Raw genomic sequence first — 72089 nt, 5'->3', positions numbered from 1 at the left:
TATATTTTAGGCACAATTAGCCAGGAACTATAGCTTAACTGTAGTCTCAGCACTTGTATCACGGTGGCATTTTTCCCCAGTCAGGCTGAGAGTTAGCAGTCTTTAACTTCTGTACCTCCAGTACGCCACTTTTACAGGAGTTTGGGGATAATTACTTTCCATGTCTGAGTTTCCCTATCACAGCAGTGCCTTCTATTGCTTGTTTCTATTCCAGGGCCTATAAATTGCTTCACAGTAGGGTTGTGAAACTAGACGTTGTGTAGCACCTCCACAGTTTTGGCCAAATATGTCATCTGTACTGTTAGCTAATTAATATTTTCTTTAAATAAATTCAAGACTTGTACCTAAAATTTATTTATGATGGAACTATATAACTATTGCAAATGGAAAACCAGAATAAGGCAAGTGATTCTGGTTTCCATTTTGCAATTGTCACATAGTTCCTTTGTAAATAGATCATATTTATATAGTTTATACATATAATCATCTATATGATAATTATATAGATAAAAACGATACACTGGAAACAAAACTTTGGCTTTATTTTCTTACCTATCCTTAACTGAAATAAGGAGAGAGAGAGTAGCAATTATTAGAGAAGCATTAAATACACACTGGCACTAATTTGAGACTTTATCTTTGATGTAATAAAGTTAATCAGAAGGAAGTTTTTAAAGGAATAACTTTCTTATGATCTAATGCTATGTTACTTAATGTCACTTTTTAAAGTACCCCAAATCATCTTGTTTCCAGTATGGTCCACTTTGGGAAACATGCCTTATAACATGGCCCACAAACAGAATGTGCATCAGCCCTAAGTTCAAATCCCCTCTCTTTAATCGCTTGATGTTTGACAAGTTACTTAATTCATTTAAACCTTGATTTCTTACTGTAAAAGAGGGATAATAATATTTGCATTTCAAGATCACTCTGAGAATATATTATGTAATATTCACAATGTGTCTATTCTTGTGCCTGGAATTTACTGAAAAAACCGAGAACACCTACTATGTGCCAAGCACGCTCCTTTGGTGCTTCAGGACCTGAAAGCACATGACAGAGAAGAGTCTGCTTTCATGGAACTTAATTCTAGTAAAGGAAAATCAACCACGAACAACTCAAGGTCATTTGAGGCAGTGACTAAAGCTCTGAAGTAAATAAAACAAAGCAACATGAATGCTAATTTCCTTCCTGACTCTCACCTTTATATGGTTGGTATTTAATATATGTGGAAAAAGGTGAACTATTGAGAATTTGCCTGTCAACAGAATAAGTAACAATTGCAGTTTAAAACATAATTAGATACATGGGCCAAATTTTAAGTTTCTGTACTGCTCTAAGATCTGTTTTAAGTTACTTTTTATAGAACACATGATCTTCTTTTAGAAACAGGGGACATTTAATTGATCATGTTATGCAAATTAAATGCATTTGGGGCTTTATCACCTACCTTTGTCATGGTTGTGTTTAAAAAAAAAAACCAACACTCCAGAACTTATTTTATTATGCTTCATGGGTTTGATTGGTTTCAAGAAAGTTAAGAACATTTTTCACATAATTCAAGCCCCTTAATATACTTTGGGGAAATTTTTAGGGATTTTTGTTCAAATTATCCATGTTATATTCCTACATAGCTTAATTTCACTAGGTAATTTCTCAAGAGACATTTTTGGGAAAAATTTCGTATTTTTTTTATAATATAAAAAATAGTACCACCATCTTAAACTGAACTAAATGAACCTTTTATTTATTTTTTTAATGTTTTTTTTTGTTTATTTTTATAAAACATCTTTATTGGAATATACTTGCTTTACAATGGTGTGTTAGTTTCTGCTTTATAACGAAGTGAATCAGTTATACACATACGTGTGTCCCCATATGTCTTCCCTCTTGTGTCTCCCTCCCTCCCACCCTCCCTATCCCACCCCTCTATGTGGTCACAAAGCACCAAGCTGATCTCCCTGTGCTATGTGGCTGCTTCCCACCAGCTATCTATTTTACGTTTGGTAGTGTATGTATGTCCATGCCACTCTCTCACTTTGTCACAGCTTACCCTTCCCCCTCCCCCCGTATCCTCAAGTCCATTCTCTAGTAGGTCTGTGTCTTTATTCCCGTCTTGCCCCTAGGTTCTTTATTACCTTTTTTTTTTTTTTCAAATTCCATATATATGTGTTAGCATACGGTATTTGTTTTTCTTTTTCTGACTTACTTCACTCTGTATGACAGTCTCTAGGTCCATCCACCTCACTACAAATAACTAAATTTCGTTTCTTTTTATGGCTGAGTAATATTCCATTGCATATATGTGCCACATCTTCTTTATCCATTCATCTGTTGATGGACACGTAGGTTGCTTCCATGTCCTGGCTATTGTAAATAGAGCTGCAATGAACATGGTGGTACATGACTCTTTTTGAATTATGGTTTTCTCAGGGTATATGCCCAGTAATGGAATTGCTGGGTCGTATGGTAGTTCTATTTTTAGTTTTTTAAGGAACCTCCATACTGTTCTCCATAGTGGCTGTATCAATTTACATTCCCACCAACAGTGCAAGAGGGTTCCCTTTTCTCCACACCCTCTCCAGCATTTATTGTTTGTAGATTTTTTGATGATGGCCATTCTGACTGCTGTGAGATGATATCTCATTGTAGTTTTGATTTGCATTTCTCCAATGATTAGTGATGTTGAGCATTCTTTCATGTGTTTGTTGGCAATCTGTATATCTTCTTTGGAGAAATGTCTATGTAGGTCTTCTGCCCATTTTTGGATTGGGTTGTTTGTTTTTTTAAGATTGAGCTGCATGAGCTGCTTGTAAATTTTGGAGATTAATCCTTTGTCAGTTGCTTCATTTGCAAATATTTTCTCCCACTCTGAGGGTTGTCTTCTTGTCTTGTTTATGGTTTCCTTTGTTGTGCAAAAGCTTTTAAGTTTCATTAGGTCCCATTTGTTTATTTTTGTTTTTATTTCCATTTCTCTAGGAGGTGGGTCAAAAAGGATCTTGCTGTGATTTATGTCATAGAGTGTCCTGCCTATGTTTTCCTCTAAGAGTTTGATAGTGTCTGGCCTTACATGTTATAGACTATCCAGAAGTGGGAGTTTACTGCTGAATTCAGCAATCAGCAGATTCCCTGAGTGGCGCAGTGCTCTACGTCCGGGTGCTAACAATGATAGAATGGAAAACCAAGATGGAATAATTAGATTTTGTATGTAAAACACAGGATGGATTTATACAGATAAAGAGAAACAGGTTCTGAGATTTCAAATACATATTATTTGTCCTGTGAAAGATAAATTTGAGGCATTGCAGATTAACTTTGGAGGGCTAAGAAAAAAAATTTTTCTCTTCCAATTCCTTTATCACTTTTCCACTTTTGTCATTTGCAATGGCTTTGAGTTATATTGCTCTGGACTCAGTTAACATCTTTCTTGTGTCTGACTGGCTTAATTATTGGAATTAAGATTTTGAAGAATCAATTAGAAGAGTATCTATTTGGAGACAGGATACCCAATTAGGAAATATTGAAAAGGCAGCTACTCTGCTCCTGGTGTCTTTCATCTCAGCCATTGTTGAATCCAGCTTTTCCTTCTCAAGTAACAAGAACTCTTTTGATATCTGTGAAAGGAGGAAAGATCAAGCTGATCCTCAGAATCCATAAATGAGTCTCTTACGTGCTCTACTTCGTCAAAGATCCAGCTAAGTTTGACTTGCAGTTATGTTTTCAATGTAATTACCAGGCACAAAAGAAGATTGCTTCCTTTATTATCCTAACTGAAAAACATCATTCCTTTCTTCCATTTTTTTTAATGTTACATTTTAAATCAGTGAGATTCATGGAAATTTTATTTTTTCTCTGGCAATTCACAATAAGAGACTTTCAAAGTAGTGCCACAGGTTTTTTTGTTTGTTTGTGTTTTAATTTGTCAGAACTCCTACCTCTAAAACAAGTAGCTCAGTGCTGCTTGTCCATAACTTACTTTAGAAGCATAATGATTTTTATTTCCCAGGACAGGAATTATGAATGTTTAACAGACTAGATGATGTAGTGGAAAAAGCTGTGATCTAGTTCTGACACCAGTATTTACTATTTGTCCTTCAGCAAGTGAAATCTGAATTCTGAATCTCCAGTTACATATCTGTAGAACAGCAGCATTTTTTCCGTAGTGTTATCTGGAAGGAGAATCAAATGTGGAAATTCATACGTGCTGCTTTTTAAACAGACATGAACTCTACAAGTAAGTTTTATTGTTACCATGGCACTGGAAGAAGAACTTAAGCAGCATGCGAGAGCTCATAAAGCGTTACTACAATGGTTAACCTCATTTTTTAGTGCTCATTTTATGCAGCCGCTTGTGTTCATTTGGACAGATGTCATTTTGGGAGCTCAGTTCTGCTCTAAACAAATCCATGGAGATGACCACTGAGATTCCGAACAAAGGATGAAAGAGCAGTTCAGAGCCACCCTTACCCACATTCTTGACATATGTACCTCACCAATGGACTGCTTCAAAGACTTCATGAAAATTTACTTATAGCAATAATGACATAAATGATATACCATCCATAGTAATACTGATTCAGTGACAAGTCTGTATTAAAATTTGGGGGTCAACCTGCCTCACGTAATCCATTTCTCTCTCCATTTTCTCTTCCACCTAACCTACCAGCCAGGAAAGCCTCTGACACACAGTGCTCCTGGGGACTTGGTCTGTGTAGCTGTATCATCCAGAAGCTCTCTGAAATCCAGATTAGTTCAGGGATTTCAGGTCTGTAGCAAATTTGAGACCCTTAAAAGGCTAAAATTAAGTTGCATTTTACTTTGTAGAGTCAGGTGGAACTGAGTAGAGCAGACTGAGGAAAAGATTTCAGAAAACAGAGCCTAACAGGTAACAAGACACTGTGATGGTTAAATTTGTATGTCAACTTGACTAGGCTATGGTGAACAGTAGTTTGGTCAATTAGTCTAGATTCCAAAGAAGAAGGAGTTCAGACTCAAGACTCCAATGTAGAAACCCTGCCTGAGTTTCTCACTTGCCTGACCATTTTTCAGAATTCAGACTCAAGACTGTGACATTAACTCTTACATGAACTTCTAGGCTGTTAGCTTGCCCTACAGATTTCAGACTTGCCAGCCCTCATGAATGTGTAAGCTAGTTTCTTACAATAAAGTGCCTGTGTATGCTTTCTCTCTCTCTTTGCCTGAAATAAACAAATAAATAAACAAATTTCAGTACAACAAAATAAAGGGGGAAAGTAGACAACAGTTGAAGGTGTAAATTCACTCACTACCTAGTCTTTTAAAATTTCATCTACTCCAAGTTTTCCAACTTTTACTTCTTGCATCCCAAGCAAGTGTCTAACTTGAAATTCTGCCGCACTAAAATTCTATGTTCAAGATGCCAAGTTTCTAAATAAAAGTTGTGTTTTTTTCCTGCCAAATTCTAATCTTATCTCAAGGATAATACCCCCTGATCTTAAATTATAGCCATTAACAGATCTCTTTAAAATCCATTTGTGTGCTTTGGCAAGAAAGCTAAGCTTTCTATCTATAAAGACATAATAGAGCTATAATTCATGTTCATTCTGGGAGGCCCAAGGCACCATTTTTTAAGAAGATGACAGAACACAGAAAGGAACTAAGATTTAGGAGACTGGCATAGAGTTGTTTGAAAAGATTAAGAGAAATGATCACTGTGGATGCAGTCTGCATGTTGCACACGGACCAGTCAGGAACAAGCTGACCCAATTATCTAGCCATAACTGTGCCAGGCCCTTTGGGTGCAGAAGCCTGGACTCTCATGAGAGAGACAAAGCTAAAAATACTAAGCATTTACATAAATATTTTCAGGTTCACAAAACTTTTTGTTCAGATGCATAAATAAAATAATAAAGCAAACATTACCAAAAAAAAAAAAAAAAAAAGAATAAGTTGAGGTGCTTGTTCAAGGTTGTAGGAGAGACCAGAGCAGGGCTCCATTGGTTTACCTCAATTTCCCACTGCTTCAGCCCTGCTCCTGGTGGCTCCAGGAGGTGCTGTGGAGGGCCACCTGAGAACCACTGAGAAGTCAGTATTTCCTGTTTTCTCAATTTCTAGAACCCATGGATTATACGTGTTATTCATTTAAACATATTTGGTTGGGGAAAGGGAATCACTGGGGAAAAAAAAACAAAAACACATATATACATAGAGAAGTACTTCAATTTCAGAAATTTTTAAATTAAAAAAAAAGTGCTTGCCTTAAAGACTACATTTCACAAAAATTATGTGAAAACGATTATAGGGCTATAGAAAATCGGAAGAGTAAATGACAGTGTGACTGAACAAATCAAGACAGCCTTCACTGGGAAGCTGACACTGGATATGCTGAATTTGGACTAGGGAAGAGGACAAGAAGGGAACCATCTAGGAGTGGTGATGGCATGAGCACAAGTGCTGGAGCAGGAATGACTGAAATTGATACTGGGAGACTGACCAGTGTGGAATGAAGAGCCTGTGTGATGAGTAGTTGAAATAAATTTGGATAGAATGAGAAGCATTATTGTGGGCAGGGCACCTGAAGTACTGGATCATCTTTGAACATCCAGCATTAGAACTTTCCCCAACACATTTTGGGTGTTTAAAATTAAGTGTAAAATAAGGAAGCTTTATTTGATTCAGGAGGCAATGGGAGAGCCAATTTTTTTTTTCAATTAGAAAAGTACTTTGTGCTATTTTCTCCTCTAGGCCTCATATTTAAACTATATATTATTAATGCAATTACATTTTTAGAGTAATAATCCAATATTGATTTGAACTACTGGGTTCACAATGTTATAAAATCACACATTACCAAACCTCCAAAACTTTACAATTATGGTGTTCAGTGGACTAGAGTTAACCAAGTACAGAGACACATGTTTTCCACTACAACAAGTTACTTTATTTTTCTGTCATTCAAGTAGTACATCATAGTTTTGGTGGTACTTGGGATTTATTTTAATCAAGTATGGTAAGACTCGCAAACTTGGAAATGAGTGTTTTATGAAGCGAGAACTCTCACAGATCTCTAGAAACAGGAGGGCACAGTACAGCCTGCAGGGGGCCACACGGGGAAGCACCACAGTTGGTCAGGAGGCCAAAGGCGTGGGGGCAGTCATGGGGAAGAGCCTTTACTGTGGTTTCCATGGGAAGGTGAGGCAGTGTAAGCAGGTGTAGGATTGGCTAGTTTGAATAATTTCAGCAGTCTCTGGGGGCACAGGGCTTCATTGTCTAGTACGTAACCATTGGAGTGACTGGGACAAGGGGATATTGGCCTGGAGTGTAAGAGACCAAAAAAGGAGGTGGTTGGGGATATGGGTTCTGGATTGTTTGGTTCACATTTGAAAGGTGCACGCAAGGGAGAGTTGTTTATTATCTCTAAGAATTGGCTAACACTGGGAAGGGCAGTTCTTTCAAGCTAGCAAAGTCTCAGATGTCAAAGCGTCAGAGTACAAAAAATAAGACATGATTAATACAATCATATAATGATGCAAGTGTGCAATCCAGGAGCTGTGACTACCTAGTATATAGCTCTGATCTGCTAACTAGAGACCAGAAAATCCTAAGTTGTTATAAATAAAGTAGGCCCAAAACACCGAAAAACTTCCTAGGGAACCATTTATAAGACAGGAAGTAGACTTAGCCTTGAAGCAATGGGACTGACTCTGATAGTCCCAATATTCATACTGATGAAGCTCTGTGCTACTGATATAAAAAAAATCTTTCTTTAGGCTAGTAGCTTCAGGAGGCTAGATAGTGGGCAGCTGAAGAAAATTAAATGAGAATGGCAAGGGCAGAGAAAGAGCTTTAAAAAATTTTACTCAAGGTGAGCCATCAAACTAAAATAAAATATATGAGAGATATGAAGACAGTAAAAAAATAACCAGTAGAAGATGAATTCATTCCAGATAAAAATGAAAAAAGTTAAGCAGTCTCAAAATGACTTTAAGTCTGTTTAAAATCCTGTCTTAGTCTGCTCAGGCTGCCATAATGTAATACCGTAGACTGGATGGCTCAAACAACAAAAATTTATTTTCTCACAGTTCTGAAGGCTGGGAAGTCCAAGATCAAGGTCCTGTCAGGTGAGGGCGCTCTCCCTAGCTTGCAGAGGGCTACCTTCTCACTTTGTCCTCACGTGTCAGAGAGAGAGAGAGAGAATCTGATGTCTCTTCCTCCTTTATAGGGACACCAGTTCCAATATATCAGATTACCACCCTTCTGACTTCATTTAACCTTAATCATCTTCTTAAAGGCTCTATCTCCAATACAGTCACATGGGGGATTAGTGTTTCAACATATAAAATTGGGGAGGGGACACAGTTCAGTTCAAAGCAATATGCCTCTAGCTGCTCCAAATTCATGTCTTTATCATGTGCAAAATACATTCATTTTGTCCCAACAGCCCCCAAAGCCTTATTAACTCATTCTAGCATCAACTCTAAGTCTTAAGTACAAAGTCTAATCTAAATATCATCTAAATCAGATATGGATGAGACTCAAGGTACAGTTCATCCTGAAACAAAAATTCCTCTCCAGCTGTGAAACTGTGATACCAGACAATTTATGCTTTTGAAATACAGTGGTGGGAAGGCATAGACATTCCCACTCCAAAAAAAAGAAATAAGAAAGAAGGATGGTGTGACAGGTCCCAAGCAAATCCAAAACCTAGCAAGGCAAATTCCATTAGGTTGTAAGGCTTGGGAATAATCCTCTTTGGCTCCTTGTCCCACCTTCTGGACCCCCTGGGGTGGCAGTCCTTTGGCTCTGCCAGGTAGGGGTCTCATCTCCAAGGCTTCAGTTGGAGGCTGTATGGCCTGTTGAAACCAAGGTGATGGTGCCACTCTTTGAAGCTGTAGAGGCAGCCCTGATGATCTCTGAATGGCCTTTGGAGTCATTCTTCCCTTTTCTTAAAGAATAGTGTACATTTGCAACCAAATAGCTCTATGGTCCCACCTTGTAGAATCTAAAAAGTTTGACAGCCTTCTTTCATTTCATCCTGTCTCAGTCTCCTTAACTGGCAGTGTTTCTGCTAGTAAAATCCCATCTCTATTCCTGGTTTTTGCTGAGGTAGCCGAATAAATTTGTGATTCTAATCCCTGCTAATCTTCCTTTCAAATGGTTGTTTAGCCATACCCTCAGTGTTTTCTTCAGAACAAGCTTTCTCATATTTTGTAAAACGGGTAGACTGAGAATATTCTAAGTCTTCAAGTTCTGGTTCCTTTTTGCTTAACAATTCCTTCTTCAGTTCATCTCCCTCTTCTTTCATTTTACTATAAGCAGTCAGGAGAAACCACACTGCTCCTTTAACAGTTTTGCTCAGCAATCTCCTCAGCTAAAGACCCATTTTTTTTAAATTTTATTTTTTAATTGAAGTATAGTTGCTATATAATATTATATAAGTTACAGGTGTATAATAATAGTGATTCACAATTTGTAAAGGTTATATTCCATTTATAGTTATTATAAAATATTTGCTATATTTCCCATGTTGTACAATATATTCTTGTAGCTTATTTTATACCTAACAGCTTGTACCTATTAATTCCCTATCCCTATCATGCCCTTCCCCCCCCTCCCCACTTACAGCCACTAGTTTGTTCCCTATATCTGTGAGTCTGCTGCTTTTTTGTTTTATTCACTAGTCTGTTGTCTTTTTTAGATTCCATGTATAAGTGATATCATGCAGTATTTGTCTTTGTCTGACTTACTTCACTTAGTACAATGCCCCCCAGGTCCCTCCATGTTGCTGCAAATGGCAAAATTTCATTCTTTTTTATGGCTGAGTAGTATTCCATTGTATGTATGTACATTCCATTCATCTGTCAATGGACACATAGGCTGCTTCAATGTCTTGGCAATTGTAATTAATGCTGCTATGAACATTGAGGTGCATGTACTTTTCAAGTTAGTGTTTTTGTTTTTTTTCATATATATACCCAGGAGTGAAATTGCTGGGTCATATGGTAGTTCTATTTTTAGTTTTTTGAGAAACATCCATACTGTTTTCCACAGTATGAATGGATGCACAGAGCGAGAAGTTAGACGTTTTTAACAAAGAGAAAATATAAAGAACAACCAAACAGAGGTGAAGAATACAATAACTGAAATGAAAAATATACTAGAAGGAATCAACAGTAGACTAAATGATACAGAGGAATGGATCAGTGAGCCGGAAGACCGAGTAGTGGAAATCACTGCCACTGAACTAAATACTCATTTTTACTGCTTGCAAGTTCTGTCTTCCACAAAACACCAGAACACCAGATCAGCCAAGTTCTTTGCCCTTTATAACATGGTTATTTTTCTTACAGTTTTCTATAACATGTTCTTCATTTCCATCTGAGACCTCACCAGAATGACCTTTAACATCCATATTTCTACTAACATTCTGTTCATGGTTATTTATGTATTCTCTAAGAAGATACAGACTGTCTCTCAAGGTCTCTTCTTTACTTTTTGAACCCTTACTAGAATCACCTCTAATGTCTATAGCTCTACCAATATTGCCTTCACAGCAATCCAGGCTTTTCCTAGCATGCATCTCAAAAACTCCTCCAGTCTCTACTCACTACCCAGTTGCAAAGCTCCTTCCACATTTTTAGGTATTTGTTACAGAAGCATCCTACTTCTTTTTTTTTTTTAATTTTTATTGGAGTATAACTGCTTTACAATGTTGTTAGTTTCTACTATACAGCAAAGTAAATCAGCTATACGTACACATATAACCCCGCTTTTTTGGATTTCCTTCCCATTTAGGTCACCACAGAGCACTGAGTAGAGTTCTCTGTGCTATACAGTGGATTCTCATTAGTTTTCTATTTTATACATAGTATCAGTAGTGTATGTATGTTAATCCCAATCTCCCAATTCATCCCACCCCCAGAAGCATCCTATTTCTTGGTACCTGTATCAAAGAGGAAAAGGAAGGAATAATCTCTATTAAAAAAATATAAAATCAGGGCTTCCCTGGTGGCATAGTGGTTAAGAATCCGCCTGCCAATGCAGGGGACACGGGTTGGAGCCCTGGTTTGGGAATATCCCACATGCCACAGAGCAACTAAGCCCATGCCCCACAACTACTGAGCCTGTGCTCTAGAGCCTGTGAGCCACAACTACTGAGTCCATGTGCCACAACTACTGAAGCCTGCACACCTAGAGCCTGTGCTCTACAGCAAGAGAAGCCACTGCAATGAGAAGCCCGCGCACCACAACGAAGAACAGCCCCTGCTCGCCGCGACCAGAGAAAGCCTGCACACAGCAACAAAGACCCAACGCAGCCAAAAATAAATAAATAAAATTTTTAAAAAATATATAAAATCATATGAACAGATTAAAGATCTAATTAGTAACCCTAGAAAATAAATCAGCATTAAAAAAGTCATAAAACTGAAAGTATAAACTCTGGAATGAATAAAGTTAAAGACTTAATAAACTGGAAGAGAGAACTAAGAATTGTACCCAGGATGCAGCATAAAGAAAAAAATTGAAAAAGTTGTTGAGATACGGTGTTCCTCAAGAATCCTTGTTTAATGGAATTTTAATGGGATTCTAGCAAAAGATAAAGAGGAATGTTTTAGCAGCATATTCAAAGAAGTAATGGCTGAGAAATTTTAATATGTATACGTAAAAATCAATAGGGAAAAGCCTAATCTACAGTTTACCAATCGAAGAAAAGTTAGGAAAGGAGGAGAAATGAAGCCATGAGAAATCACTGATGAAACCAAACCATGAAATAAAATGGTCAGTGTAACTCCGAATACATTATAGTGACAATAAATGTAAATGGATTACATGACTCTGATAAAATTAAAAATCAAATTATTAGCTTGGATATAAAAAAATCAGTTATATGCTCTTTATAGTAGACACTGACACGAACACACACATTCACTGCCACACCCATGCACACCCACCCTAAAACAGAAAATTTAAAAAGAAAAAAAGAAAAAGAGATGTGCCAGGCATATATGGACCAAAAAAAAGCTGGTATAACAATATCACTCAAACTAGAATTTGCAAAAGCATTAACATGAATAAAGAATATTTGAAAAAAGTATAAAAATTATAGATTTGTGTATACTAAGTATAGACTTAAACTGTGAAACACCCAAAAAACAAAAAAACTACAAAAACTTAGAACTGCAAAATAAAATTGGCAAACTTATTATAATAATGGCAGAATTTAGCACCTCTCTTAGAAACTACTTATTGGAGAATATACAGAGAGGATTTGAATAACACATATAGCGTGATTTTAAATATATATATCTCTGTACCCAAAAGAGAACCCAACAGAGAATATGCATTCTTCTAAAACATGCATTCAACATTTTAAATGTTTAAAATTTACTGTATACTTTCAGTCATAAAGAATCACAATTATTCACATATTATCTGGTCACTCTGCAACTAAATTAGAAATTAAGTATTACAAATAGTAATGAAAATCCTACAGGTTGGAAAACCTGGAAGAATAAAAAGCCTCAACATGAATGGATTAAAGAATAATTCACAAAGAAAATTATAAAATGTATTAATTGAATGATGATTGAAAAACTAAAATACTAATAAAAATTTAAAAATTTATGGGATGTAGCTAAAGCAGTACCTACAAGTTATGAATAGTCTTAAATATATGTATTACAAATAAATGAGCTAGCATTTAATCCAAGAAGCTAGATGAAGAAATCAAAAGAACAGTAAGAAAGTTGAAGCAATGAAATTATAAAAACAACATACAAATTAATAACCTAGGAAAAACACTAATGAGATAATTTTAAAAATCGGTTCTTTTGAAAGCTAGTAACTAGGCAAGCCTCTAGAAAGTTTGAGCAAGATAGACATATATATACTTGATTAATGAATTATTCATATAATGAAATACTACTATACAGCAACTAGACTGAGTGAATTGGGCCTACATGTATCAGTTTACAGAAATCACAAAAACATATGTTAAGGAAAAGAATAAGGTGCTGAATGATAAAAATTTCTGTAGTCTTATTTATTCATTGAATAATGTTTTATATGTTTATATATAAAAACATATGTATATATATGTGTGTGTATGCATGAGTATGTTGTGGGTATTTATGTAATAAAATTACCTGTTAACATTTTATTTCTTAAAAAAATTGAAGCATTATGGCAGAATGTTAGCATTTAAAAATCTTTAATAAAATAATATACATATGCTTGAAGTTTCTTTTTCACTTTTCCTCTATCCCATTCCCTTCCTTCCATCTACAGAAGTATCCGTTATCCTGAAGTCAGTATTGTTTTGTTTTATTTTACATTTCCAACTAGTTTTATACCTCTACATTTCGGAAAAACTCCCACTCTCACAAAGTAGTTTCTCTTTTTCTGTTTTAGGAAACTGTAACTCTCTGTCGACAATTTTGTTTTCTAGTGGTCTCTTTTGCATGACAAAGGAATGATTTCATTCCCTGGAAAGACGTAGCCGACCAAATGAATACTGGCCTTTAGACCCAAGGGCAAAAAGAAATCAATTTCTTCCTAGCAGTTATGCTGTGGACATGTAAAGCATAAAAACGGAAAATAGAGTCAGCATTCACTACAGATCTTTAGAGTACTTACACTGGCTCATTTGACTAGCACGGAAGGAAATAGAGAAATATGAAAGGCATCGCCCAATGCTTTTTGAAAAAAGATGTTTTTTTATACAAATATATACTTCATCCCCCAAATTCTTACATGTTGCTTTTGTGGAATAAAGAATTGAATATATATATATATATATATATATATATATATATATATATATGTGTGTGTGTGTGTGTGTGTATATATATATATATTCCATTCAATATATCATAGTAATTAATCACCATAAAGAGATTTAGTTTTCTCATAAAGGTAGCCTATGAATAGCTTTCTTTCTGGAATAAAATAAGATTTTCATCCTCAGCATCTTTGCTTTACTTTCTTTAAAAAAAATAATTTATTGTTTATTTATTTATTTAGTCTGCGTCGGGTCTTAGTTGTGGCACACAGGCTCTTTGTTGCAGCATGCGGACTTCTTAATTGAGGCATGTGGACTCTTAGTTGTGGCATGCATGCGAGATCTAGTTCCCCCATCAGGGATTGAACCTGGGCCCACTGCACTGGGACGGAGCCTTACCCACTGGACCACCAGGGACGTCTTGTTTTGCTTTACTTTTGAAAATGTTTAACCTTAATTACATGCTAAGTGCAGGTTGATTGATGATTACACAAATCTTACCAGCAACGGTAAAGACCAATATCAGAGAGTCCAATTGCCTTTTGTTCATTCTGCATTAGACAATTGATCCTTTTATAGTTTATCAGTTCCTAGGATCTTTTCTAAAAATTAATAAATTGACTTTCTCAATGATACATTATGCTTGAATATCCTGAGGGAAAAACTAACATTATTGACCATTTCCACATGGCAAGAATTTCCTCTGTGAGTTACAATTGACAAATTAGTTGTTTTCAGCTTTTCTTTACCTCCTATTATTTCTCTTTTTCAAATTTGAGGGACTTTTGTACATCTTTCTTGGCTCAAAAACTCACAGATGCACTGCCCAACGGTTTTTTACCCCTTTTTATTATGAAATTGTTGCTATTTAAAAGAAAGTTCACAAAAGCATGCAATTATCCCCAAATATATCATACCAATATCCCATTTTTTGCAAGACGAATAAAAATAGTATATCCCAAAACTTGTGAATAGTAAAGACTGTGAAGTCACATCTAAAAAACTTTAGTCAAGCTGATGTCATTGCCACCCACTGAAATTCCATTTGTGCTGTATTCTACCTCCTCAGTTTTAAAATTTGCAGTCGTTACCAATCTATGTAAAATTTCTATACTCTTAGAAAAGTTCACAAATTCATTCATATATTTTAGTAGATATTTAGCCAGGCATTAAAAGTGATATAAAACTAACACAAGATATAATCATTTACCACAGGAATTTGGATTTGTTGAGCAATGTATAAACATACCAGCTTAATTCCTGATGGTGCAAAGCAGCATATGAACCAATGTCTAATGGGGTCAAATGCTCGTGCATTACAAAAGAACAATTAATTTGAGCTGGAATGGTCAAGGATGGCTTTGTGAAATTTCTGGGAGAGTAGAACCCAAGTGGCTCTCTAGTTTTTGGATATATAGAGACCAAGGGGAGTTGATAATTACTTAGAAACATGAGTGTATCTTGTTCAGGAAACAGTGAAGTGTCTGACCTATCTAAAGAAAAGGATCTGCACTGGGAAGTAGTGAAGAGAAAACTGATTACTGGAGCAGGTTGCATTGTGGAGGATCTTCTATGACCTAAGAAGATAAATTTAGAGCAATGTTTATTAATATATGTTCCTAGGATCATTCATTAACAGGGTTCCTTCAAAAGGATCTCCCAGGTGAAATAAATGTGGAAAATACTGGGTTTCTTTACTGTGGGTCTTCTCTAAGACATTAACATGTTAATGGGCATTTTGATTTCCAAAATGAAAATACAGCATTTCCCAAACCTATTTGACCATGGAACCCTTTCTAGAAAAAAAATGCATGGGTCAAGTATTCTATATGTATTGGTACCAATTTCAGTCTACAAACGGATATATGTAAGATATGTACTGTTCTATATTTTTAAATAATTCATTTGGTTTCTAGTTTAATCCTTTGTTCCCAGATTGGCAGAAATTCAGGATCTCTCCATTTTCTCCATGAGTGTGGCCATGTTCTGGAGTCTTCTAGTGCCAAGGAGTTAGGTGGTTATGGAGTGGGGGGATGACACTTAACTGATTCTCTGTGTCATCTATGTATGCTGGGCATCTGCTGAGATGTCCTAATTGCTATCTGGTCCCAGGGAATTGGTCTGTACAACTGTTGCTGAGACAAGTCATTCAAATCCAGTGGCTCTCTTTGTTCCTTCCATACCATTCGCAGATTGATGGGAATAACTTCACTGATCTGTTCTGTGTTGAGGTACTAGAAATTTCGTATGAATGTACAATGCCCCATCTTTCTTAGATATGTCATTTAGTTCTGTGAGGGCTTCCTGATTCCTCTTGGTTTCTACTCAGGAAACGCGGCACGTGTTCCGTACCCCTAATGGTTTTGGGCTTTTCCCATGAGGTTTCCACCTAAATTTTTACTCTGTGCCATGAATTGTTTTTGTTTCCTAGGAAACTAAATTTTCAAAACTGATAAGCAACAAAGAGCTCTCTTTTCCTCAAATTCTTCTGTAACTTCTGTTCCCTGAGGAAATGATCTGTCTCCTGAGACAGCTTAAGACAGGGAGAAGGGTAAAGGCAAGAAATATCTGAGGAAAAAATCAATTATTATTTCAAAGATATTTTCTACCACACTTCCTGATACCCCTTGGGAAGTGCTGGTCTAAAGAATGGACGGTTAAAAGCTGATGAATAAAATGATGTGTGTGGTAGTAATGCTGTCCTGAGTCATGATTTTCATGTGTGGTAGATTACAGTAATAGCCCTCAGTAAATAATGAATAACTCATTGTCTTTGTAGTCTTTTGTGGAGTACTCTCCTACATTGCCTCTTGAAAATCCTCTCGTGCTATTGGGAGCCCTTCTTCCACCATATGAAGAAGACTGGCCAGCTTGTTGAAGACATGGGGATCAACCCAGAGCCAACAGCAACCAGCAGACACGTAAGTTAGCTCCAGGTGAGCTGCCAACTGACTGCCGGTGCATAAGTGATCTTAGTGGACACCCAAACTGCCAGATGAGCCTCCACCAAAGTGTTAATATGAATCATAAGCAAATAAAATGGTTGTCGAACCCATTTTTATTGTATCTATATAAAAATGTACAATACAATACAAAAAATATAGTATAATATGGTAGAAATAGAAGATAGAAGAGATACATTGTGGGTAGATTTTCTCAAACAGGCATATATGGAATCAAGAAAAAGAAAAAGTCAAATGGGATGAGCTGGGACCTTGGAAGGTCTTATTTTTCATTCAGTGATCTAAAGTGGTTTTCTTGGTTTAAGGTGCCTCATGTTCATTCTTCTGCCAGGAAATTAATTTATTTCTCGATAAGATCTGAGGATTTAATCCAGACTCAACAAAATCATGCAAATGTTGGGTAAAAAGAGTTCTCGAGTGAGATATTATAGGAAATAAAGAAAAAGGAAGGGTCAGGTGTGACTATGGAGATTCTAATCTTCAGTGACTTAGAAAATTGTAGACAGGTAGCTGGGTGGACCCGTGCTAGGTGGGGCCTTGGCATCATCCTGCAGTTGTGCCTTTTTGTAAATCACTATCACTCTCACTGGCTTGGATTCAAGAGGTTGTTTTGTTGTCACCGATGAAATAAAAAACAAAGTTGTCTTAGTATAAGCATATTCTCAGATATTAGGCTCATCTAAATTCCTGATTAAATGGATTTTCCTAAAGATTTCCTCAGAGCAATGAGGTAAATGTCATAAAACCAAGAAATGTTAAAAATATGAAGGGACTCATGATACATGTCCTCAGGTTCTGAATCTAAATGCTGCCTTATAAAATGGACTGCTACCAGTTAGCTTGATTAGATAGGCTCAAACAGTACTCGCTCTAATCTCTTGGGAACTTCTACTAGCCCTATTAATTGCTTTTTTACAAATTTATTTTACATCCATTATCTTATTTAATCTTTACAACAATCCTTAGATTTAGACATTATTTTTATTCACATTTTAGAGATGAAGAAACTGAAACTGAGCTAGAATAACTGGCCGAACTTAATGCAGTTGGTAAATAGAGGCACATGAGGTTATAGTCTGGAAAGGCTGTTTGACATTAAGTCCTTGTTTTCTCAATGATGCTGGTTCTTTTCAACCTATTTCAAAGGCACTGGGAACCTGTGGTGCCTCAGGGACCACTGACCAGAAAAAGGAGAGAGAGGGGAATAAACCAGGCAGTGCTCTGGGCCCCTCACTCTAGTTTCAGCCAGAGCACATGTGATATATATGAATCCCATTTAAAGTTTTGTTTGAAAAAATTCTCAAATGCTGTAATATACCATGATGTCTTCTAATGCTGTACTAGCAACTTCTTGAAGTCAGACCTGTCTTATCCTTTCCTTGGTTTCACAACAGTGTGAAACCTCCCCTGACCTGGAGCAGATGGAAATCATTGCCCTTGGGATGTGCTTTGGGCTCCAGGACAGCACAGTCTAAGGACCTCCCATGACCCCCTGGTAGCCTTGCTGTCTTTGTCATCAAAGCCAATTAAGTATTCACAGTACCTGCAGCTTCTCACTGTTATCAGTGATATCACTGTTATTACAAATCATTGAGCTATCTTCAAAGAGGGAAGTGATATCTTCTCCAAATATCTTGAGGCAGTTTTCAGTGAGAAACTGTACAAAAGAAATCTGTAACACAAAAGGGCAAAAAACAGGGTGTTATTTTATGGCATAGTTATAAATCACATTTCATATGTGAATCTTGGCTCTAACAAAAATGCAGAATAATTCTGAGAAAAATTCAGACTTGATTAAAATAAATAAATAAGTATATACACACACACACACACACACACACACACACTAGTTTTCTCTACGAAATAACTGATACTTTCAAGAGTACTTTGGGCACAGATTTTAAAAGTCTTTTAATCAGTGGGCTAAAATTATAATTTGTGGCCTAATTTAAGTAGCTAACATTTTTGTAATGATGGTTACATCTTTAAAACTAGGATAATTTTCAAGTAACCCACATAGGATATTTGGGGCAAAGATGTATATTCTCTTATTAAATTTTATTTATTTTTATTTAAGAACTTTTCCAGTTTTATTGAGATATAATTTATTATAACATCTTATTAAAATTTATAAAGTATCCAATACACAAAAACTTGTGAAATTCACTTAAGAAATATCTGAAATGTGGGAAGCAGAGATTTCTGTGGAAGGAAGCAGCTGGAGAGAAAACATGTGATGTGTTTTTCTGACTGCGTCGCCTTGCCTCATGCTTGCTCTGGGTAAGCTTGGGGAAGAGCTGTGTTCTTATTAGGCATGTTGTGGCTCTATTAGGATGTTCTGAAATCTTTTACTAGTTTCTTCATCCTGCAGTGGAGGCAAAATAGTAGCCAATTAATTTTCTGAATGAGCCACAACTGGCAGAGCGAGGCCAGTATGTGTGGAGCCATGGGTGCTCATATTGCCCAAGCCACCTAGGATGTGCCAGCAGTGACCAGAGCAGCTAGGTGTTGTCATCACTGTGCAGTGATGAAACCGTGGCTTGGAAACCTTGCCCAAGTTTACACATCCCTTAGTGATTAGGCTGAGAGCTGAACCTTGGCTCTCAGACTCCAAAGCCCAAGGTTCTTTTCTATCATATCATCCTACTCTCATCTCTCTATTCTTTAGTCTCCTGGATGAGAAAGGAGAAGTGACTCAGCTGCTCTTAATTTCCAGCTTAACAACCCACCTTCCCATACCCCACCAGAGTAGGACTCTGCCACTCCAGGGGAATGCAATTAAAACGCGCACTTTAAAAAACTGGTCCATCAGAGTTAATACCGCAAACTTCAGGTTCAATGTGGGGACTCTGCCCCACAAGGCATAAAAATGAGAGATCTCATTACCTTTTTTGTGAAGTTGTTTTCTAATTCTGAGCTGCCAGAATTAGACGGGCAAAGAATGCTTGGGGCTGTACACACTGATAAAGTGTAAACTGTCATCTGATTGGATGAGGAATGTTGCGTAACACTCCAAAAAGGTATCACAAGAGAACTACGTTGCTTTTAGCAGCTGGTCTAAAAGACTAAAGACAGAAAAATGTACTTCTAAACCAAGCAAGTCATTTTGCTTAGGAAGTGGAAAGACAAAGAGAACGGAGTACTTCTTTGTATACCATGTACACAGTCCACTCTCAGAGTTCCAGGAATGAATGCATACAAAAATGTTTCATTGAACTTAATTCCTGAACCAGGTAAGAACTTCTCTGGTTAGTTATGTGTTTGACAAAGTTAAGATCATACCACTGGCAGAGTGATCCTTTAGCATCTCTTTTTAGACCAATGGATTTCATCTCCAGCAGTTTCATGTATTCAGAAGGTGTAAAATGGTCAAGGATTCCATATTAATAAGATGAGGAGAAAAACACGAATTCAATATCAACAGTAAGGCATGCATCTATTTTTAAACTGGCTTCCTGGGTATGATCAAGTGAAACCCTCTGACATTGGTCATTATTTTAGTGGACAAAGCTGTAAATTATAAGCTAATATTTTCCTAAGAGTATTGCATCATTACCTCTGGGTTGCAGTTATTTTCTCCTCCTCATTCCCTTGATCAATAACACCAAGCCATTATCATAGAGACTGGCTGAAAATACACTCCTGTGGATATTTCGAAGAAAATCCTTACACAGATAAAAAATATATATTATTTTTATGATAAATATGTTGGAGAAATTACAGAGAAAACATTTAGTTGGAAAATTCAGTTCAGTCCCCACTTCCTTCTCAACTACACAAACTGTGATCCACACAGAGCTTGGCTCTGGTTATCCACTGACTTGCACATCCAGAAGCATTGCTTGGATTTTCTCTAACTAAAATTAGAAGCGTAAAATTAGAAGCATAAAAGTAGACTCTGGGCTGTAGTGAGAATGACGCTAAAGCCCCTTCTGTCACCTGGAACCTACTCATGTTAGCACACTAGTACAAACTGACAAGGTCTGGTGACTCATCCTAAATCCTAAATCCTATTAGTTTCTTGAAAAGAAATGGACATACCCATTTTGCTTGTACTTTAGACACAATGTTTGCTCTTAATTCAAGCAAAAAAAGTTCTGAAACAAAAAAATAACCAAAAAACACACCTCCAACATGCTCTTGCACACATATTAAGAGAGAACTGGGCTTTCTGACTTGAGGTATGTATGTATGCTCCTTGGGAAAAAAACTACTCTAATGATAGCTTCAGTCTTCCTTTTTTTAACTATATAAAAGTTCAGTTCTGCAGACTTTTAAGCAGTAGGTGTTAGAAATATATCAAAATCCCCAGTGGGTAACTACATGTTACCCCTTACAACTCCTTGAATGGAACACATCCTCCCAAAAAAGGAAATTGAAAATTTGGATATATTGCAACTTCTGAGTATCAGGGCTAGAGATATGCAAATGCAAGCTTCCTAAGTGGAGGCCTGGAAAATTCATAACTTTAGAGGGCTGATGAACAAGTCTTAATATCATAGAATTGGGCCTATTAAAATTTATGAAGTCATAATCTTCTGTGTAAGACTGAGGGGAAATTAGTGCATTGCCTTGCTAGTTTCAAAAGCACACCTTGCTTCCACTGGTCTTAATATGTAGCCTGACTTCTCTTAATAGTAGGTTGCTCAGGAGATGCTTCTAGGCAACTGTCATGATTATAATCCAGTAAGTGTTACTTTTATTGAGCTGCTGTTTGTGCCAGGCACTCTTTTGAGTCCTGGGAACAGAGCAGTGGAGACAATGGACAAAGTCTCTGTCCTCTCGTACCTTTACTGTGTTATTGGTATACAATACCCACTCACGATCATTAGGTTTTTCACTGTTCCCTAAGGAGTGGCCCCAATATACGTGGAGAGAGGAAGCACTCCAGCTTTGGCTGGTTCTGGGAGTCTGGGAGGGTGCAGCAGGGCCTTTGCCTCATGTGTACCAAACTACATGCATTTGGAGTGTGTGTCTCTTCTCTTTCCTGGACCCTGTTCTGTAGAGTCCATTGGTGAGGCTGAGTGTGGTTAAGCCAGAACATGACATGTGCAGAATATGCCAGGGGTATCTGCTGTTGGACCTCTGTTTATAGATAGTTTAATGGCAAACTCAATGTGGTACTGATGATATATTCATTTCTGATTTAGACCAACTCTCTGGTTAGTTTGACACATGGTATTATCAAAGCCAAGGTTGCAAAGTTTGATTCCCCACCAAGATCAGTCAACTTTAGGAAGAGAAAACGTTGTGAATGTCTAAGAACTGTAGCTGTGAGTAGCTACCCTCTTGCTAGTCTGTGCTTATAACATGGAAATAGGCAAGAGCCTACTAACTTTTGCTAGAAAATCACGTCAGTTCCATGTGTGCACCCTACGGAGGGCAATACTCATCTTGCTATTTGCATACCTAGTGTGCGTTATTATGGTGCTAGTGTAGTAGGGGTCAACTCTAAGTCATTTCTGAACTGTTGCTATTTATCATATAGTCGAATTACAATCAAACATTAATAGGGGACAAGGAAAGACCAGATGTTACTGAGTTTCTAAGATAATTTTAATAACCTGTTTACAGTCATTACTACATTAACATATTTTTGTTCAGAGCTGCTAACAAGTACTAACATGGATTGATTAAATTTTTCTGTTCTGTTATTCCCCTGGTAGAAATGTAACTAGACACTTGTGATTTAGCTGTATCATTTCAGACTCAATCTATTTTTGTATAAATCTATTGAATTTTCAGAATTCCAAACTGATTTTGACTGCTGCACCCACTTTAGAAGTCAGATTTATAAGAAGAGGCATGTGGTAGGAGCTGGTTACCATGTAACTATAACCACGGGTGGTGGGTTAAACTACAAATATCAACAAAGGATGCCGAAGGTGGTAAAAGGAGGAAAAAGGAGGAACAAAGGGTGGAGTCATCCCTACACTAATTTTAAAGTAAAAGGCATTAAGAGACAGGGGAAGGAAGGATGATGAAGGGATCAGGTGTCCTCACTGAGCATTTTTTGATTCATTGTAAGGCAGATGTTTACTTACTGTGGTAAACTTGTGTCACTATTTCCAAAAGCTTAATATGAATTTTTTTTAATATGAACTTTGCCTTCATTAGGAAGGTGGCGAGGAAGTCATCAAAAGCAGGAAGCTTGTTTTGGTAAACACTCTGTGTGTGTGTTTTGAAATTTATTATTTTTATTCTTTTGCATGGAGTGTTCAGGAATGAAGATGGGGAGGGTGTTGTGTGATGAAAAAGGAAAGTATATCTAACATTGTGGGGCTTTTAACACCCAAAGTAGCTTCCTTCAATTTTGACTTTGTCAAGTGTTTTTATATTATGCCTATTACGGTTCTTGGGCAGTCATGATGAAGGACCAGTCATATAGCTTCAGAGTTACTCTGCGTGTGGATAATGCTAGAACGTTCCCTACCTTTAAGATGGATGCTACCATAAGAACGGATTCATCATCCAAGTTCACTTTGTCCCCAGAGTTTAGTTTCTCCTTTAGGGCTCTGCATGATTTTATACTGGCTGATTTTCTGAAGATGCCTTCTGTGAGAGGCCCTTTTTGATTGATAAAGGAAAGCATATGCTATAGGGAAGAAAACTATGTGGCATTTCCTATCTGCAAGCCCGGAGCACAAGCTTGCCCCCTTTTTGACAGAGCTGGGGTGTATGAGGGTACAGTGCTAGAGCTGGAAGGACTGAAGTCCATTTGAAATTTTTTTTCAGTGTTTCCAAATATATTTTCTACCCAACAATCCATTTTACATTCATACACTGAAACATTTTAAACACTTGTTTAATCAGATTTTCCTTTTTAGTAAATTTACACTGTTAAATCAAACTTCTCTGCTTTGAGGCCTTTGTAGAATCACCCTCTCCTCCTTCACTGTTCCTTTCTCATTATTCCCTATTATAGATGCTCTTTACTAAGTGTAGAAATCTTTTTGCCATACTAAGTTCCCATTTGTTTATTCTCCTTTCAGTGACTGTATACCCCATTTCTACTTCCTGTATTTCCTCCCCTCTTTTAAGACAGGCTCAAAACCCCTCTCCTCCTTCTCTGATCATATTCCCTTCTCATCTGTCTTTCATTTCCTTTTGTTTTGTCTTCATGCCCTCTGCTTACAGAGTAGAGAGGTAACAGATATTGGAGTCAGGTAATCCAAGGAATCTGGAATCTGTTACGCCGCTCATCTGCTGTATGACGTCGGGCACAGCACAGACTTTACTGAGGCTTTTTTGTTTTTCATTTATGAAGTGGGGAAGATGATAATCATAGTTACCCCCTAAATTTGCTGTGAAAAGTGCAAGGACTGGGGTAGTAGCTAGCATGTAACTATCAAAAGTGTGATAAATTTCTTCACATATAGCATAAGATTCCCTGCATGTGGTATAGTGCTTGGAGAGCGCTGACAATTCAGTATGCTAATTTGATATAACACAGGTCAAACTCTGACTTTCTTCTGATGCAGTCTGTCAGGATTAAATGACTCATACTTGCCAGGGGATGAGTCTTTATGCTTAAGCACTGAATTACAAATGAAATCTATGTGAGATATTTTGAGTCATAAGATTGAGTAAACTCAGCTGAAGGAGACTTGAGACTGAGTGTGGAGTTCAAGAAAGGAGATGAGAGAATATGAGGATGAGGTGGACTCTCAGATTCATACCCACAGAGCCCATTTTCACTGATCTGAGCAGGTGCAGGTGGGTCTTTGCTGAAACCAGTGGAATGGACAAGAGTATCTTTTCCTGTTGTATTTGCCTCATGACTCTGCAGTACCTAAATCAGATCTTATTCTTCGAAGTAATACTAACAAAACTCAGTCAAAGCCAGGGGCTGTCTAATGACTTCTCCGCTTGAGGATAGAGTTGGATGAGAGCACTTGTGCTCTCAGAGCTCCCCTCCTCAGGAGGGCTACAGAAGACCCAGATGAGACCTAGCAGAACTGGGGCGGGCGAGCGGTCATTATCTCACACGTCCTCGAGAGAAGCTCCGAAGAGCTGATTTGGCTTTGTGGGTGGTGGAGCTGGGCACTGGTTGTCCTCACGAGTGCTGGAGCTCCGCCAAAAGGCCCAGTTGTTTTTTTTTTTTTTTTTTCCCGGTACACGGGCCTCTCACTGTCGTGGCCTCTCCTGTTGCGGAGCAACAGGCTCTGGACGCGCAGGCTCAGCGGCCGTGGCTCACGGGCCCAGCCGCTCCGTGCATGTGGGATCTTCCCGGACCGGGGCACGAACCTGCGTCCCCTGCATCGGCAGGTGGACTCTCAACCACTGCGCCACCAGGGAAGCCCAAGGCCCAGTTTTTGACTGAACTCCTCTTAACTGTCTTCTGGCCTGAATCTAAGGAAGAAGAAAGATTATTACTAATAGTAGTTTAGTTCATTTAACCTGACTCCCACCACTTACTTTTTACAGCATGTTCATTGCAGTGGCTGGAAGAGAGAGAAACTGAGTCATTTCTTGTATAATTTCCCACATTCTGAAATTGGCTAATTGCATCCTGTGGTGTTAATGTATTCTTCTTCACCATATCCTGCAAACCAGTAGTTAAACCTAGAGGCTTGATTAGACTCAGGGCTGATTCTCCAAGGGACAGTATTCCCCAGACAGTGCTATCTACTGCCTCTGCACTGTGTCATGAGTCACTTAACCTGTATTATACAAGTTTCCTGATGTTAAGTATTATCAGTGGATTCAGGTGTCAAATCTCATTTAAAAAGCCAAAAAGATTTGGTATTCAAATCAAGCAGAGTTTGGTAATCATTTACTTTTGTAGTAGGCTTCTTCCCACTCTTAGATTTCCTGTTTGGCTTTCTGAGTACCCGACCGTGGTCAACTTTTCTCCCATCAAAAGGATCTGCCCTTCATGACACATCCTGCCTGACCCCACTTTTCAGCCATCCTCTGGACCTCTCCTCTGGTAGGCCACAACCCTCAGGCAGCTCCATAGATGACTTTCTGCAGTCAGGGTCCTTGGGAAGTAGTCATTAAATGCTGGCTATATGGTAAGATGCCACGTGGCCATCTTCCTGTAACACCCTGCCCAGCTACCCAGAGATGATTTTTAACTACCCAACAGCCCCTGTCAAAGGATTGCTGACAAACGGCTTTTCAGAAAAAAGTGATCAGCAATGAAAAGCTAAGTTCAAGGTTTCTACTGCCTAGCTATGAATCTTTTCCTGATATTTGCTTAAGTAACCTGTTTAACATTTGCTTAAAAAACCTGCTTAAATAACCAACTAAAAAAAGTCAACAGAGGAGCCAAGTTGTAGAAAAATAAACAGACGAGCAACATTTTACCAAATATCCTTAAACGCCCATCCACTTGTCTTTTCTGAGACATAGTGAGTGCGTCACCGTGTCCACTCATGTGGGCGAAACACTTGTGCTGGATGAGAGAACCAGCAGGCTCCTGTTCTGCCACTTAGTTGGCTAGGTTACTTAAAACTCTTTGAGCTTTGATTTCTCAAATTTAACAAAAATGATGCTACCTACACCTCATTGGACTACATAGTGTAATGTACTATTCAACACAGACATGGCCCATAGCAGCCTTGATGAAGGTAATTTCCCCCCTCAGAGGGCCTACGGCAGCCTAGACATCGGTCTCCTCCCCCCAAAGCAGACCCCACTCCCATTCTCCGTTTGATTTTGCAGCCTCCAGAAGATATGCAGTCATGAAGGAATGCCACCACTCTACCTTAGGCTCTTCCTGCCCTGACATGCATACCTCCATCATTTTAAAAGGAGAGAATGAAGAAAGCAAATACATTCTTAAATCCAGGAGGAGATTCTTCTACATTAACATGTACAAATGTTTAAGATACATGTTTATATAGGTTGAGTTGTTTTGTGCAACCTGGTTTCCCTACTCTTAAGCTGATTGTATTATTTCTAAAACGATATTCCAAATGTATTCATTCATTGTTCAGCTTTAATAAGAATGCTCTTAAAAAGAGTGCTTTTTCCCTTGCTACAAAGCTATATATCCATCTACTCCATGAGCATAGACAGAAAGCAAAATAGACATTGAGTCCTGTACTTTCTCAAAGATAGTTTCAGGCTTAGTTGGACCTTTCATAACGTACATTGTTTGATATTAGAGTTCATGTTGCCTCTTTGACCATTAAAAGTATATGCTATAGCCATGAAAAAATATGGGGACTATTAAACAAGCTAACGTTGTAACCTCATCTTTCTTAAACAGTCCTGATAAGATTTAGGTTAGTGTTTCCTCATGCTCAAATTAGGGTTTGAATATGAAAAAATAAAATTTTTGAAACTTTGTGCTTATAGAATAATAATCATAACAATAAAAATACTTTAAGTAGAAATTCTATGCTGGCCCCAATACTTCCCAAATGAATAACACATTTTATTCAGAGAAAGAAATAGTGATGGGACAATATTGGAATGGTAGGGGAAAAAAAATTGCAAGAGGGAAGACTTTAAAAAACCCCAACCGAAAATATTCAGTCCAGTTCCAGTCGCCACCTGGGTCTGAAGCATACGTGGAAAGTGAGGTTGCTCTGGGGGTAGAACTGAGAGTTCAGTTCTAACCAGAACCCCCAAGGCCATTTCAGCCTAAGCCCAGAACAGATTCCAGGTCTTATCTAAGCCATACAGTCATCTAACCACCTCCTGTGGGCATGAGGTGCTAGGCAAAACCCTAGGATGGGGAAGATGTGTTCCGAGGCCATAAGAAGCTCATGTTCTAATAAGACACACAGATGTGTACAGACATAATTATATGTGGGGAGTGCTCTGGGGATACAGAGAAGGGAGATGTCTACCTAGAGAAATTAAAAAAAAAAAAACAAAAAACAACTTTCCTAGAAGTGAGTTGGGTCTTGATTTCAGACCTTTGGGGTTTCTCTGAGCTTGATTCTGGGTGGGTGTTGGTGCCTGCCTATACCGCCCCCCCCCCCCGCACCCCTACATGGAGAATACGCTGTATGTCATGAGTTTGCTTTCAGCAGTAGAGACAAAAGCCAAGAGAAGACACTTGCAGGAAGGGAAGGGGCTTACCTTTCCCCACTGATTCCTGGCTTGGATCCTGGCTGAGTGCTTGGGTTTCACCGGGCTTGAATCTCTTGGGACTCCTGCTTCAGGAGGCAGGCCTCCTGAAGGGCGGAAGGAGAGGTGGAGTCGTCCAGTCCGCGCTGCAGGAGCACAGTAGCTGGAAGTGGCTCATCTTAATTCCATAGGGATGTTCATGCCCTGTGTGGAGAAAAATCTAAATGTAGATTCTGCGGATGGTGATGGGCGCGATCAAACCTACCTTACCGTGAGTAAGTGCACCACACTGGTGTGGCTGCCGTTCTTCTGGGCCTTCTGGGTAGAGAAGGCTGTGCCTCCTGAGTGAGCATGATGTGCACTGTCATGGGGGACACCCTACAGAAAGCAGGTGCCCAAGCAAAAGAGTAGAGAAAAATGTTTTTAGACACATTGCTTGGCTTGGATTGTATATATCCATCAGTGCATTGCACAATGTTGACTTTCATTATGTTTCCATCTGAGAATATTGAAGGCCTTCTAGTTTCTGCCTTGACACTCACTAGGTTGTACATCTTAGGCAAAGTACTTGCCTTACAGTCCTCCTTTGAAATGCTTACCCTCACATAGACTCATAAGGATAAAAGTAAGTATATTAATAAACGCTGGTGCTTAATATTTTAAAAATAATTGGACTATATATGTTAAAAATTGCTATGATCACTGTTCTCTCACATGTCAGTTTAACCAACAGATTTTTCATCTCCTTTTGTCAGTTCAATAGCCATAGCTATTCCAGAGCAGTGGGGTTGTTTGCCTTTATGTTTGCCTCCCACTGCTGCCTTCCCTCTGAGGGGGGTCCTGCGAGGCAGTGATCAGAGGCAAGGCTGCATGGTGGTGGAAACCCAGAAGCGAAGCGCAAAACAGTGTTTACGGAGTGGAAAACCACACTAGAAATCATGGGGAGTTAGCTGCCAAGTGATTTGTTTTACTCTTTCAGGCTTTAAATTGCTTCCTCACCATAGAACTCTCAAAGACCCTGTGCTGTGACATGGATTTCATTTTTTAAGAATAGAATGAAAGTTCCTTTTCTTTCATTTCTGATTTATTATTATTATTATTTATTTATTTTTGGCTGCGTTGTGTCTTCATTGCTGTGGCGAGCAGGGGCTACTCTTCGTTGCGGTGCGTGGGCTTCTCATTGTGGTGGCTTCTCTTGTTGCAGACCACCGGCTCTAGGCACATGGTCTTCAGTAGTTGTGGCTCGTAGGCTCTAGAGCACAAGCTCAGTAGTTGTGGCGCACGGGCTTAGTTGCTCCGTGGCATGTGGGATCTTCCCAGACCAGGGCTCGAACTCATGTCCCCTGCATTAGCAGGCAGATTCTTAACCACTGTACCACCAGGGAAGTCCCCTGATTTATTATTGAATGTAACTTGGGGAGCTCTTGCTTTTGCTTTTCATCTGGCATAAATGCAATGTCAGTGCTTTGTTCAGAACAAGAATCACAGCGACTTACATCCTTTAAAGCAAAAGAAACTTCCATGGCAGCAATAAAATACAACTAAATCACCAGGATAACCAGGAGCTAATCCATAATTGTGAATTGAGAGCATGTTAAATGCATTCAGAATGACTGCTAAGGTATCATCATGAATGACAGCCTCTTAGAAGTCCTTAGAGCCAGCCATGGTGAGTGAAGCTGTTTGAAGCCTAAAAGTTGTCATCTATGTGGTTTTGTTTAAACTAATGCATTTTATTAAAATAAATATATTTATTCAATTTTTTTCACTTTATTGCTGACTGACTCTTACAAAGATGTCAACATTAAAAAAGAAAAACACATGAAATGGGTGAGGGGATTTTGTCCTCAGCTATGTACTTGGTGACTCAGTGTATTCTAAGACTGGGACTATACATATCGTAGAAAAAACTCAGTTGATTGGATTTTCCAGATCACTTGAAAACGTTCTTCAGATCACTTGAAAGAGTAATAGCCTCACAGGATTATTGCACGATTAAAAAAGAAAAAAAGATATTGCATGTAAGAGGGAATGCTCTAAGATTTCTAGCAGAAATCATTGTCACCTTTACTATATTGCAAGTTCTGCTACAGATTTTGTCCTTTCTCTTGTGTTTTTTTTTTGTTTGTTTTTTTTTTTGCGGTACGCGGGCCTCTCACTATTGTGGCCTCTCCTGTTGCGGAGCACAGGCTCCAGACGCGCAGGCTCAGTGGCCATGGCTCACGGGCCCAGCCGCTCCACGGCATGTGGGATCTTCCCGGACCGGGGCACGAACCCGTGTCCCCTGCATTGGCAGGCGGACTCTCAACTACTGCACCACCAGGGAAGCCCCTTTCCCTTGTTTTAATCCCTCTTTTTTCACTGACTACACTGAACAGATTTGCTAATCCAAGAGTATGTATTATTATTTCTAGCTAACTTGCTACAGTAACTATTTTAGGAAAGGTGTAATCTGTTTATCAAAAACCTCAAGAGCAATGCTGGTAAACTCAGCTTGAGAAACAGCAAAGTACAGGTGGTTTAGTCAGTGAAGACTTGAAGAGTCTGAGTGTGATTATCTCATTTTCTTTATGATGCTGAGAAAAGTTGTGGGCACAGAGCAGGTATTAAATAAATGTACTCGGGTTCAGAGGCATGGCTGGATTTTAGAAGATTCTCACAAAATGGAGACTATTTAGTAGTTAGGAAATGGAACAGAGGACTTCAAGACTGGAATATGAAAAATAATGTATGAGAAAAAGAAATTCCAGTTTTGTGTTGCTTTCATACCTAAGTAAGTAAGTAAAGAGTAAGTAAATAAATGTCTTCAAGATAACTCTGTTTGTCAAGTGAAGAAAAGCAAAGAAGAAAAATTCACATTTCTCTCCCCAACTAGACCAATTGCTGAATGAAAAGATGTTATTAGTGCTTGGGATAGAGTATGTGCTTGGAATTATTTAATAAATCCATGAATAAATATTGCATGGTATTTTCACTTTTAAGGGTATTTAAGCTTAAGACTGATCAACCATTACTTTGAGACTTTAGGGTCACAATTTTGAACCCAATCACCCCCATCTTAGGTTTTCCCTGACACTTAACCAGTGAGTAGGTATGAGGCCTCTTTCTTGCCAGAACTGACCCACAGCTGGTAATCTTTCTCAGAGCCCTTGGAGACAAAAAGAACTATGTGTCACAGCAAATCTTCCCAGTAGGTACTTGAAGAACACATTTCCTTAGCATTTCTGTACTTCCAAAAAAAAGAATTTGGGCTAGTATAAATGCTATTTGGTCCATAGGGGTGGCTACAATTTTTTGAGTTAATAGTGCTGATTTCAGTAACCCCTGTACCTCTCACAGCCTCCAATGGACCGTCTGAGATTCTTGTCCTTTTTGATAAAGGGTGGGGATCTATGGAACCACATGCAATCAGCCCCTCACTTTGTGGGCGGCCCATGGCATAAAAAAATCATGGTAATGCTTCTTCACGCTGGAGGAGTCCTGCTTTCTGCTGTCTCTGCTGTCTCTGCTGCTAAAATTCTTCAACAGACTCCTTGGAGACTGTTGGCTTTTGCCTTCAAATGTCCCTGCCCAGGCAAGCATGTTGTCCAGAGAGTCACATACTCTGCCATGACTATTTCTGAGCAAATTAAAACTTGAAAGGCATCATTAGGGACTTCCCTGGTGGTCCAGTGGTTAGCACTCTGTGCTTCTAATGCAGGGGGCCCAGGTTCGATCCCTAGACAGGGAACTGGATCCCACATGCTGCAACTAAGAGCCTGCATGCTGCAAGTAAGATTCCCACATGCCGCAACTGAAAAGATCCCGCGTGCTGCAACTAAAGATCCCTCATGCTGCACCAAAGATCCCACGTGCCGTAACTAAGACCCAGTGCAGGCAAATCAATAAATAAATATTAAAAAAGAAAGGCATCATTAGCTCAGCAACCATGAGCAAAAGGAGACAAATGCCCAAGAGGCCTTGAGTAGATGGCAGAGTAAATTCAGCCCACTTGCTTTGATGTAGACAAGCGCCACTCAAGGGAAAGAAGGGACAAGGACTCTAACCTAGAGATTAAGTCAGATGCAGAAAACAATTAACTCCCAGCAGAATCACTGCCTAGGAATACTGGATATCCCATTTGAAACTCTAAATTATAAAGACTGCTGAATTAAAGAGGAGAGGAAATGTTTGAAATAGAGTTGGTGATAGGTACTATGTATGCTTGCCCTTGACTCCTGATTAGAAATCATGGCCTTGCTGTGAAAGGAGGCAGGGTCCTGGTATGGAAGCAGTCTCACAGACACACAGACACACACACACACACACACACACACTCACACACACACACGGCTAAATCTGCTCAAAACTGTATTGCAAATAAGAAGTGAGAGCTAATAAAAATCTTTTCTTTGTTCTTTTTTCTTGCGGTACGCGGGCCTCTCACTGTTGTGGCCTCTCCCGTTGCGGAGCACAGGCTCCCGACGCGCAGGCTCAGCGGCCATGGCTCACGGGCCCAGCCACTCCACGGCATGTGGGATCTTCCCAGACCGGGGCACAAACCCGTGTCCCCTGCATCGGCAGGCGGACTCTCAACCACTGCGCCACCAGGGAAGCCCAAAATCTTTTCTTTTACGGTAAAGATTGGAAAAACTATGTTGGAATCCCTTAAATCAGGAATACGTGTATAGGCATATAACCCCAATTCTTCATTAAAATAGAAATTTTTTCTTGTCTGGTGAGATTGATCACTTTAAGCAAAGGAAAATTACAAAATGAAATAAAATGAGCTCTAACATTAATCTCACCAACCTTATCCCTAAAACCACTCTCTTCTAAGATTTAATTCTTATTCAGGACATATATATCAAATAGGTTAGAAGTCAGTGCAGAGGGGTGCTTTACTCAGTGCATATAAATTCAATTTTATTTAAAATGTATTAGTAAATTCAATTTTTACAGAAATCATTGATTTCTTATACCAAATTCTGGCTGACCTGAGTTTTTAAGGGGCTTTATTATACCATTGAGTCAGACAAAACTTAAATACAAATATTGTCATTATGTCATATCACAATATCAAGACATTTTCATATTTATAAATATATATATTCACATATATATCTACTTATATATATACATTTTATATATTTATATATAATTTTATATAGGGAACCATGCTTTACAAGTGCTTTCTTCAGTTCTGTCCATCTGAATGCCCCTTGCCCTCTCTTTTCCCTTATGCACCCTCATCCCCAAACATAGCCATGTCTTTCACCAAAAAATTTTCAACAAGCCATAACAGTCCTATCAAAACATAAAGAACAGACACTTGAAAGCAAAACAAGATGAAAGTGATGTGCACACAAATGCCCCCCAGATCCATGGTTTTATTCAGAACTTGTCTTCTTTACCAGTTCACAAGAGGCATTAGCTATCTCATTCTCAGGACCTGCAACAAGGGGATGTAGCTTCTAGCCAGGTGGTCTTTATGTCAAATTTACAACAAAAGATACATTTAGGATTTCTCATGCTGAGATTGAGTCCTCAGATGGCAATCAGGGTAAATGGGGATGGGATGGGAGGAATCAGGAAAGAAGATACAGAAAGCAAGGTCCAATAGAGGAGAAAGTCTTTAGAATCTTATATTTTATTGTCTAGGTATATAATGTATACAGTAAAGTGCATGTTTTCATAGCACTCTAAAATTATAGCCCGATTTCATTATGCTATGACTTACAATTCACACAGAATTTAAAATGGAAATACAACACTCATGTATAGGCTAATAACATAGCTTTGCTGCCTTAAACTTCTGAACTTAGGGGCACCAAATATGACTTACATATCTGTAATAATTAGCTGTCTTATGATGGTAGGTACATCATACACACACGCACAAACACACGAATCTCAAAAATCAAAGCTGGTTTTTAACTAAAAATAACTTGCAGGTAACTTACAGTTATTCCTAGCTTTGAAAGTGACATGTTGATAACATCATTCACTGTGTCTGAATTTGTTACTGTTATAGTTACAGACTGCAAAAATGAAGCAAGAAAAATTGCTATAAATTAAAAAAATTTAAACAGGTAAGTAATTATTGTTAAATTATTATCCATATTCTAAAGGCAAAGCTTGTATTCAGGTAATGACAAAGTAAAGCACATGTAGAACACAAACCCCTAATTATAGTTTTCCATTCCTTTATATAACATGAAGTTAGTAGAAAGCATTTCAGTAAAACAGAAAGGACTTGTTGGCACACAAAATATAACAGCTTGGGACTTCCCTGGTGGTGCAGGGGTTAAAACTCTGCCTGCCAATGCAGGGGACACAGGTTCGAGCCCTGGTCTGGGAAGATCCCACATGCCACGTAGCAACTAAGCCCGTGCACCACAACTACTGAGCCTGCGTGCCACAACTACTGAGCTGCGTGCCACAACTACTGAAGCCCGTGCGCCTAGACCCCGTGCTCCGCAACAAGAGAAGCCACCACAATGATAAGCCCACACACCGCAGCAAAGAGTAGCGCTGCAACTAGAGAAAGCCCGGGCGCAGCAATGAAGACCCAACGCAGCCAAAAAATAATAATAATAATAATTTATTTATTTATATATATATATATATATATATATATATATAACAGCTCAAGCAAGAAAGAGATAGACTGAGAATTCTGAGAGGGCAAATGGGCTGGTCATCAGCACCTTAGCGCTTTTTCCATAATGGAGGAGGGATAGTTTAAAAAGAAGGAACTGGACTCTCTTCTCTCTTCCTGAGTTGTGTTTTTATAGTATGGCTTTATTTCTTTGCAATTATGTAGTCAGTTAATTTCAACATTTTCCCCTATGTCTGTGTATTTGAAACACAATTATCAGATAAAATTATTTTTCTACATAGTAATTCTAAAGGCATTATCAAGCTAAAACTATATGGCCAATGGGAAAGATAGACACATATCTGCTGGATTTTATAGATTTTTTTTTCTGATATAGATATCTATGTGTATTGACACCCAAAGTACTGTGCAGAAACTTCCAAATACACTGACCTGGAAAAAGTCATTTGAATAATTCTCTTCTTAGTGAAATACAGTGCCAAGATTATCCACTCCCTTGAAACCAAACCAAGGAGTTATCCAAAAGTCCAGAGCATAGTTTTGACTCTCCTGTAACACTGAGCACTTACCATATGCCAAGCACTGTTCTAAATATTTTATAAACATTATTTCATTTAATTGTAAACTACATCAGGTAGTCTTTATTAGCCCCATTTTACAGATGAGGAAACTCACAGTTTTCTGTTGCCAAAAGCAACAGAAACAGGGTTTGAACTCAGACAACCTAACTCATGAGCCTGTGCTCGTAACCACTTGGCCTCCATGGGTGTTGACCTGTAGCTCCCTGAACCCTCCTCCTCTTTCCTATCCTGAGCTTCATCTCTTCCCCCAGAGCCACCAGGCTTTCTGATGGGATTATTCTTTTATTTGTGGAGTGAGATGATAAATCTCATGATATTACACCAACAAAGCTAGATGCTAGCTTGGAAATGTTCAAACTGTATCACAACAAAGCTTTATACTACAGTGGATTCTCCTAGGGTCTCACTGTGTTTCTTCACACTCAGTCACAACTCAGTGAGATTTTCTCAGTGGAAGTTAGAAAGAACGAACCTAATGTAAACTGACTTGAGGAGAAGGGAGAGGAGGGCTGCAGTTTTCATTTCTATTGTGTATCCCTTACTGTGGATCCCCCTCTCCTTTCCTTTACCTCAGCCTTATACTAGGGGGTAAGCCCCAATGGTTTGTGAAATTTATAGGATTCTAGGGAGATTTCTCCTATTCTAACACTGGGGTGTTGCCTTAGATGCTTAGGAGGAGGGGTTGTGGTATATTCTATAAGTGTCATCTCACTGATAAGTTAATAGTAATCGTCATCTTTTATCTAAATAAAATTCATTTTTCACTGTTTCTGTATTCTTCAATAACTAAATATGAGCATAGTGATGTCTAAAGACAGTGGACGAGGTACAGTCCCTTCCCATTTGTAAATTCTTCAGGGGCCTCTACTAGTATTAATATCTTAATATTTATAAAGCAGATCCTGTTCTAAAAAACAAAAGTAATAATTTTACTTGAAAAATAACTTACTAATAAGCATTCTAATGAATATCAAGTGATAGTGAAGGTTTCATCTGAGTTTAATTCTTGAGAACAGAAGTTTCTAATGTATGTAGTACAAAAGAAAATGACAAAAATCTCAGTAATTTTCACTGAATATTAACATCCCACACAACTGGAGGAATATAATTTCTTTGGCAAGAAATAAACATTTACGCTTATTATTACATACAAGCTAAAATTTACTTATTCTGACCAAATACATAGGTAGCAGTTAGTCAACTATTTATTCCATTTGTGTTGATTTCTATAGCATCAACCTAAAGATGAGTTTTCAACTGAAGTCTGAAGATGAACTGAGGTAAAAGGGAACTTCAGTCCCCCCGCCCCTTTTTATGGCTAAGTGGAAAAACTAGGTGCTAAACTCAGCTTATTAATTTGCACAGACTGATTTAGGGCATAACACAATCCTCCATCAAGGATGAGGCATGACAGAGAAGAGATATCACAGGAGGCTATTTCTTTTCAATTGTTGTCTCTTTCTGGAAAAAGAAAAAACAAATTTTTCATATTAATAATGATCTTGAATATACCTAAATGTTATTATGGGAATGATCTTGTAGGTGGTTTTCTAAAAATTGTGGTGAAAACTCATACAAGGTGGCAGCACTCAGTACTGCTAGTCATTGCAGTGGAAGAACTGTGTCTCCCCCTCTCCCTGCTGACACCTTCGTACATGGAAGCCCTCACTGCCAATACGACTGTATTTGGAGATAGAGCTTTTAGGATGTAATTAAGGCTTATGAGGTCATAAGGGTAAGATTCTAATCCAGTAGGTTTGGTGGGCTTGTTTGAGGAGGGAGAGAGATTTCTTTCTCTCTCCCCACATTCACGCAGTTAGGAAATGCCACGTGAACATACAGTGAGAAGACAGCCATCTGCAAGCCAGGAAGAGAGCTCTCACTAGAACCTCACCATACTGGTACCTGATCTTGGATTTCCAGCCTCCAGAACTATAAGGAAATACATTTCTGTTGTTTAAGCCACCAAGTCTATGGTATTGGTTGCATTTGTATTCAGGGTTGAGAAAAAAGTGCACCCAGTTGATTCTGTCTCCAACATATATTCCAAATCTGTCTGGCTGAATCTTTCATTTTCACTGCCCACCCCCAAATGGAGCCCTTGTTACTATTCATCGGGACTGTTGCCTCCCCTAACTAGTCACCCTGCTTCCACTCTTGCTTACCCAAAAATCCATCATCTACCAATAGTCAGAAAATTTTGCTAAAAATATAAACCAGACATGGTTACTGTCCTAGTTAAACACCCTTCAGCATAGTATTTCAGCCCCTTACTAAGGCCTGTGGAGACCCTGTGTGGCTGGACCCCTGACTCCAGTATCATATCTAATATCGTGCCCCCCACTTTAGGCTCCAGTCACACTGGCTTTCCCTGAACTACTCCCTCCAGGGGGCTAAGCTGCACCCATTTACGCCTGCTGCTCCCTCAGCCTAGAAGGCCCAGCCACCTTGGCTAGAAATGGTGGCTGCTTCTCACCCCACAGGTCCAGCTTAGAGGCTGCCACCTTGAGACGTCCTGCTGGACAACCCCTCTGTAATATGGTCCCGTCTTCTACATGGTACCCTAGCTACTTTGTATCAGAAGCACAATCTGTAATTTCCCCCTCTTATTTTTATCACCTGTCTTGTAAGCCCCAGGCAAGACAGACACTGCCTGTCATATTTTCTTACAGTAAGGGTTAGCAAACGTGGAACTGTATGATAAGCGGGAGAGCATGTAATGTATATGCACTTGGTATTAGACACAGGTATCAAATCACTGAATAAGAAGAGGTGCCACTTCTGCCTTCTCCAGCCTCTGCCGTGACCAGCGGCAAAGCTGGTCACGAACCGTTAGGAAGAGGAGAACCAAGAGGCCAAAGGTAGAGAGCATTACAAGATGGTAAAAACCAACAACAGCAACAAAAAACCAACAACCACCCAAAATAGGACAATTTGTGGCCTAATATAGATAAAATACAATGATATGGAGATTCGCAAAGACGTAACTACAATTTGGTGTAATGTTAACATAAAAATTTAGATAATGGAGGATTCTGGAAAATTGACCCCAATCTTATCTAAATCCATATTCAGAGTTTGGGGAAAATTCTCAAAGATCGGCAAATAATACTGGAAACATCAAAAAGTTTCTAAATACAAAGCAGTGCTTAGCTATTATTTGGTTGAGCTGTGACTAAGCTCTAACAGAACTCTGGCCATAATAGGTAGAACAACTAAACTGAACAGAACGTAAAGACTCTGATAGATAGAGCAGAAGTTTTCATAGTTCTACAGAAAATTCTCCCCTGTGGAGCCAAAAGTGTTCCCCCCACACCCCCTCTGCCCCGAGAATGTAAAGCTGCTCACCTGTGTTCAGCAGCACTGAATCTTATGAACACCAGCAGCTCTTCAGGAAACCAGTGCTGAAGTTAAAAATTAGTTCACATGTCTCAGAGGAAATGAAACAAAACACCTCCTGTGACCACCAGTCTGTTTTGATGGTCAAAAATACTATATTAAAAGGCTACCTGATGCGGTGAAGCCTTGAATGACCACCAGAAAGCTCCAAGTGCTCTTTGATTGACATAAACATCCTTTTTTCTCCAGTTCTTGGCACTGAAACTTGAGGATGTCTGCAGCACTTGGCAGAGTACGGTGAACAAATCCATGAAGCTGAGGATTCTGTAGTAGTCAGATCACTGGCCATGATGATGTCAATTCTGAGGCCGTGCCGTAACTGACAAACGGCCATACTTGTTTCCCTGACCTTGCCTCCATCTTTTCTTTCTTTTAATTAATTTTTTTATTTTGAAATAACTGTAGATTCCCATGTAGCTATAAGAAATAATACAGAGAGAGTCTATAACCTTTTACCGAGGTTCCCCCAATGGTAATATCTCTCTAAACTATAGTACAATACCATAACTAGTATATTAACATTGAAACAGTCAAGATACGGCACATTTCCATCACCTCAGGGAGCCTTTATATTACCAGTTTACAGCCACATAGACTTCCCTCCCGCTTCTACCACCTCTTTAATCCCTGGCAACCATTAATCTTTCTCCATTTCTTCAATTTTGCCATTTTCACGAATGTTATATCAACGGGATCATACAGTACGTAACACTTTGGGATTCGCTCTTTTCCACTCAGCATAATGGGAGATTCATCTGGATTGTTGCAGGTATTAATAGTTCATTTCTTTGTAACTCTTGGTAGTAGTCCATGATGTGTCACAGTTTGCTTAACCAACTGTTAAGGAAGGCCCAGGTTGTCTTCAGTGTTGGGCTGTTACAGATAAAGCTGCAACAAACATTTGTGTACACATTTTTGTGTCAACATAAGTATCCATTTCTCTAGGCTAAATGCCCAGGAGTGCAAACGTCTGGTTGTATGGTAGTTGTATCTTTTGTTTTTTAAGAAACTGTCAGATTGTTTTCTGGAGTGGCTGTACCATTTCACATTCTCACCAGCACTGTATGAATGATTGTTTCTCCAAGTCCACACAAGCATTTGGTGGTGTCATTTTTTTATCTTAGGCATTCTGGTAGCTGTGTAGTGCCATCTCACTGTGGATTTAATTTGCATTTCCCTAATAGTTAATGATGCTGAACATCTTTTCATGTGCTTATTTGCCATCTGTATATCTTCTTCAGTGTTAGGGAACCTACAGTAATCTGCCACAAACATTTTACGTAAAGACACCTTTCTCTTTCCACTTGAAAACTGACCACTGTACAGTTGAGGAGGCTGCTGCACAGATAGTTTAGGTACTGTGAAACCAAGCAGCCACAGTGCAACTGAAGGATTCGAATCCAGCTGACTCCCAGCCTCTGAGCAGTGAGGCCCCCTAACCTCTTCTCACAGGGACGGTCTCTTTCCTTTGACAACGGTGGAGGACTGAAATTTGATCATATAATGAAGTTTGTGGTTTCCCTTGTAAGGCTCCTGTAATAGTTATCTGAATACATATCTTTTATTCCCCACTAGACTCTAAGAATCTCAAGGAATGAGTCTATTTTTGATTTATCATTTAATTCTCACAGGCATTGGCACATTGGAGGAATTCAAAACATTTTATGAAATAATTTTCTGCTGTGGATGAAGGAAGAAAGGAATAATCTAAAAGAGTCTCTCTTTCTTTTACTTCATTCATTTAACAGAGTGTTTGAACCTGTACTGAAAGAAAGGCACTTGGTTAGGTCTGGGCAGCAGGGAGCAAAAGGGACTCTGGCCCAGCTCTCTCACAAATCCTAGATTTAAATTGGGGAGGCAGAAACTAAACAGAGTCTCACCAATAACTCTTAATGCCAGACTCTGGTAGGTACTACAAAGAAAAATTAGAGTGAGATGAGCAAACAAGAGAGACCGGACACCTGACTTGTGATTGTGGAGAGGGCAGGCAAGGAAGGCTTCTTTGAAAAGCTCCTTTGAAATGAGCTTTAAAAGATTATTTGGAATTAATTGGGGGGGGGAGGGGAGGAAGGGAGAGAGGGAAAGAGGTATGGAGGGAAGGAGGGGGAGAGACGGGGGAGAGAGAGAGAGAAAGGGAAAGAGAAGTAGAAGAGGAGAAGAGAAAAGAATATGTGTTGGGAGAGGATGTTTCTTTTTTTAAATAAATAAATTTATTCATTTATTTCTTGCTTGCTTGCTTGCTGCGTTGGGTCTTTGTTGCTGTGCGTGGGCTTTCTCCAGTTGCAGCAAGCAGGGGCTACTCTTCGTTGCGGTACGTGGGCTTCTCATTGTGATGGCTTCTCTTGTGAGCATGGGCTCTAGGCACGTGGGCTCAGTAGTTGTGGCTCGTGGGCTCTAGAGCACAGGCTCAGTAGTTGTGGCGCACGGGCTTAGTCAGTCCGCGGCATGTGGGAACTTCCTGGACCAGAGATCAAACCCATGTCCCCTAGCATTGGCATGTGGATTCTTAACCACTGCGCCACCAGGGAAGTCCGGGAGAGGATGTTTCATATTTCATGCTGAAGGGATAGAATTTGAGTATATGAAATTTCAGAGACATGAAAGAGTTTGATAAATTGGAGACACTAACAGAAGGTACAGGAAGGTGAAGTAAGTCTGAAAAGGTGGGTGGAAGCCAGAAGCACAGGTCTTTTTAGTCCTCTGTGACCTTGTTAAGGCCTCTCCTCTTAAAACCAAACTAGCACAGATGCAGCATATAGACAGTGGCCTCCAGAGACTGCTCACCACTTTTAAAGGGACAGTGCTAGTCTGGACATGCTTGACTGTATTTAGAACCATGGAGGCTCATTGGGTAACACTTTTTGGCCTCTTATCAAGCATTTGGCAGAATCTATGTAAGGCAAGAAACGTAGGCAGACGTATCTCTGCACCTTCCCCAATTCCCAAATTATCTCCATTCTCTGCCTCTCCCTTTTGGAGAGGTTAGAGGCCAGGAAGACTTCTCCCCTTCAAGAATCTAGTCACTGGTAATCAGTTCTGATATGCATCAGAATTGCTTTGAGGAGCTTTTCAGGCTGTACTCTCCCAGAGGTTTTGAGTCACCAGATCCAGAAAACCTGTATTTATAAAAAGCGTTTTGCATGATTCTTACATGTAACCAGGATTGTGATTGTTTTTTAGGCATCCATTGAGAAAGAAGTGTTTTTGTACCATCTTCCCCTTGTAGTGAAGCAAAAGAGAGAAAACCTTTCCTCAGAAAGATCAAGGAAGCTTTCCTTAGTCATGTAATAGTTATCTTTAAATGTAATAGCTAAAGCTGAATGTCTTCCAAATACCGTTGTTAGTTCTTTTAATTTTATGAAAGAACTCTAAATGGAATAACAGTGACAAGGTGTTTTCTTTTTTTGAAAAAAAAATTATTAATGTATTTTTTTATTGGAGTATAATTACTTTACAATGTTGTGTTAGTTTCTGCTATACAGTGAAGTGAATCAGCTATATGTATACACATATTCCCTCCCTCCCGGACCTCCCTCCCACCCCGCCCCATCCCACCCATCTAGGTCATCACAGAGCACCGAGCTGAGCTCCCTGTGCTTTACAGCGGGTTCCCACTAGCTCTCTGTTTTACACATGGTAGTGTATATGTCAATCCTAATCTCCCAATTCATCCCACCCTCCCCTTCCCCTGCTGTGTCCACATGTCTGTTCTCTAAGTCTGCAACAAAGTGTTTTCATTTATTTCATTGAACACTGAACTTTTGCCCTAAATATCAAATAAAAGAGGTGATCCTATGCCAATAGTACCAACATTTAAACACACTGCAAATACAAGACTATTTTCTTAATTCTATTTTTTCCCCTAGATTTGTAAATCTTTGATTAAATGTCTGTATTGGAAAACAGATTGTGTATTGCCAAGTGCATGAGTTCTGGAATCCAATTACCTGTTTTGAATCCCTCCTTGTTCTTTACTCCCTATGTGAGAAGACTAGGAAAACCAGTTTACAATGTCCTCATTTGTAAAATGGAGATGATGATAAAAGTACACTCCTTATAGCCTGGTTATGAAAATTAAGTGAGGTAGCACTTCAGAAAACTTACTATGGTACCTAACACAGTAATCCCTCAATTAATGTTAGTATGCTCTTGGGAGACAGCGAGACTTTGTATTCAAAGATAGCAAGTAGTATCATGGATCTTCTTCCAAGATAAAGACAGGGAGACAGAACAGGTACCAGTGTTGACTGACTACAAGTTGCCAAGCTCCTTGCCACGCAGTTTATGTACATCATCTCATTTCTTTGCAGCAGATTTGTGAGGTAAGAATCATTATTTATAGTTTTACAGATGGAGAAACTGAGGCTCAGTAGAGTTAAGTAACTGAGAGCCATATACCTAACAATTCATAGAGTCACATTTGTCTAATTTCAAAGTCATATAGTGTTTCCACAACTAAACAACGTTTCCCCTCTGGAGGAGGGAAGAAGAGATATTTAAGCCACATCATGTTTAGGTTGACTCCCAAATTATTTAATTGGAATGTATCTGAGTGTTTACATTAACTGTCAGCATTTGCATTTGGTGCCCATACCCCATTCTCTCCTCCTCAAAATGGCTGGCTGTGGAGTCCTTAGCCAATGTTGGCAGCGCGGACCAACGCTCAGACAGGAAGTTTGTATCAGTTCCCAAGGTGGAGAGTTAACTCCTGTTACTTTAAGGAGCCAGACCTTGGGTTTTAGACAGGCTGGGAGTAGCAGTCAGAACTGTGAAAGTGCTCTAATTGATGATTCACCTCCTGATGTCTAGCTGTCCACATCTCTGTGACAGATACCAGGCTGTGAATTGTGGCTAAACCTTTCCACTGCCTCCTCAGCCTAATCCCCATTCTAGGTCACTGTCCCTGTGAGTAATTTCTCTCCTGATTCTGGCACTCTGGACCTTCTACTGCCTGCTAATTGATTTTTACCTCCACAAAAATGTAAAAGAGAGGGATGCCCAGGCCTGGGCAGTGAGCACTTGTTCCACTACCCTCTGCTGACCATACCTGGAAATTATGTTTAACCTCAGGCCCTCGGTCCAAGGCGTATTCGTAATAGAGAGTGAGTGAGTGAATTCTGGCACACAAAAAACTAAGTAAATAAAATAAATGATACTTTCATTTATTTTTTTAAAAGTCAAATTTCAAAAAAATACATTAAAAATGTATTTCAAATTTCAAAAAAAAATACATGGTTAACAAAATATCTAAACGTACCCTTAAAGAATACAGTCATCCCTCAGTATCTGTGGGCAATCAGTTCCAGGATGCCCTGTGGATACCACAATCCACAGATGTTCGAGTCTGTTATATAAAATGGCACAGTATTTGCATATAACCTATGCACATCCTTTTGTATGCTTTACATCATCTATATTACTTATAATACCTAATACAATGTAAATGCTAGGTACATAGTTGCCAGCGCACAGCCAATTTAAGTATTGCATTTTGGAACTTTCTGGAATATTTTTGGAATATTTTGGATCTTAAGTTGGTTGAATCTGTGGATGTGGAACTTATGGATGCATAGGGCTGACTGTACTAGCTTATATGTACATAGACTCTACCATTCATCTTTTCATTCAAGGGACAGGTCTATAATAGCACAGTTGAAAATCATGCTACCAGTATTGATCAATCTTTTTAATCATGCATGTGTATGGAAAAAAACAAAACAAAACAAAACCAGAAAATTTAGAAGAAACCAACAGCAAAAACGAGAAGGTGCAAGTGGAACAGATGTAACAGTTGACTCCTGAAGAAAACAGTTAATTAAGAGAACTGAAAAAGAAATGATTAAAAAAAAAACCCAAACCCTAACATCTTCAGAGTCAAGAAGCCAAAGAATAGGTGGCTGGGTAACAAGAATAATCAAAGAAAAAAGATTTCTTGGAAATTAAAGGTATCATTGGCTAAATGAATAATTTAATAGAAATTCTTGAAGATTGGGTTTCAGGAATCCCATTTGAGCCTGACACTTGGAATATTCATCTTTCCATTTTGATGATATAGATTACCTTTTTTTCCTCAATAGGTAGAGCTATTCAGTCTTTCAGTAAGGAGTAATTTAATAATTGGAATAATGTAAATGCTATTTCAGTTTGTAGAATCAACATATAAACAAAACTTGGAAGACAATAGTAACTATAAAAGAGAATCTAATATTAACATTGATAATGTAAAAAAAAACGGAAGTCTGTTAAGGCAGCAGAGAGATGTGGAAAGTAATGTCAGACAGATTTTTCTCACCTTATCTAGTAAGGAATCAAGATATACTATCTAAAATTTATGTAACAAAATATGGGGTTTAAGCATATTCTTTAAAATTATGGATAAACATCAGAAGAACCAAAATACTTTAACTGGAAAAACTTAGTAGTGGATAAAGAAATATGAACTAAATTTATCATCTTTTAATAGATACTATCTAAAGTTGATGAACGAGAAATGGAGGAATTAACATAAGTTTCAGAGGTATGGTAATAACCAGCAGCAGAATAAAAAATGTTTAAAAATAGGGAGGTGGGGGGCTTCCCTGGTGGCGCCGTGGTTGAGAGTCTGCCTGCCGATGCAGGGGAAACGGGTTCGTGCCCCGGTCCGGGAAGATCCCGCATGCCACGGAGCGGCTGGGCCCGTGAGCCATGGCCGCTGAGCCTGCGCGTCCGGAGCCTGTGCTCTGAAACAGGAGAGGCCACAACAGTGAGAGGCCCACGTACCAAAAAAAAAAAAAAGGGAGCTGGTGGGGGGGTGGGATGAATTGGGAGATTGGGATAGACACATATACACTATTGATACTATGTATAAAATAGATAACTAATGAGAACCTACTGTATAGCACAGGGAGCTCTACTCAGTGCTCTGTGGTGACCTAAATGGGAAGGAAATCCAGAAAAGAGGGGATATATGTATACATATAGCTGATTCACTTTGCTGTACAGCAGAAACTAACACAACATTGTAAAGCAACTATACTCCAAGGGAGCTGGATTAGAAATGGGGAGTGGGGAGAATGAGGTAAACTTACTTTTCATTTAGTACCACTCTGTACTGTTTGATGTTTTTTAACTTGTGTATGTATTAACTTTACATGTCAAAAGTAAAAAGTGAAAAAAAAAACAAAAAAATTCCTGCAGCTGCAGTTCTTGGCACCATTTTCCTCCACAGCTGCAGTCTCTCTCCTTACACTAATGGTCAGATCCTACTGAGACAGGAAGGCGTAAGAACAGAAAAGTTTCTGCCCTGAAGTTTAGGTTTAGGTTATTTTTTGTTTGTGCTTGTGTTCTATGTTTTCAATGGCCCCACCTTTTGGAATACTAACTTTTGAGTACTTTAATCTGTGACATTTGGAATCTCCTTAAAATTTTGCTAAACTTCGGTATCCTTCTGTTACTTTTTTTTCTTTTTTTTTTTTTTGGCGGTACACGGGCCTCTCACTGCTGTGGCCTCTCCCGTTGCGGAGCACAGGCTCCGGATGCGCAGGCTCAGCGGCCATGGCTCACAGGCCCAGCTGCTCCGCAGCATGTGGGATCTTCCCAGACCGGGGCATGAAGCCGTGTCCCCTGCATCAGCAGGCGGACTCTCAACCACTGCACCACCAGGGAAGCCCTCTTTTTTTTTTAATTGAGGTAAAATTGGTGTATAACATTTATACACATTTCAGGTATACAGCATTATAAATTGCTATTTGTATACACTACAAAGTAACCAGCCCTGTAAGTCTAGTTACCATCCATCACCATACAGTTGATCCCCTTCACTCACTTCACCCTTCTTCCAATCCCTTCACTTCTGGTAACCTACCAATCTGTTCTCTTAATCTGTGAGTTTGTTTTTCTTTTGTTTGTTTGCTTTGTTTTTTATATTCAACATAAAAGGGAAATTATATGGTATTTGTCTTTCTTCATCTGACTTATTTCACTTAGCATAATACCCTCAAGGTCCATCCATGTTGTAGCAAATGGCAAGATTTCCTTCTCTTATGGCTACATAGTATTCTGTTGTGTGTATATATATATATATACACATTAAATCTTCTTTATCCATTCATCCATCCTTGTACATTTAGGTTGTTTCCATATCTTGGCTGTTGTAATAATCCTGCAGTGAACATAGGGGTGAATATATCTTTTCGAACTAGTGTTTTTGTTTTCTTCAGATAAATACCCACAAGTAGAATTGCTGAATCATTTAGAAGTTCTATTCTTAATTTTTTGAGGAATTTCCATACTGTTTTCCACAGTGGCTGAACCAGTTTACATTCCCACTGACCATGTACAAGAGTAATCCTGACTCACTGGCCTTTACTGTGATCCTGGTGTTTTAATTGTTTTTTTTTTAATTTAATTTTGACTCTAGTCACCTACTGCCTAGCTGGGTCCAACTCAACCTGCCTAGGTAGGAAGGAAAAAATTTATGGAAGAGTGATGACAATCACTATTATCATAATAAATAAAACAGTGTATATTATTTAAACATAGTGCTAAGAAGTAGGGTGATGGTCTCTACCCCATCCCTCATGTTTTCACAGAGAAGAGTATACTTCTCCCCTACAGAGAACACACTTGGAAGAATTTGGGAGTAGAGGTTTTCTCTAGACCACAATCTTGCATGAGACAATTGACAGGAGGAAATGAAGAAACCAGAATATCTAAATTTTCTAAGAAGGCAATAATGTCTCAAATGTCACTCTCTGAGAGAAAGTAGGCAATATATATGGGGAGATCCCCACAAGCATCACCCAAACAAAACAAAACAAGAAAAAACACGAAGAAATACACAAATATATTATACACGTAGAAGCACAACTGTTGGGCAGTTACTGGTCAGTAAACACAGGTTCCCAGGCTGTGGACTCGATCGACACTGGTGCAGCTGGCTGACCTGCCATGGGACTGAAACCAGGTGTTCTCAGGTCCTCACTGTCTCCAGTGCAGGTACCACTAAGTTATCTGCCATGCTCTTTGGCTGAGAATAGCAATGTCAAGCCACATAATACCATTCACTTAATTTGGGGATCATAATTTTGTTTGTGATAACTTCTCTAGTGGAGCTGCAGTTTCCTTTGTGGCTACCCTCCCCTTGGAGAGTAGAGCTAACTAGAGATTTGAATTTAAAGAGGCTGAAGAAGCTATATTCCTATGAAAGACAGCCTAGGACACAGCTGCAGATATAGGAATCCAGGCAACTAAGACCCTCCGGCTGAGACTGAGCCAATTGTATAAAATAGGGAATGAAGGCATTTGGACTTTAATTTCCATGGGCTTTTATTTACAAGGGGATTTCGTTTTGAGGAAGCTGAAAAATAAGAGTTTCCTATTGTTCAAATTTGGGACATTTTTATGTTGTTGATCCAGTCTTTGTATTCGTTTCATAAAGTCTGATGATCTATTTTGGACAATGTGACAGGACATAATTAGTGATAAGAATAGAATAGGGAGTGAATTTTGAGCTTAGGGTGCTGCATGGAATCCTGTCTGACTCATGTTGTTAGAGTCTTTTGTGGGCAAAAAGTGAAATGCCCATCAGCAGTTCCAGAGGGGAACGTTGTGTAGAAAGAAGTGGAGTGTAGGATGGTAAGAGCACAGCAGCACTCTGAGCATGCAGCCCGCCCTGGCTTACTTCTGACTTAAGTACAGTGTTTTATGACATCATTTCCCAGCCTTCCTTCATATATGTGCTGCCTTCATGATTTTTATTTGCATATCACCCATCCCAATACTGATACATTAAAAAAAAATAAGGTGTGTACTTTAAAAATCTTTAGCTCATGATATGTTAAAATATGTTATATATTTTTCTGAATACAGATTAAAATACGTAATTACTAACATTTTTTTAAAATTCCTATTACCATCACCCTGCTACCTAAAATCAACTGGCATCGTAATATGCTAAAAGATTAAAAACCTGGCAAATGGGCTTCCCTGGCGGCGCAGTGGTTAAGAATCCGCCTGCCAATGCAGGGGACATGGGTTCGAGCCCTGGTCCGGGAAGATCCCACATGCCGTGGAGCAACTAAGCCCATGCACCACAACTACTGAGCCTGCGCTCTAGAGCCTGTGAGCCACAAATCCTGAGCCTGCGTGCCACAACTACTGAAGCCCGTGCGCCTAGAGCCTGTGCTTCACAACAAGAGAAGCCACTGCAATGAGAAGCCCATGCACCACAATGAAGAGTAGCCTCTGCTCGCCACAACTAGAGAAAGCCCGTGCACAGCAACGAAGACCCAACGCAGCCAAAAATAAATAAATAAAATAAATAAATTTATATTAAAAAAAAACCTGGCAAATACTGGGAGGGATGCATGTTACTCCACTCTTCAGGTTTCTGCTCTGATCCTGATGATGGAAAGTGGTACTGGAGAAATATTGGGGGCCCCTCTCTCCACCTTCTCTCTCACACCATCCCAAGCAACAAAGAACTTTTTCCAAGGCTTGCTGGAGCTCAGGTACAGTGCTTTCTAACTCTGGCTTTGGCGTTCAGGGAGTGGCACTTCTTACTCCCATGCTGGAGTTGGGCTTGAGTGAGGAAGACCGAAGTTGTCTGACTGTTCCACATTTCATTTATGGGGGAGTAGTAGCAAACCTATTTCTGCTTTAGGTGCAAGCCTCTTGCTCCTACGCAGCTTTACTAGGAAACCCCGTAATATAGATGATAATACATACATTTCAATCTGTTTTCTGTGTCTATTTCTCAAACTGGTTAAAGCCCATAAAGCAGAAGCCCAAATTCCAACACAGCATTTAGTTACAAAAACAAGTGAAAGGAATGAGAGAAGAAAATGTTGATGCAAGAAAATGAATGCTCCTGTTACACAGCAGAAAGGCTCTGTGTTAATAAACATTTAGTGACAGCTTATTATGAAAAAGAGTTTTTTAAAAAGTTAATGTACCTTGACGCTCAAACATTGTGGCCGTGAGTTTTCACTTCTCCAGCTGGAGTTAGATGCAGGTGGTATAGTAGTCTCCTTGGCTGAGTCTGCATCCTGGAACAGGGGGACCCTTCCTTGTTCCCTAGTCTCTGAGAGGCAATGAGATACAGTAAGAATACAGGCTTTGGAGTCAGGCCTGGGAATGTATTCTGGATGTTTGAAGCTGGGCAAATTACTTAACCTTCCCGAATCTCACTTTTTACGGGTGTAAAATGGGGATAGTAACTCTCATTGGGTTGTGAGGATTGAGATAATGCATGTAGTGTACTAATTTGTTGACGAATCCCCTCCCTGCCCACAAGTTGAGCCTAAGGTACTCTATGAAGGATTCTTTCTCCCTACGCAGTGCTCCTTCACGGTTATCCTCTGGGACTCACTGGGCGTCAGCAGTTATAAAACGTTCATTTTGGATCCAGTCCTTCTCTTTCCACACTGTTCTTCCCTCACAGCCTGAATTGAGGTTTTGGAGCTATTCCTTACTCCAGAGGACTTGTCATTTGGGACTCAGACTTCATCATTTTCTTTGCTTCATGGTTCTCCCCATGTCCCATCACCAGTTTCCAAGACCACAGGCTGTAGCCCAAGTCTCCCACTTCTCCACCAGCCCCAGCCTCTATGCACCTAGAAGGAACGAGGCTGAACAGGTGTAAAGCACCTAACTGATACTTGGCACATGGTAGATGATCATTGCCTATAAATTTCCTTTCTTAGATCTGGAACCTTTGAACTGGTTTCTAAAGAGCTGTATTGACTATTATGATTGAGTACAGTGATACAAGAACTGTATTTTAGACATGAAATATTTTGGGTATCACTGACTCAATCTTTAAAACCACTAACTTTTGCACTTAGACAGTGAGACTGCCATTTAGATAGAAATCATATCCATGTCTAGGCCTCCACTCAATATGTCCGTATCTATATAGTTTTTAAAGACGTTTGAGAGCTTTCCCTTGCATGGAAATGGAGTATGGTTGGCCTGCTTATACTCGGAAGCCTTTTCCACACATAAAATTCCAAGACAATGAAGCTTTTAATCTGATGTAAGTTCCTTTGTGCAAACAAGCTTACATAGCAAAATGATGCAGATAAATGTTGATGAAAATGGACTTTACACAAATAAATGAAACTATATTATGTTTCTCTAGTGTAAAAATAGATCAAATGGTAGGAAGACAAAAATAGGTGAAATGGTAACATAAACTGACTTGTGAAATCAGAGGGTCAACTCTGACATTTTTCCCTCTAGGCCTTTTCTAATAGTTTTGTTGCTAGGGCTACAATGTTTTTGCCAGATTGGAACAGCATTGTCAACTCTAATGGAGATTAAGTAGCTTTCCCAGCTAGATTTTTTTTTTTTTAAATAAGCATAGGTTAATACTGCTGACTTTCAAAGCCATATTCAAGAATGGAAAGATTGCTAAAGATCTGTTTTTAGAAAATATAACTAGTAAAATGTGAAGTTTAGCAGACAGGTTCTATTCCATAGTCGTTCCAACACAAACCTTTATCATGGTCACACTGAACCAAATAACTTGAAATATAATTTCATACACTGAGTAAAAACTGAATGAGAAAATGTTATTTACAAGTTAAGCCAAAAATTAATTCCCCAAGGAGTAACCGAGGTAGTTAAATGAACAATTCTTCTGATTAGTTGGAAAACTGTTTCACAGATGCTTGAAAATTCACACTTGATTTAGTCTATAAACAATATAGGTAAGGCATAGGATAAAGTCCTCTCTGTTTTGGTTCCTTCCATTCATTGGTCAAAGTCATCTGAGGAAAGTGTAAATACAAACTCACCAATGAAACTCAAAGCCCAGTAAAGGAAAAGTAATTTGGTCTAGACACTCAATTGCTAAAAGGATGTAGAAGGTAAGAACCATTAAGAAGAGGGTGAAGAATTGCTTTTGATGTGCTTGTTGTGGAGTCAAATGAGCTTCCTTGGCTGAGGTCAAAAGAGGCCATCTAAACTTTAAAAACATAGTGCCATCTGCATGCCCATTGACCCCACGATTCCGCTTGTGCACTAAAGCCTGAGAATTAAATGAAATAGTTCATGTAAAGTGCCTAGCAAAAGACAGATGCTGTGTTTTTCCCTCTGATTCCTTCATATTTTTGTAGACAGAAATCCCAATGTTAACTTCCAATAAGAAAAGCAGAATATTAGTCTAATTTAGAGTCAGAAGAAATTCACTTTAAGTATTACAACATTAGTGACACCTGGTGGAAAATACAGGCATTACAATGTAACATCATAGCTATTCTGATCTTTCACAGAAAATAAAATTAAGATAAATTTTACAGACTAAGCAATTAAATGGAAACAGAAGGTAAAGAAAAATTAAATGTCTATGTGGATACCTACTTTATTATGCTTATGATTTTGGAGTTCATATGCTAAAATATATAGGAGGTTAATGAAACTAAGAAACTTGAATGCATTCTAATAGTAACATTTATTCAGCATGCATGTTTATATAGTGATTAAAAATGGAGGCGTGTAGCCTTTATGCTATTTTGAATCTCTTCGTACATATCATGCGCCAAAGAACCTCCCTTCCCAGTTTTCAGATCAAAATTCACTGTGGGGTGTCCTGAGGAGTACCTTAAATAGCGAGTTGTGTTTTGCAGAATATGGGATAAAGAGCCATCCCATTTGAGATACCATGGATGGAGAAAACAAATGATGTTGCTTTAAATGTGAGCCCTGAATATCACAAAATCAATTGCTCTGAGCCAGGGAGGGGTTTGAATATTTGTGAACAAAACAGCAAACAGATCTATTACAGGGTCAGCAAACTACAACCTGTGTGCCAAATATAGCCCACCGTCTGTTTTTTGTAATTGGAACACAGCCATGCTCATTCGTTTACTTGCTGTCTAAGGCTGCTTTCAAGTTATGATGGAATCACTTGAGTAGGTGCAAGAGACCATATGGCTGCAAAGCCTAAACTAGTATCTGACCCTTTACAGAAAACGTTTGCCAACCCCTGGTCTGTTAGATCCTTTCACCGTATTTTCACACCTCTCCCCCATCTCCTTGGGAGGAGTATATACTTCCCTTCCCCACTGAAGTTTGGCTTAGCCATAAGACTTGCCTTGGCCAGTGGAATATGGAAAAGTGTCAGTGTGCAAGTTCTTGGCCAGTGGAATGTGGAAGAGTGTCAGTGTGCAAGTTCTGAAACTAAGCTTCAAGAATTCTGGCTAGTCACTGCCCTTTCAGTGGTAGAATAACACATGACCTGTAGACTTAGGTGAGAATGAAGACAACACCCCAGCTGACCTGCAGACTTGAAGGAGGAAAAAATGCTTATTGTTGCTATGTTATGGTTGTTTGCTCTACAACAAAAGCCAATGGAGACATGAGATTGTTATACCTCTGTGTAAAAATTCCCATGGAGGCTTGATTTGTCTGACTGATGGTACTGAGAGAAGGATCCTGAAGACCAGGTGTGGTTCAGTCCCTTCTGGAGCTCTATTTCAAACCTTGATGGGCTCAACTGGAACATGGTTTCATTCCTCTACCTATGGTGAGCAAAACGGAGTCAGAGCCCAGGCAGGTCTAGAAGCCCACCAGATTCTCTTGGAATCTTAGCTTCTCTCTGTTTAACATGGTATGAAGTCAGTCACAGTTCTTTCATCTATTGGTTTAAATATCTTCCTCCCAGGGTGAGTCTGAAGGTGTAGAAGGAGGGTGGGACAAGTCCAGCTGGAACCTTAGGCCAAAGCTTTTCCAATCTAGCTTTATCAGTAAAGCTCATAGCCTGGATCCCATTCAACTCCAATATGTGTATTTCTGAATTGATACATAATCTGTAAGAGGTGAGAAAGATCAAGACTGGCTCCTCAGAATCCTCACAAGAGTAAACAGTTAACATGCAAAATGGTGTAAGAAGTCTAATTTAACCATGTTAACGATGTTGGCTGAGATGAAATGATCAAAGTATTTAAAAATGCAGTTTCCCCTAATTCTTAGTCTTACATCGCAGCTTGTTAAAATGCAAACAAAGCTTTTCATTGTCACTTTTTTTAAACCAGCAATCTGAGTCATTTGGATAGATCACTGGGTAACACCAGTGGTCCATATATTACATAAAGACATGCAGAGTTCACAAATTTGTCACTGAAAATCCCTGGGGCTACCCTAGTTCTCTGGTTTTCAGCCTTTCCTTTGATTCTTTACATAGCTAATATTCTTCCATTAAATTTTTTCAAAGCCAATTTTTTTCTGTTTTCAAAAAAAGAAGAGCCTAGTTGATGCAGAACTGATACTATAGAGTAACTTGCAGGCAATAGATTGTATGGCAGAAGCTCCTGTTATTGAAGGTAACATTCAAATCCAAAGCATTAATTTCTGGACATAACTCTTAAAGGAGAGAGAAGTAAGTACCACAATAAATCACAAAAGTAGTAATATTAGGATCACTTAATTTGTCAGAAACATAAATGACAGAAATGTATTTTCAGCAATATATAATGTTGCTGCTGGTGAGCTTTTTTGGAGCAAGAACCACATTTTATTATTCCCATTGTTTAACAAAGGGGCATTCAGTGTTTCCTGAAGCAGTCATTGCTTTCTATAAAAACTTTCAAACATATTTCCTAAAAATAGGACCATAATTTTCAACTCTCTCCATATTTTTACTCAAGCTCTATTTCTGCTTTCCTTCTCAATGCATATTTCAAATGTTAAACAGATTATGAACAGCTCAAGAATTCAAATGTTGACTCTTGACCATCCCTAAATAAACATTATTTCCATTTCTGAGTACCTACTTTCTTATTCAGGAAGACTTGTGGGTGAACCTCAGTTAGACAGCTTCAACAACCCTTTAGAGATTGGCCTTTGCAACAGCATTCACGATACCCATCATCAAAAATTGGCACCTATTTGTCCAGCAGCTCTAAGAGATGAAAGGATGTAAGACATTTTCCTTTATTCTTAACAAGCACACAATTGGATCAGAGAGAAGATTATCCAGGTGAAATAATAAAGACAAATACATAATGAAGTAAACCTGTTTGGTTACTTCATGGTCCTTTGCCATATATTTTCCTCTCCTTCATAAGATCTCAAGCTTCAGTACTGTAATGAATACTACAGTACTACACGATCCGGAGCTGGTTGAATCCAGGGGTATGGAGTAACCACAGATATGGAGGGCTGGCTGTAAGTTATACTGGGATTTTCAACTGCCTGGAGGGTCAGTGATCCAGTCCCTGCACTGTTCAAAGGTCAACTGTATATGGAAAATTAGACAAACAATAGGCTAAGAGTATAGAAACGTTCTACAATCCAAAATTTGCTAAACTGAATTAATTACAAAGGACATTTATCATTTTACAAAAAGAATGTTTATTTTAAATCTACTGTTATGAGATGAAGGGGGTACAATAAAAGCTTGTCCATTAAATTGAAAGTACCTCAAGACTTACTCAACTTTGAATTCTTAGGCCCTACAACCATAGTAGGCATAAGAAATAATACGCTGTACTTAATGCATCATAACTATTTAGCTGTATTAACACCACACCAATATAAAAATATTGTAAGACAAATTTAAAACATACACATTTAACTTTATTTCATCATTGTCATTTAAAGCTTGATTTTATAAAACATAAAAGGACATTCTTAAAAGTTTGGTATCATAGCAATTTGAACAGTAGGAATATCCATAGCTTCATGGGTTCAAGTTATATAAATTAAAATCAAGTAATTGGAAAATTTTTCAATATGGAAACTATACAAATGAAATGGCAAAAGGACCTAATAAGAACAATATTTTATTACTTATGGACTATCATTAGTTACTTTCAGGACCTAAACAAATATTCTGAATATTCATATTTCTTTTGCTCTATTTTATATTTAAATATTTCTGTATATTCTGAGTCAAGCTGCTTGACCAAAAGGTCTGATTTAGAAAAACATTTAGCTTTATGGCAAAAGTTTTTCCATCTACGGTACTACCTTCAAAGGAATTGACATTACAATGCTAATGAAATCTGCTAGTTCCCTTTGCAACAGTGTGCAATAACTTACATCAGCCCTATGGAAAGTGAAACAGGTACCAAGGAATGGAACAATTATGCACAGATTCAGTAAAGTATAATGTTAAGTTTTCCCCATCTAAAAATTAACCAATGAAATATATCAACTAAAGTTGATTTGGTTTCAGGAAAACCACATTTGAGGATACAAGTACATTACTGTCTTTAGCTCATCCTCAGTCATTGACAGGAATTTTGTAGGCTACCATGCTATTTACTTTGTGAATTGTAGTAGTAAATGAACGAAGACGAACTTCTTCAGAATTGGTAATGAACTGTGGTCCTGACTCTTCCCACTTTTCAGGTACAACCAAATCTTTGTCTGTATAAATCAGGAGATCAAATGAACCTAAATTGGGGATAAAATAATTAAGGTACATTATTTTTTCAAAAGTAAAACTACCTGCCCTGTCTCCCTCACATTTTGAACCACACAGTGTTAGAAATGTAGTTTAGCCTGGTCTGTAAAACTAGTTCACTGCTTTTCTTCAATGGAAATTTACTGTAGTACAGAAAATATCACACTCCTTTCACTTTATCTTATGAAAAATTCAAGTTTTTTTTTTCTTTAAAGAAAAAACCGTTAAAAATATTTGTAGAAAGTGTATAATCAATCACATGGGATAGCATGAATGTAACCTACAGTAAAGCTAACTTCTTGGTTCTGTGACTGATGTATCCTAGTGCCTAGAACAGAGTGTGACATATAGTAGGTTTTCAGGACATATCTGATGTTTGAAGGAATAAGGAAGATAGAAAAGCAAGACACAATTATAGCTATAGTCTTAAATATATATCAATACATAAAAGTGTGTAAGAAATGAAGATAATGAAAGAAATTACATCAAAACATTCAAGAGTGAGTGTTGTGGAATACTTTCATTCCTTTCCTTTTCAGCATTTCCAAATTTTCCAGAATGCATATAACATTACTTTTCCTTTATAATGCTTTCTCATTTTTATTACATGATGTTGATAATTAAGAAAAAATTTAATAAAGGGGTAATTCTTAAAATAGTAGCTTAGTCTTTTCCCCAACAAATTTAAGGCAATGTGACGTTGTATAATACTTACAGGAAACTTCCAACAGTGGCAGAAATGTCACTGTAGCTGTGATCTGTCTGATCACTGAGCGGATTTCATCTTGGATAGCTTTCTGAGACTTTTCTCTGGGTGCACTACCAAAGAAACCAAATCAATTAATTTAAGTTTTAACGAGTTATTTAAAGCATTTGTAAGATTATTTATCTAATTAAATGATTCCAAAATCAAATAAGTAATACATTAAAAAGGAGTTTTTTAGAAAATGAGTACATCATTAGGACCCATAATACCACAGTAGGCATAGTATGTATTTTTATTATTTCATTTATCCTTCCAATCATTTTTTATGGTTGGTCTTAGGATCAGGTCATTTTGTATCAGATGACCAGAAAATATGCCAAGTGCTTCAAGTTAGGAAAACTTCAGTACCTCTTAAAAAAAAAAATAACAGTGGTATCTAAAATATTTAATTGGTATAATCATTTTGGCATTTTTAGTAATGCCTAAATGTCTAATTCCCTATTGTCTCAAATAAGATATTAAATTGTATATCAAATTATTTTTATAAGCTAAACATTTCCTAAAAGAGACCAAAGGCTTCAGAAGCAAACTACATTTCATTATGAGAAATGGTTCTGAATTTACAGGTGAGTATGCCTAGGACAATGCTAGTCATTAGCACATAATGATGGGTATTTCCCATTCAGGTAGTCTGGAAACTTCAGAGTTTATGAAGTGTCTTAGGAAATTTGTGGCGTTAAGTGAAATACAGTAGAGCTGCATCTTAAGCTGGGAGAGTCTAGGATAATCCCTTAAGCTTAAAAGTACCTTTAAACAATTTATAAAATGGGCCACCTAGTATACTGTATGGAGTTTTGCATATACCACCATAAATACTACAATTTGAAATTCACCAATTTAGACTAAAGGCAATACTATACAAGTCAGTGACATGCCAAAGTAAGCACAGTTCTTTTCCACAGAAGACTGAAGATCAAATTAAACATCCTAGAAAAAACTATACCTTCTTTGAAACTTGTTCAATATAATTAGAACTCATTTTGTAAAGAAAACAAGTTTTAGAACAAGCATATGAAAGTGGAAATAATTTAAATTCCTACTTACCTGTCATCTTTTGCAGTCTTGTCACACTCAATATCAAACTGCCATCTTTCAAGGACCTCACCACTTTCAATATTTGAGATGACTACCACCAATTTCTGCACTGAACACTTGCATAACCATTCTGTAACACATAACAAGGCATCTTTTTTGGTTCACTGCATTACAAAGCAACTCTTTTCTCGTGTCCCACTTCCTATCCTCAGCAACTATCTACCACTGCTATTTTGGATCTCCTCCAAATTATACAGAAAACTTGCCCCATCAATAACCTAGCTCCTGTTTTCAAATTCTCAGTATTTATACCAGGTATAGCAGTGGGTGCTGAGGATAGGATTGTAAACATTCGGTACTTCCATCCTAATCCAAGGCAAGAGTGTAGGAGATAACATTAACCTAATCACTGCACCAATTAACATGAAATTAAAATTGTAACTGCTATGCAGGTGCAAAATATGGTACAATGAAAGCATAAAATAGGAAAATTTGACTCAGTCAGGGAGGGTTTGAGTTTAGTTCTAAGAGGTTCCACACATCCAAGTGCAGCCCTATGAATGACTATGGGTGATTTAGCCCTGAAGTTTATGAAAATACAATGATGTAATTTAAAAAATGAAGTTACTTAAAACAACAACAAAAATGATTCGTGAATTTTAAAATTAAAAAGGAAAAAAAAAGATGAGAGCTGTAGCATTTTTTAGAACTAGTAATTTGGAAGGTCAAATGGGTAGATAGGGCAAAATATCCCACAACACAGAAAAATTAGCAATGGGATTCCTAAGTGGAGAGAAACATGAAAGAGAAACTAATAGGAATTCTAGAAAATGAAAGAAAAGCAATAGATGGAGAACAAATATTGATCCAACAATACTGCAACTTCTTGAGCGAAAAGGAAAAGATGAGTGTTCAGATAGAAAAGGCTACTGACTCGGGCAGGATTTTAAAAAAAAATGACTAATGGAAATAGGTGAAAATAAGAAAATTCTAATGAGCGCTCTGTTATTTAGTAGTTCTTCTTTTTTAAGTTTAGTCCCACAGGTTGAATTCAGTTTTACAATTAATTACCTTTCAGTTGTTCCACCACATTATTTAGGTATTTTATGAGTTCAGGATCAGTAGTTACAAGCAAGGTGAGTCCATATTTCTGCACTCGAGTAAAGGTTTCGGATGGATATATGCCACGCTGATATAAAATGCTGTTGATGCCAAATGCTGAAAACAAGAAATATTAAAGTCATTGTCACTTTGTAACTTTGGGAAATAAAGCATATTTAGATGTGGCTATGGTTTCATTAATGGTGTAAAGCTGTAAATGTCTAAACACACGTGTTTCTGTGTTTTGCTGAAAGCAGAATAGGTACAAAGTGGCATTAAAAATCCTTAAAATCTTGCTTCTAAGTAAGAGAGAAAGTGATACCTGCATTTATGTGGCAATAAAAGAAAAATGCCAAACTGCATTAATCTCCCAGTGGCAAATTTCATTTCATTGTAAAACAAGTCCAAATTCAGACTGTGTGGTTAGAGGATGTCAAAATAGGCAACCGACTGACTAGTTCAAAGCCCAGGCAAGCCTCTCCCCCTCTCTCTTTCCTCCTTTTATCCTCACAAGTTCTGCCAGGTTCTATCAGAAGGTACAACTGGCCTGGTCCAGGACGGCGCTTCCATCACCGTCGACCAGTTTCACCTTGCGGGGGTGATGGTGAGGGGTGAGCTCTGCACTTTAAAGAAACTCCCGGCGAAGGGGCTGTACCGCGAAGCAGGCCTCAGCAGCACCTAGGCGTCCTCCGCCATCATTAGCCCCGCGTCGGGAAGAGGCGCCTGCATCCGCCTCTTCCCAGATTCCTCCTGCCGGGCAGGAGGCCGGGGCTGAGAGGGCTTGGGTTCGGGGCCACTCCGGCCCACCCGGCTTCCCCCCGCCTCGGAAGCCGAACCGCGGGCCTGCCGGGCGGCCTGGGCTCCGTTCTCCCCGCCCTACGGCCTGCGCGAGGACTTACAGAAGAACTCGGCCACGATTTCGGCGCTCCCGCGCAGGGTGATGCCTTGCTCCCGGGAGAGCTGCAGCGCCATGGCCAGGCCCACGGATGAAGGCACGCGCTTCCACCCGGCAGACAGCAACACCAGGGGTTTCCAGAGCAGTTCCCCGCCACTCGTTTCAAAAGTAACGACGCAGGACGCCGTCGGCCCCTCGCGCAGGCGCGACAAGCTTTTAGGCCCCGCCCTACGCAGCTGGGTCCCGCAAGATCTCTGGGCCTCCGCAGGAGCGGCCGTTCGCGCAGGCGCAGTGGGTAGGCGTGGTGACACTGTTCCCAGCGTTTAGGCTCGGGAGGACGCCTGTTGGGCACCGGTAGTTGTGGACGGCGGGCTGCCTGGCGCCCATGGGGGAAGATGGTAGGTCCAGGTTTTAGTGGCCGCTCCCTAGGTCTGGGGACAGAGCGACCAAGGAGCACAGTTCCCTAGTTTGAAAGATATTTTGAAAGTGATATGAACTGTCCGCCAGCTGCGGCATAAGTGGCCCCAGCGATCCTTAGCGGGCGGTTGGCACATGCTAGATGCTTTGGGAATTCGTAAAGTAACTGCGTGCGCGGCAGCCTAGCCACAGTTTTAGAGGGATTACTGTGTGGGCGGCTTTTCTTGAGAAATTGGGTTAGGGGTTAAAGGGACGAACTGCTTGCATTTTTCTATCCCTTGTCTGTCCTGGGCTCAGCTCATGTTTATGCCCCGCCCCGTCTCCCTGCGAGGCGGAGTCTGGGGGCAGCAGGTGGCTGCGTCTGCTGGGCCAGCTTGCATTGTGTACCCCTCCACCCCTAGGCGACTGGTCAGGAATAAGGTCACCTCACCAAAAAGGCCCATCGGCACTGAAGAGCTTTTCAGTGAATTTTGACTCACAAATTCAATGACTTTTAATGTTAGGATAAGAAGTATTAAGGAGATAGTGCACAGCTAATGTTCATGTGAGATGTGAAACAATTTTATACTTAAAGCAGTTGGGAAAATTATTCGTAAAATGAAGTCTGAGAAACTTAACTACCAGATATACTGTTACTTAATTATATGAGAAAAATGCCCGAGTGTATTCGTTTTCTATTGCTGCGTAACAAATTGTCATAAATTAGTTTAAAACAACACCCATTTGTTATCTCAGTCTTTAGGTCAGGAGTCTGGGGCATGGCATAGCTGGGTGCTCTACATAGTCTCATAAGTTTGAAGTAAAGGCACCTGTCTGCAGGTGGAATCTCATCTAAAATCTGGGGTCCTCTTTTGACCTCCTTGGTTCCTGGCAGAATTAATATCCTTGTTCTTAGATTGAGGTTCTCATTGGCTTGCTAGCTGTTGGCCAGAGGCCAGCCTTGTGCTTTTGCCAGGTAGCCCTTCCATAGGCCTTCTCCCACTTCCAGTCTCTCTGACTTCAGGGAGGTCCTTTTAAAGGGCTTATGTGATTAGGTCAGTCCCAGCCAGATAATTTCCTCTTTGTTGAAGCTAATCTTCAAAGTGGTTTTGCCTCATAATTACATTTCTGGTCACACTCAAGGGGAGGGATTATATAGTATGTGCTCCCTAGAAGCCACAAATTTGGGGGGCCATCTCAGAACTCTGCCTAGTCACAGTGTTAGGTATCAGAATTTGATCAGTTTGAAGAGTGAAACAGGTATAAGAGGTAATAAGCTGACTTGACCCTGTGAAATATTTTCCTTACATTCTTTAGTCTCTGTGGTACAAGTGTGTATGCATGTGTTTAAATCACCACCTTTTCATTCCTTCCACCAGGATTTTGGGTTAGAGCCAGAATTCTGGCATCACACTGGTAGAGCATGATGCCCACCTTACTTCATGTATAAATTGTTTCTCTTTCTAAGGAATTTACTACTTAGCACTTCAGGAAAGACTTCCTTCAGTTTCATAATAATATAGTAGATGCAAATAATTGTTAGTATAATTTTGGAGATTCTAGAAGGCTGGCAAAATATATGAGATTTCCATATATAAAGGAAGTGTTTGTTAATTCTTTGTGTTCTAGGAGGAGGTGTAAGAAATGATTAAGGCTTAGAAAGCATGGTCTGTGCTTTTTGAGGATTTGTAATCTAGTTCTGTTTAAATATGCATCCTTAAAAAACAGTTGAAGGCTCATAAATTGGACCTTATCTGGCTTCTGCCTACCTGGCAGCCTCCTTTCAGGTTACTATTCTAACCTGCCTACTCCTTTAGTAACGTTTCAAACTCAGGGCTTTTGGTAAGGTGCTTTCCTCTGCCCAGAAATTGAGATTTATCTGTTCAAATTTCTGATTATATCCATACTTTTTAAACTTAAATGTTTCTGCATGAAAGAAATTTTCTTTTACACCTCAGGGTATAAGGTTCTGCTCTTATGCAGAACTCTCATAGCATCCCATAGTGCTATTTCAGAGCACTGCTTTCACTGTTGCAATGAAAACAATTACATTATCATTATTTAAAGATATCTTTTGTATCTTCCTGTTTTGGCAGAGGATTCATGATGACATTTATTGGGTGCCCCACAAATATTTGTTAAATAAATATTTGAATATTTGCCTAGGAAAACTTCATGGAAGAACCCAAAATGTTTTCTAGTTGGAGAGCAGGTTGGCGGTAAGGCCACTTTTAGGGAGCTTTGAATACCAATACCCATTTGAGTTGATTGAACTGAATGTACAAGGATTTCTAAATTCTTAGGATTGTTGTAATTAAAGGGGCATTTTTTTTCAAGTGTAAATTCAGTAATGGTAGTAGAATAGATTGTGTAGTGGACCATCTAGAGTGGTGGTTCTCAAACTTGAGCATGTGAAAGAATGACTTGGGTATTTTGCAAACTATGTGGATTCCTGGCTTCTGTTCCTCCTTCTTTCAGTCTGGTTCAGCTCAGTACCATAGACACTAGTCACATGTGACTTAAGAACTTGAAGTGTGCTGGTGTGAATTGAGACATGCTACAAGTATAAAGTACGATTTCTAAGACTTCGTATAAAAAAAGAATGTAAAGTATATTGATTTTTTTTTGTAATTGATTATATATTACAATGATACTATACATGCACTGGATTAAATAAAATATATTATTAAAATAATTTCACTTGTTTCTTTTTAGTTTTTTAATCTGTCTACCAGAACATTTACAATTACATAGATGACTTTTGTCATCTTTCTATTGGACAGTGCTGGTCTACTTTCTGGAGTCTAGGAGATGACATGATTTAACCAGCATCCCAAATGATTCTGATGCAAGTTCTTAAATCAGTTTTTGAAAAGCAGTAAACCATGATGGCAGTTTTAGTAATGCAGGCCTAGGAGGTTGAGTTCCTGGACTAGATGGATGCCAGAGTTTAAGTAATAAAGTATACATCAGAGCAAGACGTTTTGAAAAAAGAATTGAGTTTTGATGACTGATATGGAGGAAGAATGAAATGGTAGTACAGAATCCAAGGTGGCAAGCCTGCCATATACAGTAGAGTTGGTCAGAGCTCTCGGGATGTTAGGTAGAGCTGCTCAACTCTGAGACTGTTCTGTTTCACTGTAACACTTACGATTCTAGAAGCTTTGGTGGAACTTCTTTCCCATTAGCTTTTGGGCACTTGGTTTGACGTTGATCCCATCTTACCTAAAGCATGCACCCTTATCTTTACAGAAGGTTTTTTAAAAACTTGTTTTCAGTTACTTGAATTTACTTTTATTCACAATTCAGTGACATCTTTCTAATGTGTATTGTTAGGGGAAGGTTATTTGGACAGGGAGAAGTATAAATTAAGATTTATTTCTGAAGAAAATTCAAGCAGAGTGCATAATCAAATAACCTAAAATTATAAAAGAGATGAATATGAAAACGTATGTCATAAACAGACCTGTATTCCATATTAGAATTCTAAAATCAGAAATACTCATAAAAATTTCCAAAGCTAGAATCAAATGGAATTTTAGGCAATTAACTAATAACTTAGCTGGACAGTCTTAGAGATGAGGAAACTGAGGTCCGGAGTGACTACATAGTCTAAGATTCAATATCTGGTTAGTAGAAGATTTATAGTAATAGAATCTTGGGTTCTTGACTTAGTTTCTTTTAAAATTTCTATTTGAAGACATGCTGTAAAATTCTCTTATTTTTAAAATATTAACTGATTTTAGACTAAGGGTGTTCAATAACCTGTACACTTGTCAAGAAAATGGCAATTACAGTCCTTAATGAATTTTATGCCAGTGTGCAAATAGTTACAAACGCCACAAGATGGCACTGTTTACATGTAAAATAATACTTTAAAAAACAGTCCATGTATATGTGCTTTAGTTCAAAGTGAAATGAGGAAAAAAGAATTTAGTGATTTCTAAGGTATTCGTATGTGTGGAACACATCAGAATGAACTGTTGGATCATAATATATTATAGAACTGTTACAATTCTTTTAAACACATGGCGTGTATGCATACACACATGCCCGAAAACATATTTATTTACATTTACATTTAAGTTGCATATTTGTTTTTACCTGGAAAAAGAAAACATTTTAGGTAGTTGAGTCATTATTCTGATAGACTTATGACAGTTTTCCATCACATTTCCAGGTGTTATTCTTGAGTCCAATATCTTGAAATAGAGCATTTTGTTCTAAAATGGGTAAAACAGGAATGCTTATCTTTATGAGAATTTTAATAAAATTAAATTTATCCACTAAATTTAGATTAAAAATTCTGTGCACATAGATATTTATGTCAGTATGGGGAATTTGCTCTCTTTAAAAGAAAGGATGCTGTCATAAGTCTTAGTTATTCTATTTCTTATATAGATAATTTCTCATTTGATGTGAAGAGCAAGAATTAAAATCAGACATTTTCTACTCTGATTACTTAAGGTTTATTTTGTAGATCTAATGAATGTTTACATTTTTTCATAAGCTTAAGAATTAAATTGGGTAATGTAAATCTCCTAAAGATCCATCTTCCGCAAATACTTTCCTTCTAAGGACTCTTTGATTGTTGGTCCACATGTTCAAAATCAAATTTGAATCATGAAATTTTATTAATAAGCAATGGCTTAATAAACTTAACAAATATATCTCTGTACCTGCATAATTCATCATTTTTAATGATCCAGTTGCATGCATAGGATATTAAAATTTTATCTTTAGTAAAAATTCAGTACAAAAATTATTGAAAACTTATTAATAATTCCATAATTTCTTGTAATGAAAAGCATGGGCTGTTCTTATCAGAAAGTATTACCATGTTGTATTATTTTATCATAACTCTATTATGATAAGTAATATATAGTCACTTAGAAGTCTTCCATAGCTCAACCATGATTAGGCACCAAAAGGCATAACTTGAAAGGTAGGTACTCTTATTCCTATTTAATCCTCAGAGACTGTTTGGAACATTTATATATATATATATGTGTGCGTGTGTGTAATATATATATGAAGAATGGGTTCTGCAATCAATTGACTTTGACAGCAGAGTATATTTTAAGATGTAAATGAAATTCAAAACAGCTCATAAGAGTGTCTGATATGGAAACTAACAGCACAAAGCCTCTGTGAAGAATTAAAAGCCATGGTTGCAATTAAATTAATAAAAACAGATTTAATGCATTACATGATTTTATAATTACATATTAAATTTGGTTAAATATTTTATGCCTATAGTACATTTTAAGCTTGTTGCTTCTGAATCTTTTGTAGGTGAGAGTCATTTTTACTATTGCTTAATATGTAAATATAGGTGAATTAGTTCTGCCGAATCTACCAACTAATAATACAACTAAGATGTTATTTGAGTAAGTGGAAAAGTATTTTTTGAGACATTCCATAGACAAAACAAAATAAATAAGCCATAAAGTTGGGTCTTTCTCAAATATTTGTTAGTACCTTTTTATAAAACATTTATGGGGAAATAAAGCTTTGTGAGAACATGAAAATCACTTTAAATTCGTTTATATTTTTCTATTTAGATAAACTTGGCTTTTTCAACTGAAACAATTTTCTTATAACTTGCATTGTGTTTATAGCTCATTCAAACAATATACAGTAGTCAAGCCATATTTATCAGGTTACAGATCAGTCATGCACATTAATTCTATTATTTGTGCTGAGGTTTTCTACATATAAATTGGCTATGACAGTGTTTTTAATTCTTGAATGATGTGTATAACCTGTTTAACATCAACTAACAGCAAAAAGGGTTACTGAATTCCACAGTTTTTGGTTTAATGTTGGAGATTAAGTGGATTAAATATTAAATCGTGTCTTTTTATGATTGCTTAGTCCCAATATGGTTGTAAATATAGGTGGTAACATTTTACTCCAAAATAGATTGCAGTTTTGTTTTAAGGCAATTGTTTGGGTTATCCAGTATATACCTCTTTAAACCTGTGTTACGCCATTATCAAAACAAAAGAAAACTTGAAATCAAGTTTCATTTAATTAGTATATCTCCGAGAATATTCTTGCAGACTCTAGTATGCGAAACAATGGACTGTAGCATTTTAGTTTACATAAATTTAGATGTTTTTAAAATTTATTCACAGAATTTTGTTATTAAAAGTAATATGTGGTTATGAGTTTGTATAATTAAAAATTATTAATAAGATAGATTTTTTTGTTTTTGGAATTATACATTAAGACTCTTATTAATTTTGAACTACCTTTAATCTCCTTTAAAATAATGAGAAATTATGATATTTACTTTTCAAGAGCAGCTAAAAATGCTATTGTTAACACAGAAGTTGAACATCTTAGTGAATTAAGAAGTTATGCATTGCTATCCCTAGGATGGCTGCCTGCCTTAGGAAAAAGATCAGGAGTGTGGGAAGAACTTAAGGCCCCAAGTACACTTGCCTATGCCTTCTGGGAGACAGGAACTTGAAGGAAGATTATTCAAAGGACTCTGGAAGTGTAAATGTACCTTCCTCTTCTCTTTCTCAAAGATCTTGTTTAAAATAGTGTATCTCATCAGTAACAGAGAAGATAATGAATACACGCCAATATAGGTTTATTTATCTCTAAATTATAGACATTTTCCACAGTATTAGGTATAGTGTGTGTATGTGTGTGTGTGTGTGTGTATGTATATGTATGTAGGAAAGTAAGAAAGATGAGATATTTTAAAAAATGATTCTTGTATCGCTAGAAAATAATTTTACTTTCACTAAATATATTAACTGTATTAAGACTTACATGGTTAATATGCTTCCTTATTCTTAAAAATCTTCGTTTAATTATTTGTGAAGAGTGATTTAAAAGTCAGATACTTCAGCTTAATTTAATACTTGGATTTTTTAATTTGTTTTTTGAGTTTTTGGTTTTTTGACCATCAGAGCTAAAAAAGTTACATCACAAAGATATGAAGATACTAATGAGAGTTCATTGTTGACTTATTTTTATTTACCTGTATTTAGCAATTATGCAAAGCCTTGAAAAGTTATTATTAAATTCCCCATTTTCCTGGTGCCAATTAGATGTTCTTACAAACTTAAAAGTGTATTTTTATTATTTTGAAAAATGCGTCTAAAACAAAGGTTTAAGCAGTTTGGGTCCATTTCATTTTTTTTTTTTTTTTTTGCGGTACACGGGCTTCTCACCATTGTGGCCTCTCCCGCTGCAGAGCAGAGGCTCCAGATGCGCGGGCTCAGCGGCCATGGCTCACGGGCCCAGCTGCTCCGCGGCATGTGGGATCTTCCCGGACCGGGGCTTGAACCCGTGTCCCCTGCATCGGCAGGTGGACTCTCAACCACTGCGCCACCAGGGAAGCCCCTGTTTTTATCTTTTAATTGCCCTTGGAACTAATTTGTAATTTAGAAATATTATAAATAGATTAGAAAAACTTGTTTCCAAGTTTTTCAATGTTCAGATGAAGGTTTTTTAAAAAAATAATTGACACAGACATGCTCTCTCAGTAGCTTGAGTGTCTTGAAAAAAATTGTTCATTTTAAAAGTCACTTTTTCTCTGAAAGAACATGAATGTTAATTTTTCTGAAATTCTTGTTAGATAGCACAGTACCAACTGTTAGCTGCACAGAGAAAGAGCCATTAAATTTGCAACAGTTGACTTTCATTTCTTTGGGGATACTAGTCGTGACCTGTGACTTTCCTGCAGACTGTGAGGGTGTCGGTGTCAATCCATTTGTTACATTTTAGTACAGCTTAGTTTATTTTCTTAAAGAGTCAATATAAGTGGGAATTGTACATTTCTTCCTGTACCCCAGTGAATTGTTTTGTGCACACATCCCAATCTGGAAATAATTGGTTTTGAGAATGTATGCAGAAACCCTGTTGGCTGAAGGATATATCACGTGGAATTGGGGATGGTCATGGTCCTTGCTTGTCCCCTCTCCCAGGCAGACATGGAATGGATATAGCTAGGTTGGCCAACTTGCATGCCTGTATAGAAATTTGAGTCATTCTCCTTGCTGGCTTCTGCCAGAGCAATCCTATGAGGAAAATACATTATCTTTATTGGGAAAGAGTGCCCCAGGCTTTTGAATCCCATTCATTTTCCACTTAAGTCTGCTGAAGGCATGGAATAAAAACCCTCTTCAGAGTTTCAACAAATTCTTATGTGGTAGAAGTCCATTTGGATCACAAGAGAAAGAGCTTTACTACTAGTAGCATGGAGGTGGAGTGTCATGGCATTGCTTAAAGAAGCAGGAATCTCCAAGCAATCTATCAGAAGCAGAGTTCTTAGGCAAATGTGCAAGAAAGGGATGCCAAAATAGCATGTTCTAGAAACTTTTTAGAGGCAGACTATCTGGACAATTTAAGAAAAATTATCTAAGAAATTTTTCCCTTATCTGTAAAATGGAGGTAATAATAGTACTTGCCACATAAATTTTTCGTAAGGATTCCATTAGATAATGCAGGTGAAGTTTTGATTTACTATTAATATATGATTCTTGTTATTGTTATATTATTGTTATTATTAGTTATTATTATTTATGTAGCTTTTCCTCCACTTTCCCATGCAACTCTCCTGGTACTTGTCTGGTACTTCTTTAGGATAACTAAAGGAGTCCTTAGGTAAAGCAATTTAAGGCAGAGATTGGGACAGACGCTCTCTTAACATTATGACAAAGAAGAAGTAATAATAGTGCTAACTACCTTTAACTGAGCACTTATTTTCTGCCAGGCGCTCTTCTAAGTGCTTTATGTGAATCAATGTATTTAACCCCTTCACAGCCCATGAATTGTGTACTATTATTACCTGCATTTTTTACAATGGAGGAAACTAAGTTACAGAAGGAGGTTGGATTAATTTATCTAAGGTCCAGGCCATCTAGATGATAGCAGGATATGAATCCTGAAAGTGTGGAAGGTCTGACTAGATTTCAGTAATCTAGCTTGAGGGGTCCTTATGCCCTGTCCTTCCCTCCATTTTTGATGTGAAACTCCTGGAACTCATCCAGCAATGGAACACAATGAAGCCGAATGGCTGGAAACCTAATGGAAACATAGGTTTCAGCATAGAGAGAAGACCCTGGGCTTAGGATAGGGGTTGGAGCAAGGGCAAGAGGCCAGAAGTGGAGGAAGAGAGACAAGAGGTGGGGCCCAGGGTGAAGTACTGTCTCTTCAGGTTAAGAGCGGGCAGCTAAAAAGGGTACCCTGAGTAGGACTGCAACAGCAGAAATGGTTTGTGTGTGTGTGTGTGTGTGTGTGTGTGTACTATACAAATGCTCTGGCTAAGGAACAGATTGGTGATTGAAATCCAGCCTTCTGCTCAGCTTGCCAACTCTGTGGGTAGTTCCGACAAAAGGAAGTGAGGATGTCCAGTACAATAAAAATGTAAAGGGATGACAAATCTGAGAGACATTTTGAAAATGTGTTCATGTGTTTGAACTCTGAAGAATAAAGTGTGGTATCTTAGAGGTCATAGTGAAATTGTATACATGGAGATGAGTTTGGGTGAGTTCAAGTGAGTTTGGGTCAGGAAAAGACTCAGGGAAGGAATTGAGGGTAGTAACTAATAAAATGTCACATGGTGGAAGAAGATACAAAGAAGGAAACTCAAGAAATGGAGAAGTAGGAGGCAAATCATGAAATGAATGTCCTAAAAACCTACTTAGTGAATCTGAGTTGGGTGGGAAAATATTTTAGTAGTTTGGTATGCAATTCAGTACAAATAAGAATGACCGAGAAAACATCATTTGATTTTTTTTTTTTTTTTTTTTTTTTGCGGTACGCGGGCCTCTCACTGTTGTGGCCTCTCCCGTTGCGGAGCACAGGCTCCGAACGCACAGGCTTAGCGGCCATGGCTCACGGGCCCAGCCGCTCCGCGGCATGTGGGATCTTCCCGGAGCGGGGCACGAACCCGCGTCTCATGCATCGGCAGGCGGACTCTCAACCACTGTGCCACCAGGGAAGACCACATCATTTGATTTTGCACTCAAGAGATCTTTGGTGAGGAAGCAATTTGGGGCATGGAGAGGGGATGGAAGTCTTTTTCAAGGAGTTTGGAAGTGAGGGATAATGAGATAGAAGCGAAAGTTTTATGAGTTAGAGGCTTGGAGAGTGAGGGAAATAACATGAACAATTGCTGGATCTTGGGAATTTTATTTTTAGGAATATAGAGGAAAGAGAGCCAGAAGAAATATAAAAACTGAAGTTGGAAGTTGGAAAGGTGTAACTAATAGAGCCAGAGGCCACAGAAAACAGTGGCATCGAGGACCTAAGTGGAGAATAAGCCTTAAAAGAGACAGTTTCGGGCTTCCCTGGTGGCGCAGTGGTTGAGAGTCCGTCTGCCGATGCAGGGAACACAGGTTCGTGCCCCGGTCCGGGAAGATCCCACATGCCGTGGAGCGGCTGGGCTCGTGAGCCATGGCCGCTGAGCCTGCGCGTCCGGAGCCTGTGCTCCGCAACGGGAGAGGCTACAACAGTGAGAGGCCCGTGTACCGCAAAAATAAAAAAGAGAGAGAGACAGTTTCTTGGGAAATGAAAATATACAAGAAAGAAGAGGTGTGAGTATGGAAATTTTTATTTTTAATGAAACATTGAGGATAATTGCAAAGGGTTCATGGACCCAATTCCAGCGTGTGTGTGTGTGTGTGTGTAGGCTTCTGTACAGCAGCAAGCAATTCTCTGATGCCAGCAGTGTCCGAGAATTCAAGTCAATTCTGACACGACCTGATCCTACCCAGAAATAGAATCAGATTCCACAGGTAAAGTTCTCAGTCCCACAAGATCACCCTCCACTTCAGAGACCAGTTTCAAGCTCAGGTTGGTTACCTGTGTTGCTGACCTACTGGCTACAAACCAGAGGTTCCCACATCCTCCTCCTTGGTTTCGAATAATTTGCTAAAACGGCTCATAGAACTCAGGAAAGCTTATTTACTCACTAATTACAAAATTATTATAAAAGAATATTAAAGGATATGAATAAATATCCAGATGAAGAGATACATAGGGTGAGGTCCTGAGCAAAGGAGCTTCTGTCCTCTTGGAGCGTGGAGCCTGGCAGTGTGGCACATGAGGTGTTCTGGTTTCCCTACATGGAAGCTCCCTGAAAAAGGGTAAAAGCTGTCCTTTTGGGTTTTTATGGAGGCTTCATTACATAGTCATGATTGACTAAATCATTGGCCAATGGCGATTGATTCAATCTCCAACCCCTCTCCCCAGGAAATCAGGGGGTGGGACTGAAAGTTCTAACCCTCTAATCACAGAGTTGGTTTTCCTGGCGACCAGCCCCCGTTCTTTGGGTGGGACCCAAAAGTCACCTTCCCTGGAGCTTTTTCTGGAACTGAAGGCAAGAACCCAAATATTATCTTTTTTGCCTTTATTGATCAGGAAATTTCAAGGGCTTTGGGAGCTGTGAGCCAGAAACTGTGGATGAAGACCAAATATTTATCATTATATATATATATGTATTTTGCCACTGTGTATGTATGCTTGTATATATATATATATTTCTCATATATGTTTGGTCATCTGGATGACCAAATATATAAATTTTCTATAAATCACAGTATTGCAATAACTTAGTTCTCAGTGGAGGAAGAGGCAAGATAGGGAAGTGGGGGAGGGCAGAGATACACAGACAAGGTTTTTTTGAGCAGCCATTGTGGGGAATGGGAAGAAAAATCAACCAAGGAGAAATAACAATACAGAACATTTTTTCTCAATAGATATTTTTTCTCGGTATTTATTGAGTACTATTTATCTCATGATGTGGTACTGTGTGACTGCAAGAGGGAAAAGAAAACATCCTTTCTTTGCCAGGCAAATCTAATTGGGGAGCCGATACACAAAAATAGCTGCAAATAGGAGGTATCAGATGAGAATCAAGTGAATGTATGCAGCAAATGCACAATGAATTCAAAGATAACTATGGAATGTTTCTTGGAGGACAAAGAACTTAAAGAGTGCCTAGAACTGACTGGCAGATATGGGTGGTGGTTAGGGAAGGTTTAATGAAGAATATTAACTCCAATTTGAGTCATAAAGAAAAAGTAGATGTAGACATATAAGTAGGACATTACAGGCACAGAACTTAAAATCGATAGACCCAAAGTTTAAGCACCAAACTAGCTCACTTTACCCGGGACACAATCCTCATGTAATTAGATCACATC

The 72089-nt window shown here is 38.5% G+C and overlaps 1 protein-coding gene and 1 pseudogene across 7 annotated transcripts; both read right to left on the bottom strand.

Moving 5' to 3' along the window:
- Window positions 1–17195: 17195 nt before the first annotated feature.
- On the bottom strand, window positions 17196–38665 carry LOC115801938 (rho GTPase-activating protein 20-like; annotated as a pseudogene).
- Window positions 34383–59732, bottom strand: MAD2L1 (mitotic arrest deficient 2 like 1). 7 transcript variants are annotated; one of them, XR_016393211.1, is made up of 9 exons: window positions 59525–59732; window positions 58596–58742; window positions 57534–57654; window positions 56439–56542; window positions 55583–55713; window positions 52688–54214; window positions 49266–49393; window positions 38281–38336; window positions 34383–36393 (listed from the first exon to the last, which is right to left on the bottom strand). XR_016393211.1 is itself a non-coding variant. In XM_089911549.1 (6 exons), the coding sequence occupies exons 1-6, from the start codon at window positions 59595–59597 to the stop codon at window positions 54143–54145; spliced, it is 648 nt and encodes a 215-aa protein (XP_089767675.1). In that variant the 5' UTR covers window positions 59598–59732; the 3' UTR covers window positions 40439–54142. The 7 variants fall into 7 exon arrangements, 2 of the variants coding, with proteins under 2 accessions (XP_089767675.1, XP_022452006.1); XR_016393210.1 differs by having other exon boundaries at window positions 49266–52835; window positions 54087–54214; XR_016393212.1 differs by having other exon boundaries at window positions 49266–54550.
- Between the last annotated feature and the right edge of the window lie 12357 nt (window positions 59733–72089).

Source organism: Delphinapterus leucas, chromosome 5 (assembly GCF_059928025.1).
Source record: "Delphinapterus leucas isolate spDelLeu-1000000601 "Yukka" chromosome 5, BTC_Dleu_Yukka2, whole genome shotgun sequence".
NCBI lineage: Eukaryota > Metazoa > Chordata > Mammalia > Artiodactyla > Monodontidae > Delphinapterus > Delphinapterus leucas.
Note: the sequence above shows the minus strand (reverse complement) of the source record. Positions and strands in the feature narration are given on the sequence as shown.

Excerpts from the sequence above, each read along its gene's own strand:
- MAD2L1 (XM_089911549.1), bottom strand. The coding sequence starts at position 59,597 with ATGGCGCTGCAGCTCTCCCGGGAGCAAGGCATCACCCTGCGCGGGAGC. Across the intron at positions 58,743-59,524 it reads AATCGTGGCCGAGTTCTTCT|CATTTGGCATCAACAGCATT; the intron begins GTAAGTCCTCGC and ends TCTTGTTTTCAG. Across the intron at positions 56,543-57,533 it reads AAGACTGCAAAAGATGACAG|TGCACCCAGAGAAAAGTCTC; the intron begins GTAAGTAGGAAT and ends TTTCTTTGGTAG.